General features: G+C 37.8%; 1 protein-coding gene across 2 annotated transcripts; it reads right to left on the bottom strand.

Annotated features, from left to right (window-relative positions):
* Positions 1-33684: 33684 nt before the first annotated feature.
* On the bottom strand, positions 33685-70745 carry ZMAT3 (zinc finger matrin-type 3). Of its 2 annotated transcripts, none has more exons than XM_079156372.1 (6): positions 70501-70745; positions 66496-66822; positions 42226-42345; positions 39379-39545; positions 39155-39255; positions 33685-36700 (listed from the first exon to the last, which is right to left on the bottom strand). In XM_079156372.1, the coding sequence occupies exons 2-6, from the start codon at positions 66763-66765 to the stop codon at positions 36489-36491; spliced, it is 870 nt and encodes a 289-aa protein (XP_079012498.1). In that variant the 5' UTR covers positions 66766-66822; positions 70501-70745; the 3' UTR covers positions 33685-36488. The 2 variants fall into 2 exon arrangements, with proteins under 2 accessions (XP_079012498.1, XP_079012499.1); XM_079156373.1 differs by having other exon boundaries at positions 33685-36697.
* Positions 70746-72089: the final 1344 nt, after the last annotated feature.

Raw genomic sequence — 72089 nt, 5'->3', positions numbered from 1 at the left:
GACTCTGGCTTATTAAAAATTGAAAAATCAGTCTTTCACCATTTCTTTCACTTTGATTTTGCTTATACTGCTCTCTGCCAGCCCACCCAGCCCTGCCCCAATATTCCCTGCATCCATTCTTTTCTCGTTTTTCATCCCCTTTTCATTGTCCTGTCTCCTTTCTGCATCCTGGCCTCTTGTGGTGCTTTGTCCCTCAACCCCAGTCCTACAGATCTCACAGTTTGCCTTCTGGAAGCCAACCTATCTCTGGCCCACTCTTCTGGAGTTCTCTGGAGTTGTCTCACACTTCTGACCTGGAATTAGCAAGCCCCTTTCCTGTCCTTTTAGCCTCTAGGGAACTTCCAAAATCACCCTTCAGACCTCTCCAAAGTAAAGTTTTGTTTGTCATGGACCACACAGGGCTCCTCCCTGGCTCTGTTTGGCTCCACCACTCACATGGACACTACCCCAGGTACATCAGGAGGCCCTTAGTACAGAATCCCTCTGATGAGATATCCAGCCTCCAAGAGCTGCCTCCAAGGTCATGAAGGATGGCTGGGGTCTCCAAGGAACAGGAGTTGAACTTCACAAAGGGGCCACTAGGCCCAGACCCTTCTATACAACTCCAGGGTTATCCTGTTAAGGCTGCTAAGCTCAGAATGCCAAGGCAGATAGCCTGAAGTATGTGGGAGAGACTGGCCTCAGGCCCCTCCAGCCAAGAAACAAGCCTCTCTGGACTGTGCCTGCTGCCCTGAAGACTTTCCCCAAAGGGTGCTGGCTGACCTTCATCCACCCTGGCAGCTCCGCCTCTGAAGCTCTTATCTTCTGACATTTCATGGTCAGAGAGGCACCATCATGAATTTGCCATCCTACCATCCCAACCAGCATCTCCCCAAATTCTGCTTTCCTGGGAGCTGCCTAAGGGATCCCTGCTACAGCTTGCCCTACCTCTATCTGCCTACTTTGGGGAGGGGGTGCGTTTTCTGAGCTAAGTTTTGTCATCGGTATGTGAAACATCTGATCAACAACTTGCCCCAGGCCTACAGGACCTTTGTAGACTGATGGCATCACCAGCTTGGTGGCCCTGAGCTTGGAGAAGTTGGGAATGGCAGGAGGGAACAGGAAAGCTCTGGATGATAAGCCCAGGAAGCCTGGGGCCCCTTTCTGCCCCCACCATATTAGGAGCCTCATGAACATCCAAGATCCTGCTGGTGCCGAGCACCCATTATTTCTCTAAAGAACAGTGGCTCCAGGAGAGGGAAAGGCCTCAGCCATTGCTCACCAGGTCTTTCCCGTGGACTCTGAGGTTTCTCAGGGAGGAGGTTTTCCAATGAGCTGCTGGCTGATGAGAGGGGACCCTGACAGGATCAAGCAAACCTGACCTTGAATGGTCCCCAGCACAGCTTCCAGCACATGGTGGGTACTCAGTAAATGGACTCCTTCTTTCCCTCCCTGCAACTCATATGGGTCAAGGAGGCAGGGACCCTCCCTTTGTCTCCCTCTGTCTGCCCCTTCTGCAGGCTTGCTCAGTCCTACTCTATCTTTCCAAGTCCCTGGTATTGAAAGCTTCAGAGAAGGGGTTCCCTGCTTGCTGTACTTGCTGCTATCTAAGGCAGACTTCTGTGGCTACCAAGGTCCACTCTGGGCTGCAAGAGGTTGACTGCCATTCTGAGGGGACAAGGACGCTCTGCAAGGTCTTTGGCCTGGCAGGGAAGTTGCTGCCTCCTATTCGTCCATAGGCAAGGCTCTGGGCCAGGGACTGGGAAGCCTTTGGGTGAGTCTAAAAGGGCTACAGAATTCTTAAAACCAGACCCAAGATCTTGGGATGGTTTTAGAGACTGAGTTGAGAGTGGGGAGAAAAACTGAAGGTTGGTGCCCCTATGGGGCGACCAGTGGAGAATTCCCTGGACTGTATTTTTTTAATCTGATCTTCCCTCTCTGCCTTCCAGGACGCCTATGCCAGGTGACGTGCCTGGGTTCCTGTTACAAGTCAGGAACCCTGTAGGAAGGCCCTGCCTTTTGTATAAGTACCTGAATGCTGCAAGAAGCAGACTTTTGTAAATTTTATATTAGTTTTTAATGTCAGTGGTGACTCCATTCCTGGGGCTGCAGTCAGCCTGGGGCTTTTGTAAGAATTTTTGAGTGACTCACTTAGATGTTGTTCCTTCTTGCCCCTCTTCCTCTGTGTAATGTAAGTGCATTAAACATATTTGCAGAAAAAAAAATAAAAATAAAAAAATAAAAAATAAAAAAATAAAAATAAAAATATAAAAAAAGAAAAGAAAATACCTAACGTACAAAATAAGACAGAATTTTAAAGGCTGTGAGAGAAAAGAACCAAATTACATTCAGGGGGAAACCAATACGGATATCAGCAGATTTTTCAATCCAGACCCAAAAAGCTAGAAGGGCCTGGAACAACATTTTTCAAGCTCTGAAAGAAAATTGATGCCAACCAAGAATCTTATATCCAGCAAAACTTACCTTCAAATTTGACGATGAAATAACATCCTTCCATGATAAACAAAAGTTAAAAGAATTTACAAAAAGAAAGCCAGCATTACAGAACATTCTCAGCAAAATATTCCATGAGGAAGAAATGAAAAACAAAGAAGCAAATCAGCAAAGGGAGGAATTATCCTAAAGGAATTGTCAAATAAAAGAGGAGCCAAGTTGTATCAAATAAATTAATTAATTAAATTAAATAAAATAAGTGAACCAAATGAACGGGAATACAAATCATATCTCAATAATAACCCTGAATGTTAATGGCCTGAATTCATCAATCAAAAGACATAGACTGGCAGATTGGATTAAAAAGAAAGATCCAACAATATGCTGCCTGCAAGAGACTCACCTCATAGAAAAAGATACCCATAGACTAAAGGTGAAAGAATGGGGAAAAACATACCATACACATGGGCTCAGCAAAAAAGCTGGGGTATCCATCCTCATTTCAGATAATGTGGACTTCAAGCCAAAGTTAGTCAGCAGGGATAAAGAAGGTCATTTCATACTGCTTAAGGGAAGCATAAATCAGCAAGACATAACAATCATAAACATCTATGCCCCAAACAGTGGCTCATCCATGTATGTCAAACAAATCCTTCTCAATTTCAGAAACCAAAGAGACCATAACACAATAATACTAGGTGATTTTAACACACCTCTCTCACCACTGGACAGAACATCCAGACAAAAATTGAACAAAGAAATCATAGATCTCAATAACACAATCAATAATTTAGACTTAACAGACATTGATAGAGTATACCATCCAACCAAGAGCGAATACACTTTCTTCTCAGCAGCACATGGATCCTTCTCTAAAATAGACCATGTTTTATGCCACAAAGCTAATGTTAGCAAATACAAGAAGATAGAGACACTACCTTGTATTCTATCAGATAATAATGGATTGAAATTAGAAATAAATGAAAGAGTAAAAAACAGAAACTACTCCAACACCTGGAGATTAAACAATATGCTCTTATATGATGAATGGATAACAGAAGATATTAGGAAGGAAATTAAAAATTCTTAGAGGTAAATGAGAACAAAGAAACATCATATCAAAATCTCTGGGACACTATGAAAGCAGTAGAGGAAAATTTATTTCATGGAGCGCATTTAATAAAAGAAGTAAAACTCAACAAATAAACGACCTAACACTACAGCTCAAAGCCCTAGAAAAAGAAGAACAGACCAGCACCAAAAGTAGTAGAAGACAGGAAATAGTTAAAATCAGAGCTGAAATCAACGAAATTGAAACAAAAGAAACAATACAAAAAATTGACAAAATAAATAGTTGGTTCTTTGAAAAAATAAACAAAATTGATAAACCTTTAGCCACACTAACAAAGAGAAGACGAGAGTAAACCCAAATCACTAAAATTCGGAATGAACAAGGAAATATCACAACAGACACGATTGAAATACAAAACATAATTAGAAGCTATTTTGAAAATCTATACTCCAACAAAATAGAAAATTTCAAAGACATCAACAGGTTTCTAGAGACCTATGAATTGCCTACACTGAACGAGGAGGACATACACAATTTAAATAGACCAATTTCAAGTAATGAAATTGAAGAAGTCATCAAAAGCCTACCAACAAAGAAAATTCTGGGACCAGATGGGTTCTCAGCCGAGTTCTACAAAACCTTTAAAGAAGAGCTCATTCCAATACTTCTCAAAGTATTCCATAAAATAGAAGAGGAGGGAACCCTCCCAAATTCATTCTATGAAGCCAATAACACCCTGATACCTAAACCAGACAGAGACACATCGAGGAAAGAAAATTTCAGACCAATATCCTTAATGAACATCGATGCAAAAATTCTCAACAAAATTTTAGCAAATTGCATACAAAAACACATTAAAAAGATAGTGCACCATGATCAAGTAGGTTTCATCCCAGGGATGCAAGGTTGGTTCAACATCTGGAAATCAATAAATGTCATTCACCATATCAATAGACTTAAAGTCAAGAATCACATGATTATTTCAATAGATGCAGAAAAAGCATTTGATAAAATACAACACCCCTTCATGCTCAAAACACTAGAAAAAATAGGGATAGTGGGAACATTCCTTAACATTGAAAAGGCCATCTATGCTAAGCCCATGGGTAATATCATTCTAAATGGTGAAAAACTGAAAGCATTCCCCCTAAAAACTGGAACAAGGCAGGGATGCCCTCTTTCACCACTTCTATTCAATATCGTCCTGAAGACTCTAGCCAGAGCAATTAGACAAACCAAAGAAATTAAAGGGATACAAATAGGAAAATAAGAACTCATACTATCCCTATTTGCTGATGATATGATTATATACTTAGATGAACCAGGAAATTCCACCAGAAAACTTTTAGAACTCATAAGTGAATTCAGTAAAGTAGCAGGTTACAAGATCAATGCACATAAATCTAATGCATTTTTATACATAAGTGATGAATCTTTGGAAAGAATAATCAGGAAAACTACCCCATTCACAATAGCCTCGAAAAAAATAAAATACTTGGGGATCAATCTCACAAAAGAGGTGAAAGACCTCTACAATGAGAACTACAGAACACTAAAGAAAGAAATTAAAGAAAACCTTAGAAGATGGAAAGATCTCCCATGTTCTTGGATAGGAAGAATTAATATTGTCAAAATGGCCATACTACCTAAAGTGCTATACAGATTCAATGCAATTCCAATTAAAATCCCAATGACGTACCTTACAGAAATAGAGCAAGCAATCATGAAATTCATCTGGAAGAATAAGAAACCCAGAATAGCTAAAGCAATCCTTAGCAGGAAGAGTGAAACAGGGGGTATCGCAATACCAGATCTTCAACTCTACGACAAAGCAATAGTAACAAAAACGGCATGGTATTGGTACCAAAATAGACAGGTAGATCAATGGTACAGAATAGAGGACACGGACACAAACCCAAATAAATACAATTTTCTCATACTAGACAAAGGTGCCAAAAATATGCAATGGAGAAAAGATAGCCCCTTCAACAAATTATGCTGGGAGAATTGGAAATCCATATGCAATAGAATGAAACTAAACCCATATCTCTCACCATGCACGAAACTAAACTCAAAATGGATTAAGGACCTCGGAATCAGACCAGAGACCCTGCATCTTATAGAAGAAAAAGTAGGTCCAGATCTTCAACACGTCAGCTTAGTTCCAGACTTCCTCAACAGGACTCCCATAGCACAAGAAATAAAAGTAAAAATCAATAACTGGGCTAGATTCAAACTAAAAAATTTTCTCTCAGCAAAGGAAACTATCAGCAATGCGAAGAAAGAGCCTACAGAGTGGGAGAATATCTTTGCCACTCATACTTCAGATAGAGCACTAATCTCCAGAATCTATAAAGAACTCAAAAAACTCTACACCAAGAATACAAATAATCCAATCAACAAATGGGCTAAGGAAATGAATAGGCACTTCACAGAAGAAGATCTACAAGCAATCAACAAACATATGGAAAAATGTTCAACATCTCTAGTAATAAGAGAAATGCAAATCAAAACTACCCTAAGATTCCATCTCACCCCAATTAGAATGGCGATTATCAAGAATACAAGCAACAACAGGTGTTGGTGAGGATGTGGGGAGAAAGGTACACTCATACATTGCTGGTGGGGCTGCAAATTAGTGCAGCCCCTCTGGAAAGCAGTATGGAGATTCCTCAGAAAGCTTGCAATGGAACCACCATATGACCCAGCTATCCCACTCCTTGGCCTATACCCAAAGGACTTAAAATCAGCATACTACAGAGATACAGCCACATCAATGTTCATAGCTGCTCAATTCACCATAGCCAGATTGTGGAACCAACCTAAATGTCCTTCAATTGATGAATGGATAAAGAAACTGTGGTATATATATACCATGGAATATTATTTAGCCCTAAAGAATGATAAAATTATGGCATTTGCAGGCAAATGGATGAAATTGGAGAATATCATGCTATGTGAGATAAGCCAATCTCAAAAAACCAAAGGACGAATGATATCACTAATAAGTGGATGATGACGACACATAATGGGGGGAGGGAGGGGTTAGTGTTAGGTTGGAGTTAGGGTTAGGGAGGGCGGCAAGAATGAAGGAAGGAAGGACTGTATAGAAGGAAAAGAGGGGTGGGACGGGTGGGAGGAAGGGGAGAAAAACAGAATGAATCAAACAACATTACCCTATGTAAATTTATGATTACACAAATGGTATGCCTTTGCGCCATGTACAAACAGAGAAACAACATGTATCCCATTTGTTTACAATATAAAAAAATTCCCACTAAGATTTCTATCAAAATGTCATTAAATATATAATTTCTCTATCCCAAAACATGGACTGTCTCTTCCATTTATTTGTTTCTTGTGTATCTCAAACTTTTGCAATTCAATTCCAATCATGTTTTATTATGTTTACTCCTAGGTATTTTCTATTTGTGATTTCTAGTGAAATATTTTCCCAATATATTTTCTAAATAGATGTTGTAGACAAAAAATAGTTATTGCTTTATTTGTTTTGCAACTTGCATGATCTTAACTCTGTTCATAAGGCCAGGGATTTAGTTCAGAGGTGGAGCACTTGCCTAGAGCCTTAGTCACTTTTTGTGTCACTGTGACCACGATGCCCAACAAAAATAACTTAGAGGAGGGAAATTTTATTTGAGGTTCACAGTTTCAGAGGTCTCAGTCCATGATCACCAACTCCACGGCTCTGGGCCCAAGATGAGGCAGAACATCATGTGGAAAGCTGCTCAGCACATGGTGGGGTCAGAAAACAAAGAAGGAGTGAGGATGAGGGAGGGACCACAGGGAAAACAAATCCCTCTAGGGCACATCCCCAGGGACCACCTCCTCCAGTCATGCTTCACTTGCCCACAGTTATTACTCAGTCCTTTCAAACTATAATAGACTAATTAGGTTGCAGCTCTCACAATCCAATTATTTCACCTCCAAATATTCCTGCACTAACACAGGAGCTTTATGGGAGACACTTTATCTCTAATCCATAAGATTTCACCCTGGCCCCAAAAGTTGATGACCATCTCATAATGCAAAATGCTTTTAGTTCATCTCTAAGAGTCCCATATAGTCTTAAGAGTTCCAGCATTGCCCAAAAGTCCAAATCCAAGTCTCCTCTAAGACTCGAGGCAAACTCAAGTTTGTGAGTCCCCGTAAGCACCAAAAGCAGTTTACATAGATCCAATACACAGTGGCACAGAGAAAACATTCTCATTCTAAAAGGGAGGGGCTGGGGCATTTAAAGAAGGGATGGGATCGAAGAAATACAGAAACCTAGCCAAGCAAACAGGTTCCATAACTCCACATACAGCATCTAGAACACATGGTGGGGAGATGTGTTTTCCAAAGCGCTTAGGCAGCCCTGCCTGTTTAGCTTTGTCATTTGCAGCGCACATAGGCTCTCTTTTAACCTGTCTCTGTTCACAGTCAGCAGTTTTTCTCAGCAGATAGTCCATGTTATTGGTTAACAATTAATTCTTGGGATCCCTATTCCAGCTTAAGCTTCACCTTCTCAGCTTAATGCATCACCCACTCATCAGCAGCCTGCTACATTTTGTTTCACCCCTCAAGTCTTCCTTTGAAATCTCAGTGGAAGCCTCCATGATCCCTTAACTTTAGCATCCTGTATTCCTTCAAAACCAGCATCATGGATAACCATGGATAATGCTAAGGTCTGCTCTCAAGTCACACAATACATGAACCCCTCCAAATCATGCCTGCAGTAGCCTCCAAGTGCATGAGCTGCTCGACATTGTGAAACAACTTTCTAGACTCCCCCCTCCAATGTATGCAGGGCGCCCTCATAATCCCTTTTCAGAGGAATTTTCCCATCTACATCCTTGAGCCTGCAATGAGTGTGGTCTTGCAAATTTCTGAGATGCCCTCGAGGTGTCTTTCCTATTGCCTCTGGGGAAAGTACTTAGCATCTCTTTAGGGGCTGTAATCTTTTCACCTTCCTTGGCCCCAGCTTTAAATGCACTTTTCTGGTCAAACTGCAAGCTTTAAAATTATTTAGCTTTGCTTTCTGCTCTCAATTCTCACAGTAAACCTGGTTAAAATCTGCCAGCACTATATATGCTACTGACTGAATGCTATGCCACCAAATTAGTCCATCACCTTTAAATTCAGCCTCATACAAATTTTCAAAACATGGGCAAAATGTATCCAAGTTCTTTGCCATAATATAATACAAGTGCCCTCTAGTTAAATTCCCAATAGAGTCCTTATCTTCCTCTGAAACCTCATGAGCACAGTCCACATTCCCATTAGCATGTAGACTTCTAGTCTTCTGAGCACCAGAATTGCCCACTTATCTCCACTTACAACATTCTAAAGCTTTTCCTACCTGCATCTCTAGGCCTTTAAAAATTTCTCCTTGAAATAATTTCCAGAAGCTTCTGAACCATATGGTCAAGATAATCACAGTAACAACCCCACTGCTCAATACCGATTTCTGTCTTAGTTATCTTTTCATCTCTGTGATAAAAATACCTAAAAAGAATGACTTAGAGGAAGAAAATTAATTGGAGCTTATGGTTTCAAAAGTCTCAAATCCATGGACAGCAACTCCATTGCTCTGAGCCCAAGATGATGCAGCACATCATGGAGTAAGGACCCAGCAGAGGAAAGCTGCTCAGTTCATGGTATGGTCAGGAAGTAGATAGAGGAGGAGAAAGAGGTCACAGAGAAGATGAACCCTTCCAGTTCATACCCCTAGTGATCCACCTCCTCCAGCCATGCCGTACTTGCCTAAAGTTACCTCCCAGTCAGTTCATTTAATTTGGATAGAATGATTTGGTTTTAGCATTCATAATTTATCATTTATCCTCTGAATATTCCAAGAGCCATGAATATTGATAGGAGGTTTTGGGAATCACCCCATATCCAAACCTTAACAGCTCATCAATTTTTGCTTGTATTTACTTTTTTCTTTTATTTTCCTGTGTTTTCACCTGTACCAATATCTTGAAGTATTTCCCCTATGTAGTCCTCTAGTTATGTCAGAATTTCATGCCTTACATTAGGGTCTTTGATGTATACTTAGATAAATTTTGTACAGATCAGAAATGGGAACCAAGTTTTAATCTTCTGCAAGTAAGTATTCAGTTTCCCCAGCACTATTTGTTAAGGATGTGGTCTTCTCTGATGTATGTTTTTGGCCCCTTCATCAAAAATCAGATGGCAATTGATGTGTGAATTTATTTCTGTGTTTGTGCTTCTGTTCCATTGGTATCTGTGTCTGTTTTTATGACAATGCTATGCTGTTTTTGTTATGATGGCTCTGTAGTATGTCTTGAAATCAGGTATTGTGATAGCTCCATCTTTGATCTTTTGCTCAATATCACTTTGACAATTTGGAGTCTTTTGTGCTTCCATACAAATTTTAGAATCATATTTTCAAATTTGTAAAGAATGTCACTAGTATATTGATGGGCACTGAATTGAATCTGTAGGTCATTTTGGGTAGTGTCAACATTATAGAATGGTAATTCTTCAATCCATGAACATCAGAGGTCTTTCCACTTTTTAGTGTTTTATTCAATTTCTTTCCTCAGCACTTCATAACTTTCACTGAATAAATCTTTCCTTTCCTTAGTTATGCCTATTTCTAGGAGTGTGTGTATGTGTACTTGCATGTGTGCATGCGTACATGTAAGTGGGCAAACAGGTATGTTTATTGTGAATGGGACTGTTTTCATGATGTCTTCTCACAAATTTATTATTGGATATGGAAAAGCTGCTGATTTATGTATGTTAATTTGGTACCCTTCTACTTTATTAAATTCAATCATTAGTTCTAAACATCTTTTAATGGAATCTAAATTTAGGATTTTCTATGTATAGAATCATATCATCTGCAAACAGTGATAATGACTTTATCTTTTCCTATTTGTATGCCTTTCATTTCTTTGTCTTGCCTAATTGCTCTGGCTAAAACTTCTAGTACTATATTGAATAATATAATACACCTTTCATACTATATAAACGGACACCCTTGTCTTGTTCCTGAATGTTTTAAGTTTGTCCCCATTCATAATGATGTTGGTTATGGCATTTGTCATATATGATCTTTGATATATTGAAGTATGATCCTTCTAATTCATTCAGCACTTTTATTATGATGGTATGATGAATTTTCTGAAATATTTCTTTGGCATCATTAGAGATAGTCATCAATTTTTATCTTTTATTATATTTGTGTGATGTATTATTTTTACTGATTTGCATATAATGAACCATCCTTTCATCCCTCAAATGAAACCAATTTGAACATGGTGTATCATCTTTTTGATGTATTATTGAAATCAGTTTGTTGAGGGGTTTTTAATATTTTTTGTGGATTTTGCATCTATTTTCATCAAGAATATTAGCCTGTAGCTTTTTTTTTTTTTTTTTTCATTGCGTCTTTGTCTGGTTTTTATACAGGGTAATGCTGGTCTCATAGAATAAGTTTTGAAAGTTTCCCTCCATTTTGATTCTATAAAATAGCTTGAAAAGCATTGGTGTTAGTTCGTCTTCCTTTTTCAAGTGTGGTAAAATTGAACAGTGAGGCCATTTGGTCCTAGACTTCTCTTTCTTGGAAGAATTCTTAGTACTAATTAAATCTCATTACTCATTATTGGTCTATTCAGGTTTTTTAAATATATCCTTGGTTCAATTTTGTTAGGTCATATATATCCAGAAATGTCCCCCTTTTCTTCTAGATTTTCCAATTTATTGCCATATAGTTTTTCAAAATCATCCCTAGTGATCCTTTGAATTTCTGTGGTATCAATTGTAATGTCTTTTTTCATCTCTAACTTTATTTTTTTGGCTCTCTCCATTAGGCTAGTTAAAGGTTTGTTGATTTTATATATCTTTTCAAATAACCAACTCTTTGTTTCATTGATCTTTGTATTGTTCTTTTAGATTCTATTTCACTTATTTTTGTGCTGATCTTTGTTATTTCTTTCCTTGAACTATTCTTGACTATGGTTTGTTCTTTCTCTTTTATTTTTTTTTATTTTTTTATATATTTTTTAATTTTTACAGACTGCATTTTGATTCATTGTACACAAACAGGGTACATCTTTTCGTTTCTATGGTTGTGCACAATGTAGATTCATACTATTTGTGTAATCATACATGTACATGGGGTAATGATGTCTGTCTCATTCCACCATTTTTCATACCCCTCTCCCTCTCATTTCCCTCTATGTAATCTAAAGTTTCTCCATTCTTCTCTTACCCCCAACTCCCGCACCCCCATTATATATCATCATCCATTTGTCAGGGAAAACATTTGACCTTTGGTTTTTTGGAATTGGCTTATTTCACTTAGAATGATATTCTCCAGTTCCATTCATTTATCTGCAAATACCATAATATTATCCTCCTTTATGGATGAATAATATTCCATTGTGTATCTATACCATAGCTTCTTTATCCATTCCTCTGTTGAAGGGCATCTAGGTTGGTTCCACAATCTAGTTATTGTGAATTGAGCTGCTATAAACATTGATGTGACTGTGTTACTGTAGTATGCTGATTTTAAGTCATTTTGGGTATAAATTGAGTAGTGAGATTACTGAGTCAAAAGGTGGGTCTATTCCAAGTTTTCTGAGGATTCTCCACTCTGCTTTCCAGAGTGGCTGCACCAATTTCCAACTCCACAACCAATGTAAAAGTATGCCTTTTCCCCCACATCCACGCCAACATCTAATATTATTTGTGTTCTTGATAATAGTCATTCTAATTGGCGTAAGGTGAAATCTTAAGAGTTGTTTTAATTTGCATTTCTCTAATTACTAGAGATGTTGAACACTTTTTCACATATTTATTAATCACCTGTATATCTTCTTCTATAAAGTGTCTGTCCAGTTCCTTGGCCCATTTATTGACTGGGTTCTTTGTTTTTTGGTGTAAAGTTTTGTAAGTTCTTTATAAATTTTGGAGATAAGTGCTCTATGTGAAGTGTGTGTGGAAAAGATTTTCTCCCACTCTATGGGCTCTCCCTTTTCACATTATGTTCTTGATTTTTAACACCTTGAGATGCATCATTAGATTGCTCATTTGAAATCATTCTGTATTTTTTTAAAATATATACTCTCATTGCTGTAAGATTCCTTCTTACTGCTGCATTTGCTGTATCCCAAAGTTTTGGTATGTTATGTTTCCATTCATTTTTTTTTTCAGGAATTTTTTAATTTGCTTACAGACTTCTTCAATGGACTACTGTTCATTCAAAATTATATTGTTCAGTCTCCATTTGAACAATTTCTAAAATTTCCTTTGCTGTTCATTTCTAGTTTCATTCAATTGTGATCAGAAAAAATAGAAGATATTTCAATTTTCTTGAATTCATTAAGACTAGTTTTGTGCCCTAATATATGTTAATTCTAGAGAAATCTCCATACACTGATAAAAATAACATGTGCTCTGGAGAATTAGGTGGAATTTTTTGCAAATATTAAGTCCATTTGGCTCAGAGGGTAGTTTAACTCTGATGTTTTTTGACTGATTTTGGTTTGGGGTGGGGGTTGTCTGGATGACATATCCATTGGTGAGAGTGGCATATGGAAATATCCAACTGGTATTTATTGCATTCATAGTTTTAACAGTATTATTTTATAAAATTAGGGTGCTCCATTATTAGGTACATATGGACTTAAACTCATAAAACTACATCTTGATGCATTGATTCCTTGATCATTAAATAGTTGATCTTCTTTGTCTCTTAGTATTTTTTGTCTTAAAGTCTGTTTTGTTGGATATAAAGTATAGTTACTGCTACATTTTTTTTATTCAATTTGTTTGGAATATCACTTTTCAGTCTTTCACTTTTGGTCCATATACATATTTACAGATGAATTTCTTATATGCAGCATATTTTTGAAATATTTTTTAAATTGTCGATGGACCTTTATTTAATTAATTCATTTATTTCTGGTGCTGAGAACTGAACTCAGTGCCTCAACACATGCTAGGCAAGCACTCTACCACTGAACCACAACCCCAGCCCTATCAACATATGTATCTTTTAACTACAGAATTAAGACCATTTACATTCAGAGTTACTAAGGAAAGGTATGGAGTTGTACCTGTCCTTTGTTGATTTCCTTCTGGTTGTTTTGAATATTCTTCACTTGATTCTTCCTCTCTTATTCATCTCCGTGGTTTAATGGTTTACTAATTGATAATGTTTGATTATTTTCTATTTCTCATTTGTGTCTCTACTCTTTTATTTTTTGGAAACAAATGGGATACATGTTGTTTCTCTGTACATGGAATAAAGGCATACCATTTGTGTAATCATAAATTTACATACGGTAATGTTGTTTGATTCATTCTGTTATTTTTTTCCTTCCCCCCACCCCTCCCACCCCTCTTTTCCCTCTATACAGTCCTTCCTTCCTCCATTCTTACCACCCTCCTTATCCCTAACCCTAAACCTAACCCTAACCCTAACTCTAACCCCTCCCACCCCCCATTATATGTCCTCATCTGCTTATCAGCGAGATCATTTGTCCTTTAGTTTTTTGAGATTGGCTTATCTCACTTAGCATGATATTCTCCAATTTCATCCATTTGCCTGCAAATGCCATAATTTTGTCATTCTTCGTGGTGCAGTAATATTCCATTGTGTATATATGCCACAGATTCTTTATCAATTCATCAATTGAAGGACATCTAGGTTGGTTCCACAATCTGGCTATGATGAATTGAGCAGCTATGAACATTGATGTGGCTGTATCTCTGTAGTATGCTGATTTTAAGTCCTTTGGGTATAGGCCAAGGAGTGGGATAGCTGGGTCATATGGTGGTTCCATTCCAAGCTTTCTGAGGAATCTCCATACTGCTTTCCAGAGTGGCTGCACTAATTTGCATCCCCACCAGCAAAGTATGAGTGTACCTTTTTCCCCACAAGCTCGCCAACAACTATTGTTGCTTGTGCTCTTGATAATTGCCATACTAATTGGGGTGAGATGAAATTTTAGGGTAGTTTTGATTTGCATTTCTCTTATTACTAGAGATGTTGAACATTTTTTCATATATCTGTTGATTGCTTGTAGATCTTCTTCTGTGAAGTGTCTGTTCATTTCCTTAGCCCATTTGTTGATTGGATTATTTGTATTCTTGGTGTAGAGTTTTTTGAGTTCTTTATAGATTCTGGAAATTAGCGCTCTATCTGAAGTATGAGTGGCAAAGATATTCTCCCACTCTGTAGGCTCTCTCTTCACATTACTGATAGTTTCCTTTGCTGAGAGAAAGCTTTTTAGTTTGAATCTATCCCAGTGGTTGAATCTAGCTTTTATTTATTGTGCTATGGGAGTCCTGTTAAGGAAGTCTGATCTTAAGCCAACAAGTTGAAGGTTTGGACCTACTTTTTCTTCTATAAGATGCAGGGTCTCTGGTCTGATTCCGAGGCCCTTGATCCATTTTGAGTTGAGTTTTGTGCAGGGTGAGAGATAGGGATTTAGTTTCATTCTGTTGCATATGGATTTCCAGTTTTCCCAGCACCGTTTGTTGAAGAGGCTATCTTTTCTCCATTGCATATTTTTGGCCCCTTTGTCTAGTATGAGAAAATTGTATTTATTTGGGTTTCTGTCTGGGTGCTCTATTCTGTACCATTGATCTACCTGTCTATTTTGGTACCAATACCATGCCATTTTTGTTACTATTGCTTTGTACTAGAGTTGAAGATCTGGTATTGCGATACCCCTTGCTTCGCTCTTTCTACTGAGGATTGCTTTAGCTATTCTGGGTTTCTTATTCTTCCAGATGAATTTCATAATTGCTTGCTCTATTTAGGTAAGGTATGTCATTGGGATTTTAATTGGAATTGCATTGAATCTGTATAGCACTTTAGGTAGTATGGCCATTTTGACAATATTAATTCTTCCTATCCAAGAACATGGGAGATCTTTCCATCTTCTAAGGTTTTCTTTAATTTCTCTCTTTAGTGTTCTGTAGTTCTCATTGTAGAGGTCTTTCACCTCTTTGGTGAGATTGATTCCCAAGTATTTTATTTTTTTCGAGGCTATTGTGAATGGGGTAGTTTTCCTAATTTCTCTTTCTCAAGATTCATCACTTATGTATAAAAATGCATTGGATTTATGAGCATTGATCTTGTAACCTGCTATGTTACTGAATTCTCTTATGAGTTCTAAGAGTTTTCTGGTGGAATTTCCTGGTTCCTGTAAATATATAATCATGTCATCAGCGAACAGGGATAGTTTGAGTTCCTCTTTTCCAATTCGTATCCCTTTAATTTCTTTGGTTTCTCTAATTGCTCTGGCTAGAGTCTCAAGAACGATGTGGAATAGAAGTGGTGAAAGAGGGCATCCCTGCCTTGTTCCAGTTTTTAGGGGGAATGCTTTCAGTTTTTCACCATTTAGAATGATATTACCCATGGGCTTAGCGTAGATGGCCTTTACAATGTTAAGGAATGTTCCCACTATCCCAATTTTTTCTAGTGTTTTAGCATGAAGGGATGCTGTATTTTATTGAATGCTTTTTCTGCATCTATTGAAATAATCATGTGATTCTTAACTTTTAGTCTGTTGATATGGTGAATGACATTTATTGATTTCCAGATGTTGAACCAACCTTGCATCCCTGGGATAAAACCCACTTGATCATGGTGCACTATCTTTTTAATATATTTTTGTATGCGATTTGCTAAAATTTTGTTGAGAATTTTTGCATCGATGTTCATTAAGGATATTGGTCTGAAATTTTCTTTCCTTGATGTGTCTCTGTCTGGTTTAGGTATCAGGGTGATATTGGCTTCATAGAATGAGTTTGGGAGGGCTCCCTCCTCTTCTATTTTATGGAAAACTTTGAGAAGTATTGGAATGAGCTCTTCTTTAAAGGTTTTGTAGAACTCGGCTGAGAACCCATCTGGTCCCGGACTTTTCTTTGTTGGTAGACTTTTGATGACCTCTTCTATTTCATTGCTTGAAATTGATTTATTTAAGTTGTGTATGTCCTCCTGGTTCAGTTTAGGTAATTCATACGTCTCTAGAAACTTGTTGATGTCTTCGAGGTTTTCTGTTTTGTTGGAGTATAGATTTTCAAAATAGTTTCTAATTATGTTTTGTATTTCACTTGTGTCTGTTGTGATATTTCCTTGTTCATTCCGAATTTTAGTAATTTGAGTTTTCTCCCTCTTTCTCTTTGTTAGTGTGGCTAAGGGTTTATCAATTTTGTTTACTTTTTCAAAGAACCAACTATTTATTTTGTTAATTTTCCCGATTGTTTCTTTTGTTTCAATTTTGTTGATTTCGGCTCTGATTTTAACTATTTCCTGTCTTCTACTACTTTTGGTGTTGGTCTGCTCTTCTTTTTCTAGGGCTTTGAGCTATAGTGTTAGGTCGTTTATTTGTTGATTTCTACTTCTTTTGTTGAATGCACCCCATGAAATAAATTTTCCTCTAAGTACTGATTTCATAGTGTCCCAGAGATTTTGATATGATGTGTCTTTTTTTTCGTTAACTTCTAAGAATTTTTTTATTTCCCTCCTGATGTCTTCTGTTATCCATTCATCATATAATAGTATATTATTAAATCTCCAGGTATTGGAGAAGTTTGTGTTTTTTATTCTGTCATTTATTTCTAATTTCAATCTATTATGATCTGATAGAGTACAAGGTAGTATCTCTATCTTCTTGTATTTGCTAACAGTAGCTTTGTGGCATAAAACATGGTCTATTTTAGAGAAGGATCCATGTGCTGCTGAGAAGAAAGTGTATTCATTCTTTGTTGGATGGTACATTCTATATAAGTCGGTTAAGTCTAAATTGTTGATTGTGTTATTGAGATCTATGGTTTCTTTATTCAATTTTCATTTGGATGATCTATCCAGTGGTGAGAGAGGTGTGTTAAAATTGCCTAGTATTATTGTGTTGTGGTCTATTTGATTTCTGGAATTGAGAAGGATTTGTTGAACGTACATGGATGAGCCAATGTTCGGGGCATAGATATTTATGATTGTTATGTCTTGCTGATTTATGCTTCCCTTAAGCAGTATGTAATGTCCTTCTTTATCCCTTCTGACTAGTTTTGGCTTGAAGTCCACATTATCTGAAATGAGGATGGATACTCCAGCTTTTTTGCTGTGTCCGTGTGCATGGTATGTTTTTCCCCATCCTTTCACCTTTAGTTTATGGGTATCTCTATGAGATGAGTCTCTTGCAGGCAGCATATTGTTGGATTTTTCTTTTTAATCCATTCTGCAAGTCTATGTCTTTTGATTGATGAGTTCAGACCATTAACATTCAGGGTTATTATTGTGATGTGATTTGTATTCCCAGTCATTTGACTCATTTTTGTTTTTTGACATGGTTTGGTTTCTCCTTTATTTGGCTATTCCTTTAGGCTAGTTTCTCCCATTGCTGATTTGCATGGTTGTTTTTCATCTCTTCCTCATGGAATGTTTTGCTGAGAATGTTCTGTAATACCAGCTTTCTTTTTGTAAATTCTTTTAGCTTTTGTTTATCATGGAAGGATTTTATTTCATCATCAAATCAGAAAGTAAGTTTTGCTGGGTATAAGATTCTTGGTTGGCATCCATTTTCTTTCAGGGCTTGGTAAATGTTGTTCCAGGCCCTTCTAGCTTTTAAGGGTCTGGATTGAAAAATCTGCTGATATTCTTATTGGTTTCTCTCTGAATGTAATTTGATTCTTTTCTCTCACAGCCTTTAAAATTCTGTCTTTATTTTGTATGTTAGGTATTTTCATTATAATGTGCCTTGGTGTGGGTCTGTTGTAATTTTTTATATTTGGAGTCCTATAAGACTCTTGTACTTGGTTTTCCATTTCATTCTTCAGATTTGGGAAATTTTCTGATATTATTTCATTGAATAGATTGTTCTTTCCTTTGGTTTGTTTCTCTAAGCCTTCCTCAATCCCAATAATTCTTAAATTTGGCCTTTTCATGATATCCCATAATTCTTGTAGATTCTGTTCATGATTTCTTACCATCTTCTCTGTTTGGTCAATTTTGTTCTCAAGATTAAATATTTCGTCTTCAATGTCTGAGGTTCTGTCTTCCAGGTGTTCTATCCTATTGGTTATGCTTTCTATGGAGTTTTTAACTTGGTTTATTGTTTCCTTCATTTCAAGGATTTCTGTTTGTTTGTTTGTTTGTTTGTTTTCAGTATCTCTAACTCTTTATTGAAATGATCTTTTGCCTCCTGTATTTGTTCTTTTAACTGTTGATTGGTTCGATCATTTAATGCCTGCATTTGCTCTTTCATCTCTTCCTTCAATGCCTGCATTTGTTCTTTCATCTCCTCGTTTGCTTCCCTGATTGTTTTAATTATGTACATTCTGAACTCCCTTTCGGACATTTCTTCTGCTGTGCTATCATTGGGTTTTATTGATATAGTATCTAGGTTTGTTTGGGACATTTTCTTCCCTTGTTTTCTCATATTGGTCAGATGTCAGTGGGACTGAAATATTGCAGATTTCCTCTATTGGCTTATAGTGTCCCTGTAGATTTCCAGTGTATCACCTCCCAGCCTTCAGTAGCCTGAAGTCTTGGAGGAACTTGATAATGCAGTGCTTCCGAAGAAAGCTGCCCCTAGCCCGCTACTGGTTCCAGGGCTGGGAGCTGGTTCTGTGTGGAAATCCTCTCACTGGGTGGTCCTGCTCCTAGAAGCTGGCTATAGACAGGGCCTCCCCCACCTGAGGGAGCCAGGCTGCTCAGGGAAAGCCTCTCCCTGTCCTGCCTTGGTCCCAGATGCCGCCTGTGGGCCAGGCCCCGCTGCTGGGTCCAGGGCTTGGGGTTGGCTGTGTGTGGAAAAGCTCTCACTGGGCAGGCCTGCTCCAAGGAGCTGGCTATAGATCGTGCCTGCTGCCAGAGGGAGCAGGGCTGCTTGGGGAAGACTCTTGCTGCCCTGCCTACTCCAAGAAGCTGCCCCTGTCCAGGCCTGCCACCCTGGTGGGAGAGACTCACCCCGCAACTGTATGTTGTTCCGAGTCTCTGAATACCTCCCCTTCTTGAATCCTGAGTTCTGGAGCGATGGGAGATGCAGTCACCCTCTAGTCTGCCATCTTCTGTGTCTCTACTCTTCTAGTGGGATTTATGCTTCCTCATGATATCCTGATGGTAGTTATCTTTCTTCCACTTCCATGTGCAGGACTCCATAAACATCTTTTATGAGCCTGGTCCAATGAATATGAATCCCCTTAGGCTTTTCTTATCTTGGAAGACCTTTATTTCTCCATCAATTCTGAAAGATACCTTTTTTGTGCATAATAATAATCTTGTTTGGAAGTTATTTCTTTTAGTACTTAAAGCTCATTACTCCAGCCCTTCCTAACCTGGAGAGTTTCTTCTAAAAAATCTAATGTTAGTCTAATGGGGTATTTTTAAATATGACTGGTACTTTTTTCTTTCAGAATTTATAATTCTTTCTTTGTCCTGTACTTTTGATAGTTTGCCTGTAATATGTCATGGTGAGGATATTTCCTAATCATGTCTATTTAGAGTTCTAAAGGTCTTCTGTAATAGGATGTCCTTTTCTTTCCCAAGATGAGGGAAGTTTTGGTTATTATTTCATTGAGTAGGTCTTCTATGCCCTTAGCCTTTATTTCTTCCTCTTTGGGTATGGCAATCATTCAGACATTTGATCTTTTAATGGTGTCCCAAAGATCTTTTATGCTCTTTTCATTCTTCCTTATTTTTTTCCTGATTTTCAGATAAATGTGCTATTTCAAAAGATCTGTCTTCAAGCTCCCATATTCTTTCTTCTACTTGATCTCATCTTGTCAAGACTTCCAGCTATATTTTTATTGGACTTACAGACCTCTTCATTTTCAAAATTTCTGGGTTTATTTTCCAAAAATCTCTATTTCTTTGCTGAATTTCTTATTCATAACCTGCATTGTCTTTGTAATTTCATTTAACTGTCTGTATTCTTTTGGATCTTGCTTAGTTTTTTAAAAAATCTTTCAAATTATTTCTTAGGCATGTCATCACGTTTACATCTTATACTATGTTACTAGAAAGTTATGACTTCAGAAGTTGACATTATAACCTTGTTTTTTCATATTTCCTGTGTTCCTATATTAAGATTTGCACATCTGTTAGAATGAATATACCATTTTTACAGAATGGACTGTTAGTGACTTTCTTCTTTAAGATAGTTCTTAAAGTATGGGTTTATTATTCAATGTTGAATTTACTTTAACATTGAATTACTTCCAGTTGAATACCATAGTATAATCTCCCTGCAGCTTATTTGATTGTGATTAGTCAGTTTATTCAAGTTAGAGAGCCCCACTGGCCCTGTGGATCATTCAAGAGTGGGGACACTAGCAGTGCAAGGAGGTGCGATGTGGGTATCAGAGTGTTTGAGGTGCATCCTTTGTGGCTACTTCTACAATAGGAGCAGTGACTCCTATCAGGTATCAGAAATTTCCTCAGGTACTGTTGATATTGGCTATCATTTGAATGGGTTCCTGGTATTGGCTGTTTCAGCAGTGAGTGGCAGGGGACCTGAAGCACTCGCCCTCTAATTAGGCACTGGTGCAGGTGCAGCTACTTCACAGGCAGAGGCAGAGGCTAGAATCGCATTTCCGCCTCTGTGACATTCACACCCAGTCTTGTCAACAGTGTCAACAGATCAGATAGGTGCAGGGGTTACTGAGGCAGGGGACTCGCGTAGGTGTGGAGAGAAGAAATTTTCTGACTTGGGGGCATTCTCACCACAGTGAGTTCTCTGACCCCATGGGTTATGCACTCCTGGGGATGGGGCAATGACTGGGACCTTTTCTCTCCCCAGTTCTTTCCATCGTAGTGCCTGCCAAAGATCAAGTGGGAATAAATTGAATCTGGAACTGCAAAAAATTCCTCTTGCCTGAGGCATTTGCAATAGTGACCGAGGGCAGAACATATTCATAGCTGGGCAGTTTCTCTCTGGACTTTCTTAGGCTGGTGCCTCAGGGGTGGGACTGTAGCACAGCCCTGTGACCGGAGGAGCAGCAGAAACTCTCCCTTGTTAGACACAGGTGCGCAGTGCTGGGTACAGGGTGACAGGAACTGCTCCAGCAACTGCCCTCAGTCCTGGCACCCACACACACCACACACAACCAGCCACATCCCACCTGCTCACCTTCACTCCCTTCTGCACTGCAACTTCCATTCCCCACTCTGTAGTACTCGCAGTGAGTTTGTGTCAGTCACTCCACCAACTGAAGTCTGGCTCTGGAGGCAGTCACCCACTGAGCCATTGCAGTGGAATGTCTGTGGGGTCCTGGAGGTGGGAACATACAAGGAGGGTTTCTGATCTTTACAGCAGTTCAAATTCAGACAGGGGCTCCACTATCAAGATGGTTCCTGCCTCCAACACCCTGGGAGTTCATTAGAAGAGGAACGGAATACCTTCTCCAAAGCCAGATTACTTTGCAGATTTCAGTCATCTTATCTATTTAGGCTATAAGTCTGTAAGGGCTGTGAAACTTTCCAGTAGGTGGGATTGTCAGTACATGTGCTGGTAGTTTGCTGGGACTCCTTTACCTTTACTCCTCCATTTGTGGAATTCAGGTAACAGATGATGAGATATTTTTCTCTTGCTATGCTGATATCCCTGATTTTTATAATTTCTCAACTGTAGAATTCCAAAATTCTCCCATGGCAAGTCCCCTGAGCATGCAGTTGCATACCTAGTGCTTCGTTCCTTATGAAAGTGTAAAGTGTATCTCCATTCAACCATCTTCAATTCTCCTTTTTGAAGTAAGCCCCTACAACTGTACCCAAGGTCATTTCTGTCATTTACAAGAGTTGGCTCCATCAGTGTCTTCCTCCTCCACCTGCAGTCTCCTCACTCTCTCCTCACTCCTTTTCCTTTGCCTTTAAAGATGCTCAAATGTGAAGGAACTGGCTAAGCTGAAGCTAGCCTTGAAGGCTGAGTAGGAATTTGCTTAAAGGAAGAGTTCAAGCAAAGGAAAGAGCACTAGTGAGTAGCTTTGATACTGCCTGAAAGGAGTTGTTCAGTGTGGTAATGGTGTGGAGTACCTGAGGTTCCTTCTTAAAGGTGAGTCTCCAAAGTGGGACTCAACTCAAAAGGTTTCAGGGCCATAAAGGTAAATTGTATGAGGTAAGTTTGTTTAGAAAATAGAGAAAGGAGAGGGTCTTAACCTTGCTTTCCACCTAAAAGCAGAGCCCAAGACAGGAGCTTAAGTGCAGGCAGTTGATTTTAGGAGCTGTTCCCGAGGAATGAGAGTAAAAAGGAGAGAGAAAGCCACCTCAAGGGTGAATGTGGATCTGGTTACTGCCGTGGAATATTGTGACTCTTTTTCACTGGAGAACTTTCCAAAGAGTTACATAGAACACATCTTGGAATTATTCACCCAAGATATAAAGTGAGGAGTATTAAGCAACTGGTCCTTGATCCTTTATACTCAAGGGTTGCTTCATGGGGTATTCAACACCTTCCCATTTTCAAGTTTGCACTGCATCAGAAAGTCTAGGGAATTTCTTCATGCATCTCACCCTGCAGCAGCAGAAAAACACTGAGACAGAAAATGAGATTTATACCATGGAACAGCAACTCAATTAAAAAGCCAGTCCTGAGGGAGTCCAGTATGGGATTGGGGGGCTGTTGCAAAGTGGAAATGAGCTCATGCCCCATCCAAAGAGTGTACACACAACTCACTTCATACTACATATACAGAAATGTTGGCCAAGAGTGCCAGAAATCCTAATTCTCATGTTAAATTTCTTGACCTTGATCTCTCAGTAACTAATTTTTCTAAAGCACCACGGGACCAGACAGAACACATCTACAAGCTTAATGCAGCCCTAGAAAACTGGTTTGTTACTCCTGTTTTAAGAAGGCTTTGATTTAATTCCACAACAACAGAATTTAAATTGTAGGCAGTGGGGAACCAGGGAAAGTTTTTAAGCAAAATACTGTCATGACCAGAGTTTACTTAGACAACTCTATGTCCACCTTCAAATGCAGCAGCCCATTAGTCCATGGATCCCAAAGGTGGTGACCTTCTGCAATAAGGCCATTATGAAGTAGCATACAACTCTTTTCTTGAGATCCAGTGACTACAAAGTCCTTGAGCCCAAAGATGAATCCTTTGTTTTCCTCCCCATCTACAGAGTGATAAAAATGGTGATCGCTTGCAAAGAAACATTAAGATGCTCACAGGTCACTAAAAAGAACCTGGCAGGAGAACTCGTTGAGGAAGCGTGTCCTGGCATTGGACAGTCATTCTGAGAGTACCCAGAACATGATGAGTATATCCGGAGGCCCTTGCAGAAAACATGAACAAGTGGCAGAATACTGTCCTGCCAGCTTTTTAAGAGAATTCCTATGGGAAAACTCATCAGTCCTCCTGCACAGGAGGAGGAAGGGAAAAGAGGAATAAAATCCTCGCTGATCAAATGAAAATCCCTCAGGCTGCTAACTAAAGGACTGACTGGCACCAGAGGAAAGGCAATTCCAGTGCAAAACTAAGGTGCATTTCTCATCCTCAGGAAAGTCCCGGTCCTAACAGTTTCATCCAGTGAAAGCAGGAGATACATAACTAAGGTGTCTTCAAAGATAATTCAGATACAACATTGAACTTCCCAACTTTGGTAACTTGTCTTAATCCTCTGGAGTGTATTTTTAAGCTGCATCCTGGGTGAATAATTCATAGCTGGTGTCCCACATGGAAGAATTTAGCATATCTAGGAGAGAAGTGAGAAAGTACAGTTGCATAAGAAGTACTATAATAGATATTAAAAGTGGATAGCACAGACTATTTATGTAGCAATAGATAGAAAAAAGTTTGGCAGGATCATATCTTATGCTGATAATACTAGTTTCCTCTGAGAACAGAAAAGTGGAGATGGGGGGTTAAAGAGTTTTTTCCCCCCCTTTTCAAAAATGTTTGCATATTTGACAGTGGAAACATTATGTTTACTTATGTAATTAGACATGAAGTTAAGCAATGTAAAAAATAATTTCCTCACTTGGAAAACATTCCTTTAGGTTACATATACTTTGTATAGCCAGTCCAATGTAATTTAAGTGCTCTGCTATACAACGAATTCAAAAAGATGCAGAGAGACTGGATAGATGATAACTAGCCACGAGACTCCAATGGAAGATCAGGAATTTTCCCTGTTTTGACAATCTTGACATTGTAGTGCTGGGCAGAAAAGCCCTGAGTTCTCTTCCTTCAGGAAGCCTTAGTTTTGAGCATGTGAAGTCCCTTCCGTAAGCAGGTGAGCTGATGGGAGCTTCCCTACAAAATGGTCCAGACAGGATGTTGAAAGCAGACAGCCTCACTGACTCACTGAGCACAAAACACAGAGCCTCACCTTCTTATTGGGGGGCGGGGGTTTGTACTACTAATGCATCCTTCTGACTTCCTGATTAACTGTACTGTTTCATTCAAAATTTCAGAATCTTCTTAAAGGGAAAGAAAATTTTTTCCAACAAATACTAAATGAGGTAACATTAATAAAGTACTTATTAGAAGATCACTTGACAAATAATTAGTGCCTTACAAGTGTTTGTTAAGAGATTCAACACTATTGACTAAGAATTAATTTTATTTAAAATAGGACAAGGCATTTGTTCAAGTGTTTTGTTAATTTACTGTGTTAGCAATTCCATCTACTTGCCTGTTCTACCCTTTACAGGTGAACATCTCCTTTCTGGAGAGGCATCCCATGAAAGCCAGGTGACAAACAGCTGCCACAACTGTTTTCAACAACACAGTCATTCTAAACCTTGGCTACCTATTAGAATCCCCTATGGAGCTTTTTTAAAAATCCTGGTAACCCCAGGGACACAGTAGAGTAATTAAGTCAATCTCCTGACATAAGTTGCTTTGTTTGGGTTTTAACTTTTCAGGTGATTCCAATATGCTAATAAATCTGAGAACCATTGCTTGAACTTTAACATGCCTCTGAATCAACTGGTTTTCTTGAAGAAACGTAGGTTCTGATTCTGTAAGTTTTGAGTAAGTACTGGGATGCCACATTTCTAACCAGCTTCAAGGTGCTGGAGGAAGGATTGAGTTTCCAGAACTTACCATAGGTATAAAAATATGCACTATAGTATTATTTGTAATAAAGAAATGTTGAAAACCATCTAAATGTCCATCGAGAGAAGGATGGATTAATTGTCATATATTCAGACAATGAAACACAACAAAGGCTTTAAAATAAATTAAGCTACATATATCATCATAGACAGATCTTATAAATAATGTTGAGTAAAAACAAAAAAAAACTAGAGGAATTTGTCCACTATAATTGTCATCTGCATTAATACTGAAAATATAAACAATACTATGTATTATGGATACATATGGCATTAATATAACAATATACATGAACATAATAAATACCGGGGCTGGGATTGTGACTTCACGGTAGAGCGCTTGCCTAGCATGTATGAGGCACTGGGTTCTAATCCCAGCACTACATGTAAATCAATCAATCAATAAAATAAAGGTCCATCAACAACTAAAATAATTTCAAAAAAAAAACATAATAAATACCAAACTCAAGATTGCAGGTTTATCTGGGAGTAAAGGAGATTGGAATTGGAAAAGGGTGCACAGTGGGCCTCAGCTGAATCTGCAATGTTTAAAAATAGAATCAGGGGCTGGGGTTATAGCTCAGTGGTAGAGTGCCTGCCTTACACATATGAAGCACTGGATTTGATCCTATATATAAAAACAAAATAAAATATATTGTGCCATCTACAACTAAAAAATGTTTTAAAAAGTAGAATCAAGGGCTGGGGATATAGCTCAGTTGGTAGAGTGCTGGCCTTGCAAGCACAGGGCCCTGGGTTCAATCCCCAGCACCGCAAAAAAAAAAAAAAAAAAAAAAATAGAATTAAATATGGCAAAATAGTAGGACGTGATGATGGTGCTGAGGAGTTCAGTGTAGGTATATTTGGTTATCTTCTATCATTTGCACACATTAAAACATTATTCATGATAGACAAAAGGAAAAAAAACCCAAGTATCCACTGATGGGTGACTGGATAAACAAATTGTGATATATATACATAATGAAATATTATTCATTCTATACATACTAAGACATGGGTCAATCTTGAGGGCCTTATGTTAAATGAAATAAGACACAAGCCGAGCATGCCTGTAATCCCAGCAACCTGGGAGGCTGAGGCAGGAGGATCACGAGTTCATAGCCAGCCTCAGCAAAAGCGGGATGCTAAGCAACTCAATGAGACACGGTCTCTAAATAAAATACAAAATAGGACCGAGGATGCAGTTCAGTGGCCAAGTGCCCCTGCATTCAATACCTGGTACCAAAAAAAAAAAAAAAAAAAAATTGAATGTTGGTTGCCAAGGATGAGAAGAGAGGGGAATGGGATACAAAGTTTCAGTTTAGGAAGATGAAAAAAGTTCTGGAGATGAAGAGTGATCACAATTGTACCACAAAGTGAATGTACTTAATGCCACTGTACACTAAGAAGTAGCTAAAATACTAAATTTTACGTTATGAATATTTTACTTTTTAATTTAAAAAAAAAAACATGATGTGTATGTCCATCATCAGAGGACCAATAAATGATATTTTGGAAATCACATAAGGGAACATCACACAATTTAAAAGGATGAGATAGGGAAGGTGCTGTGGCTCAGTGGTAGAGCACTTGCCTAGCATGCTCAAGGCCCTGGGTTCAAATTCCAGCACTGCAAAAAATATATATATATATTATTATTTTTAGAGAATAAACTGGACCTATATGCACTGGTATGCAAAGCTTGCCAAAGCACACTGGTAAACCTTTAAAATAAATTAAATTGAAGAACAGTGGAGATGACACACCATCATTCATGTTGCATAAACTATCTCTGGAAAATACCCAAGAAACGTCATTGTAACTGACTCTGGGCAGGGGTTTGGGGAAGCATGGAGTTCAGTGGGGAGTCTGGGACTTTCCTATTCAAAATATCAATTCATTTTTTCAAAAGACTAATCCTCTAAATTATTCCTAATGCTGAGAAAAGAATGAAAACCACCACAGTTTATACCTGAAATCCTAATTTTGGGGAACTGGATTCAGAGAAGGTAAGTGATGTGCCAGAGAGTACCCAGGTGACAGAACTGGGACCAGCTATCCAGGATATTTTTTCTAAATGTTTGAAACACATAACAAAATACATAAAAGTGTTTCCTGTATTGTTAGTTTATTGAAATAGAAAATACTGTTCTTCGCCTCAAAAAAATTAGATTTGGGTAAACTTTAATATTTTGTTGTTTTGTTTTTATATTGTCAGCATGATTTGTGTGTTTGGTAACATTTGCCCCTGCATGTAATTTTGTTTTTAATTTTCAACAGTACTTTTTGATGAAAGAATTTTCTACTCTTTATTTCCTGTTTGGGGCTTTCATTGACTATAATTTAAATTTCCATGTTCACATATATGAAAATGTAATATGACTTTTTTGAAAAAAAGATATGCATAAATGTATATATACACACACATAAGTATCCTGATCTCAATTCACCATTTTTTTCCATTCTCATACTTTAGCAGCTAAAGCTGTAAAAATAGTCCTCTATTTCTCTTGTAAACATGTCTTTGCTTTATTTATGAACAAAAACTCATCTGTATGATTAGTTTTGCTTTATTTACCAGTAAAAACTCATCCTCCACAAAGTGGTTTTTAACCAAAGATCCTGCTTTCAAGTTGGTATACCAATTCCAAACAGCTAACTGCAAGTTTTAGAGAATCCACAAGGTGGCACTAGATACCTTTGTTCCAAATCCATAACCTAGGAAGCTGTTTCTAGAAATCAGGGTTAAAGAAGTGCCTCTGGCATAAGTAAAGATTAAAAATTGAAGCTAATATAAAAGACATCTTGCTCCTGTCTGGAGGGACAGCTGCCAGCCAAAACACATTTGAAGTCTAATTACATACTTGAAGACTTACCCAAAATGCCAAGCATAAGCTATAGACCGCCTATGGTGAAGTATACTTCTTCCAGTAGCAGATTTATATCTATTCCTTTGGACATACTTCTTTACTGGCACTTGATGATCTTAAATGTATTTCCAGAAACTCCCTCTTAATATACACCCAGTCTGTGATCTGTATGTATATATGTGATAGATACACAAACACACCACAAAATGTATTTGGAACTTTTTGGGTAAGAGCTCATAGTCTCATTCCTATTCAATAATATTTGCATTTCACAATAATAAACTGTATCAATCTTTTTTGCAAGGCCAGTTCTCAACAACGTATGAATATCACACAAACAGAAATAAAACTTGGTGGGTAAAGTCTCAACTCAAATGCTAATTCTTAAAACTCATCACAGAAAGATCTATTTCTGAGCTCTTCACAATCTCATATCAATTTATAAAACACTGAGAAAGTTCATTGCTAGTCTTTTACATACACACAATTTGATAAGATAAACCCCCCCACACTTGACCTTGAACAGATTTTCAGCCAGTGAATAAGTCTCAGAAATGCCTCAAGAAAGCAATGCTGAAAATCTCTAGTGATTTAAGTCTTTTTTAAATGCCCATTATTTTAATGCCCATGAGGCTTTAAGTTAAAAATCTCTTGATGATTTAATAAAATGTGGTGTCTTGAATAGTTTACAACTGACACATTCAATGTGATCTATTCACTTCTTTCAGAAAAAAATTTTTGTGCAGACATGAGAATTTTTCCCACGATAGTAAGTGTATGTGTGTAGCATCCCGATTACACCAAACCCACCAGCCACCTTGCAGTATATAATCTTCCTTCCTAAATGAGCATTTAAATTCAAAAGTGTACTGCATACAGTAAACCAGAGTACTTGAAAGGCTACATCTCAATAATATATTTTACATATAAACTGGTTATATTTGTAAAACTATTTTACATGTGAAATACCCAAAAGATCAATGAGTACATGCTTTCTAATGTGTTTATTTCCAGAAGAATGGTCCTGGTCCTCAGGTCAGCTTTTCTCGGAATTTGAAGGGAAGATAAATATTGAAATAGATCAGGAACACATTCCAGTCCCAGGCTGGCTCCTGTGATGGGGAAAGAGGCAGAATGGGTGGCTTGGTCAATTCTGCCACAGTCCCAGAGTTTACCACACCCTTGATGAGTTCAGGGGGTGCATGGTAGATTGTGTGCCTATTGACAGGTGGGGAACCCACAGTCCTCAACAATCGGCATCAAAACGAACCTCAGGACTGGCAATGTACCTCTTTCCATTGATCTCCAACTCATAATCGAACAATTTTCAGACAAGACTCAGAAACTGTTTTATTAAATTGAACACAAAATGCCTGTTATAATAACATCAAGCTTTTATCAGAAATCAGTACATAAGTAAGGATACACAGCCAAAATGAGCCATCAACATAAGCAGTATAAATTTTAAATAATTTTCAGATTTCTATATTCAATATGCCAAAGAAAATAAAACCAAAAGAGCAATTTCAATTTCACAATTCACAGTTGATTGGTTTTAATCCCATGACACGTTTGTCATTTCTGTAGCCCCAGAACAAAAACAGATTTCCAAAGCGCTGACTGGCACATTGCCCCAATAGCATACCCAGATCTTAAGCCCCTGTGTGACATTCAGAGAAAATGTTACAAAACAACCCAATTTCATACAGTTTGAGCTGGCATTGTTTAGCTATATCCTTTACCAGAAATAAGGTTCTAGTAAAATAGCAAAAGCAGTTTATAATGTTTGCCATGCCATTAAATGAAGGGTTCTACAGTCTCCCTTGGTTTTCCACAATTTTGTTCTCTAATTTAAGACAACAACTGCATTAAAATGCAACCTTAACAGTGAAAGCAAAGTCAGTTTTGCTTCCGGATCTAGAGCATACATCGAGAGAGGACACTTCCTGCCCTGGCAGGTACACGGAATGCTTGGAAGCGGAGCCTAACGTATTCATAAGGCATTTCAAAGCAGACACGCCACACAGACTGGATCACCATGGTCAGCAAAGGATTCCAGGTGAACACCACAGAGGCAGAAGCAACATGAGACCCTTACAAAAAATAAAATAAAAACTATACTGTGGTTTACAAAACCACAGGAAGGTACCCAGGTAGGAAAAGAAGGCAAACAATGACCAGCCACTCCAAAGAGTTTTGTTCCCATAAATGCCAGATTTACTGAGTAAATAAACTACTTTATATGTGCTTTGCACTATGATAATATCACTCATCTTGGCACAAGGAGTTACTTTTTCTTTTAAAAAAAATATCATGTACAGAATACACATATAATCGTGATAGAGAACATTTATTTTCACTAGTAAGGGGGTCACGTAAGCACTCACATAGTAAGTTATGAGTGAACTATGAAGGCCATTTAAAGGCAAAAGAAATCTGATAAACCCTGCATTCTTAGTTGGTATTCAACAGTACAATGAGACTTTAGCAACTGCATTGGGCTTAATTAAGAACTATGACCATGAGAATATCTTTAAGTTCAAAGAATTGTTAAATGTCTAAAAATAAAGCCTAATTAGTAAAAATATGTGCCTTCCTTTTAAGGAACCAAAGGAAGTGTTCAGTTATTTTAGAAGCCATGAATCTTATCAAACAAGCACAAGAATGTTAATCAAACATTTAAGTTTTAATTCTGGTACAGTTATATCCATTGAAATGTCATGACCTGGAGCAAGTCACTTAAATTCTGCAGATTTATCCACAGAAAGTGGACCTAAAAATAAAGGCATATGTCAAAAGATTTTCTTAACATTACTGGAGTAAAGCTAAAGATAGTTACTAAGGCTCATAATTTCAACAACTCATTGTACAGTACAATCATTTTTAATTCTTGCTAATTACAACTTGAAGCAAGCGTAATTACAATGCTCAGGGAACTCAAATCAAATTCTTTAGATAAATTAATAGCTGCAACTTTCTAAACTATCCAATCTGTTCTAGAGTTGTTTGAAACAGCTAATCATGGGTGGGCTTGACCCTTTACTCCCCTCAACCTTCTGGGATAGCAGCAGAAAGCAGGGAAAGAAGTATCAGGGAAATAAGCAGCAACCAATTGAAATGAGGTAAAAGCTGATTTCATACACCCAGATCAGTACTTGACCATTTTCTGAAGAAGCTGCATACATAGTTCAGCAAAAACACATCATCAGAAGAGAGGTAAAGGGAAAAAAAATCTTATCATGAAACTTTAAAATTTATGACAATTTAGCATTTTAAATAACCAACTCCAGAAAACTTCGGTTTGCAAAGGGAGCTGTCTTCCTTCACTCTAAGCATGCAGAGGAACAGAAACTGGAAGAGGCAAGTCCACAGGAAGAAACACAGGTATGGCAATGGCTCAGGGTGTCAACTTTATATACTGCTTTCAAGAAGATACTAATAGTCAAACAAATATTAAACCCTAGTTAATGACACCTCGTAAGTTTATGGTCTGAAGCATATACCCCAAGGGATTCAGAAATGGATAGATTAAAAAATAAAATAAAATAAAAAGGGCTAGTGGTGTAGCTCAGTGGTACAGTGCACCTGAGGCAATCTCTGATATTACAAAAAAAATTATTTTTCCAAACATCAGCATCAAGCTCTCCCAATCACCACACTACCGTGTAACACATCAAGGTGACTATTGCCAGCCAAGGAAACTGGATTTATCTTGAGGGTGTATGGATCCTGATCAATAACAAGGTTTACTTGATATCACATTGAGACAAGAAAAAAACAGACATGGAGTAGAATCCACTCGGATCTTTGCAATTCCAAGCTCCTGTTTTATGAACCGTGATTAATGGCAATAATTCTGTCATCTCTTCTCTATGAAATGCTGATACTTGCTAAAGGCACTCATATTCTGGGCTTAACGGACACAGGGTCACATGGGACCATAAGCCAGTACTTTTTTGGTAGCTACCCAGAAAGGGAGTTTATAAATGATCTCCCCATTCACAATGGGAAGAAAACATCAAACGGCTATCAGTAGAAATGTCTTATGAGAAGCTATTTACACAGCAATTTATCCATTCAGTTACACGGACAGAAAAAGCTCACAATGTTAGGGGTTCCCCCACCAACAACACAAAAACAGCAAAACACTTATTACATATGAAACTCCTAAATAGTGATTTGGTAAGGAAAAAAATAGTTGATAAGGTCAAATTTTTTAAACACTTGTTCAACAATCTACATTAAAGTTTTGCCTATGCAGACAGAACATTTCTAAAGCAGCTCTGTTGTCCTTAGTATGTGCCTCACCAAGTTCTTTAGCTAGTATTTCCAGTCTAAGTTCTGACACCAAACAAAGTAGGTTAGGTCCCAAATCCACCATTTTTAGGCCTCTCTACTGAGAATATCACGTCAAACAGTTAGAGGTCTCCCCTGACACAAATAAGACTCGCTTTACACAGGTCAATGGACAGTCCTCAACTGTCGTTGCTGGCACTCCCAGACAACTTGGGAGTGAAGAAGTCACCAAATCCCACTGCTAATCCTTAGAATCTAGCTACAGAGGAGAATTTTACCAGATATATCCATATGTACAACACACATTTGTGTGTATACAGACTTATTTCTCACTCTATTGCCTGTTCAAACTGTAGACAGGTAGCTATAAGCAAGCATAAAGTTCTGCAGAATAGCTCTGCAAAGTGAGTGGGAGGTCCCGTGATTTCCATTTGCCTTATGAGTCAGAGGGACGTGGGGATGATCTCTGATCACCAAGAGTCTTCATTCAACCTCAGGGTCTCAAAAAAACCTAAATGGTTTTCTAAGATTGCCAATTAACTAAAGGGGAAAATAGGAAGAGTTGGGGGGGAGGGCTTTTCAAAACAGATGTTATAAAAAAAAAATTTTCACCTTGCAGAATTCAGAGCAGTAAGAAATAAGCAGACAAACATAATGAACAATGCACATATTTACAAGTTGCAGAACATGATACAGAAAAGTCAAACAAAGTGTTTCCCACTCAATGTGGAATCAAAAGGAATACAAGACAATCAGTTTTGCAAATGAACTTTAAAACAAAACAAAAAACACTTTGAAGGCATATGCAGTCCAACCTTTTAATTGAAACGTGGAACTTTTCCTTTAAAACCTCTCACTCTTGATACCTTAGAAGCATTCCTAACTTCGTTCGAACATTGATTTTTTTTAATGACAACATACACAAAGACATTCACAGAGAAAAGAGACTTTGATACTATGAGTTTTTAACAGATGATTACTGAAATCTACTTAATTTTTCTTTTTTTTTTTTTTTTTTTTTTGGACTAAAGGTATTCCTTGCATAGACCTCTATCCTTCCTTGTATATGGCATATGAAAAGACATGTGATTCCTTGGGAAGCACAGGGTTCAGATCCTAAAGCAAGTTACAAAGCAAGACTGGACTTGACAAAAGGACACCAACAGCAATCACATACCATGGACTCGGAGGCAACAACGGCCTGCTTAGACAGAAGAAATACCGTAGAGAATGCACGAATATGAAAAACTGTTCCATGCAGTGACAACAGTCCCTGTCACCCCTTGTCTTACCTATGGAACACAGGTGAATACTGCAAGGTAACTAGTACAAAACACAACCTACTAGCATAGATATCTGTGATTTTTTTTTTTTTTGATGTGCATGTAACCTTTATAAGTGATTGTAGAAGTTAGCAACTTCCTAGAGTTTAGAAATTAAGAAACAAATTGAGTTACTGTAGGCAATATGGTACTAAAGTGTCATATAAAACAAACACATAGCTCTTTTTTAGTGCAAAGAAAGATAGCAAGTAAAAAATAACACTATAAATCTAACTTCTTTCTTTCAAAGAAAATGCGCTTATGCATTCATAACATCCATTAAGGGCACTGGGAAACTGGAAACCTGAATACACAAGGCCTGAAAAAACATCAAGCCCTTAAGTCCACTGCTTTTTGTACACAGATGATGAAATTGTTAAGTGAGGAGAGCAGGGAAAACATATCCTTTAATTGCATTTTCAGAGAAAAAAACTGAAAGATGAATACCACTTGTACAAGATGCAAATTCATATTCACAATCTTTTAATGTTATCTGAAATATAACAATACAATGAAATTCTCTCTAGGGTATCACACAAAACTGTGTGTGCAATGTGTGTGTGTGCATGCCTGCATGTCTGTGGCTCTGGGTATGGGTATGTGCGCATATACACATATAGAGGAAGAATATAAGATTTCTAAATAATCATAGAACCAACTGGCAGCACTATATTCAAATGTACCCAAAAAGTGACACCTAGCAGCAAAATGAGTAACCTACTGGCCAGTAAGATAAGCCCTAAACTTCTCTAAACGAATCAATTTTATAATTACTACAAAATGGTTATAATACTAACAGTCACAGGTTCGTATAGAATCTCAACAGAACATTATTTTTCTATTTATGTGGAAAAAATTTACCAAAAAATTCTACTTTTTTATAAAGTATCAGTTCAATACGAAAAAGTAACTTGATATTGTTCTAAAAGTTAATCACAAAACCAATTTTTAATTATGGGTCTAAAGGGTTAAAAATTGTTCTGAAGAATTACCAAAAATGAATGGTGATTGCAATTTTTCTTCTCTCCATCTATTTGCGTATAGAACTCTCAAAGTTACACAAGAGTTTTAATTAGTAACATAATCAAGTATGCAAAGACTGTTCAATATAAACTTCTCAGTGAATGTGGTTTTTCAAAAGTGCCAGTCTTATCCATGTCAAGAAAAATATACTAAAGAGATGAAATGCAAAATAAATGAAATTTCACTTAATACTTCAACTAGATATACTCTATGGCTTTATATTTTAAAAACAAAATCCAAAAATAATACTAATACCCTTATAATTATCAGATACCAAAATCATCTATAACAGAGTTTGAATATTCTCAGGGAAGCCAAATTACAAAGGATAAAAGAAAAGTTCATATATTTTTCTACTGGAAATGATGATACTGAAACTTGATCAACTTTTAAAAATAAATTCCTCTATGAAGAGCAGGAAGTGGTATTTTTCAGGACAGCAATAAACTGGCAAGACAGAGAAGAATATAAAGTATAAGAACTGGATCATCTACAAAGTCTGCCAAAACAGTATATCAAGAGATCTGAACTTATGTTGAGACTGTCACACAAGGGCATATTACTATCAATGAAGACATAACTCTAAACTGAAAAATCAAACCCATCTTTATGTTTTCTAAGCTCAGCTGTGAAAATATTTTTTAAAAAGTCATGACCATTTTAAACTCATTACATACTCACATTTGGGGCTTAGAAAACCCACAGCACAGCCAAGACGTGAAAACGAGCTTATTAGACAAGTTGATTCACTAGCGGAGGGGAAGAAAAGAAGAGGATGGTGGTGACAATTAAATGTGTGAAATCCATAATTGGAAATGAAGTTTAGCCACTTGGAAAACCACAAGCACACTGCAAGTGTCTGAATTCAAGAAAATCTGCATTTCAGTGATGGAGGGACGTGACACAGGGATGTATACTGGGAGAGACCCTAATGTAGATCATAATGATATATCCTACTGACAATGAATGCATGGAAGTGATGGTTCCAGCGAAGCCTTGGGAAACAGAATCTCTGCTTACCAGTTTTAACTGTGATCTGAAGTACAAACTCAGTACAACTCTTTAACAGTACATAAAACTGAAATGGCAAAAGAACTTGAAGTTTTTAAATAGTCATAGCTCTAAGTGATCAGGCTACTAGTCAACCAGAACTTGGCCAAGATAAAGTTATTTCGGATGGGGGAGGTAGGTCACATGCTATAAGTAGCTCAACACAGTTGACCTGGAAAAGTATTATGACCTAAGAAGCACATTTCCCTCCCCCCACCCCCGAGTTTTTGACATCTTGTGGTACCACTGCAGGTTACATGTATTAACAGTAAGCAGAGGAATGTACTCATACCAAAAGGACCACAAAGCAGGGCAAGGTGACAGAAGGCAAACAGGCAGGACAAGCTGCTCCATCTGAATGTGGCCATCACTATACATAGCCCAGATTCTCCATCTCATTCCTGTACCGCTGCTCAGACACCTTGCTTTTGTGTTGCTTGCTCTCTAAGTGCTGCCGGAACTCCATCTCTTCACCAGCCCCGACATTACACATTGAGCAGTAAAACTGGCCACTTGGAGTAACACACATGGCTAGATCACGTGGAATTCTCTGCCGAGAGCGGGGATTGAAGTAAGGACCTGCTAAAGCCAGAGATAAAAGTGTTATAGTTGAAACAGTCACTATGTGAATGACATGCTGACCAAATCACACTGTAATTTTTAAACCCTAAATTCAAGTTGTAAAATTCCCGGATACTTAATTTAAATGAAGGTGAAATTAATAGATATTTTTTTCAATTACAGGTTTATACAGGTTCATTACAAAGATAAAATGATTCCCCCAAAAATGTCGAAAAGGTTACTATAGAGTCAAACTCAAACTCTAAATGGCTATGCCTCTAAAAAGTGAATATAATTTTTAAAATATTTTAATTTCCAAGTATTATATCTAAATTCTTATAATTATTCTAACCTTTAATCTAAAAATTCTACTTCTAAGAATTATCCTAAGAAAGTATCAAGAGTTTCTGCACAGTGATTTATCATCAAGGATATTTATGAGTAGTGTTTTATAAAAGTAAAATGGGGGGGTTAGAAATGCAAGGCTAGGATTTGAAGAATTATGGTAATGACTGCAAGGGAAAATATATAGCCACTAAATATAATGACACAGGAAACTCTTAATTACATGAAAATATGATCACAATATGCTATTAAGTAAACTAAGAATAAACTATGATCCTATTTCTATTTTAAAGAAATACAGAAAATATTAGAATGACATGTATAGAAATGGTGGTTGGTGACATTTTTGATAGTTTTCTTCTTTTCACATTACTGACTCTACCTGGAACATAAGTTCACCAATTTTTTTTTTTTTTTTTTGTAACAGGGATTGAACACAGTGGCATCACTGACTCAGCCCTGTTTATTTTGTATTTAACAAGACAGGATCTTGCTAAGTTGCTTGGGGCCTCACTAAATTGCTATGGCTGGCTTTGAACTTGCAATCCTCCTGCCTCAGCCTCCTGAGTCACTGAGATAACAGACAAGCACCACCACCCAGCCTGTTCTTCTCTATAATAATAAATATTTAATGGTTTTCTCAAAATATAGCCGTCACTGAACTCTGCAAGTTTTTTAAAAAATACTTTTAGCTGTAGATGGACACAATACTTTTTTTTTTTAAATGTGATGCTAAGAATCGAACCCAATGCCTCATATGTGCTAGGCAAGTGCTCTACCACTGAGCCACAATCCCAGTCCTAGTTATAAGAATTTTTAATTCAGTATGATTTCTTCTTTCAGCCATTAATCATTTAGAAATATTTTTAAATTCCTGAACAAATGGAAATTTTGTTTATTTTTACATTTTTTTACATTTATTTATTTTGATTCTTTGTATACAAATGGGGTACAACTGTTGTTACACAAAGTAGAGTCACACCATTTGTGTAATCATACACGTACATAGGGTAATGATGTTTGTCTCATTCTGTTATTTTTCCTTCCCCTCACCCCCTCCCCACCCCTCTTTTTCCTCTATACAATCTATCCTTCCTCCATTCTTACCTCTCTCCCACCCCGTTATGTATCATCTTCTGCTTATCAGAGAGATGTTACTGACTTCTCATTTACTTGTACTCTGGTCACAGAATGTGGTCTATACTACCTTTCTTAAAGTTTATTTTACCTAATATTAATACGTCTATCCCAGCTTCCTTCATTTCAAGCTACCTTCTTTTATGCAGACAGATAATCTTTGTCTTTTAACTGAGACTTCAGTAAATATACATTTTTTTTATAATTCGTAATACATTGAGCATTTTATTAAACATACTGCATTGTGCTTTCTATTCATCCTTTCTTTATGAGGCATCTCTTATTTTTTAATTAATTTTCCTTTTTGTTTGTTTGTGTTACTATTCACATAACTGACTTCTGCTGGTATGTAGTCTAGAGGCTGAAGTGGGGAAGAATGAAGGGACAACTCAGTCCTACCTTTCCCGCTGAAGACAAGCAGAAAGATTTCCTGCAAGTAAGTGTTTCTGAATGGAATATATACATCAAAATCATCGAGGAAGCATTTACAAGGCATACATATGTCTAGCCCTATTCCAAATTTACTGATAGAAAATCTCTAAGAAATGATTCAGGCAGGTGCATTTTGAAAACACTCCCTGAATAATTCTGATGTACTACCCTGGTTAAAATCCACTTCTGTAACCTTTTTTATTCTCCCCCAAGAAATGGGAATTGAATATGGAGCGACTTTAAACAAAACAGCTCATTTTTATAACATATTTTATATTTTTCAGCTGGCAAACATTAAAAGAAACATAAAGGATCTATGATAAGAGACCCTAAAACAGACTATGTTTGAAAACCAAAAAAAATAATATACTCAATAGGAAATAAATAAATAAGACTTGAAATAAACACCAGCCTGAAAAGTCACTAGACCAATTCAACAAAACAATGACTAACCCTGAATTCTCAGGGATATCTATTACTATTAAAGAAAGTAAAAAGAAAAGAGAACATTTGTAAAGTATATGTGGAAATTTCCAAGGTATGTGGAAATATACAGGATACCTGAATTATTCTGTACTGTATACATATTTCTCCTATTAGGCATCATCTTAAATTCATTCCCCTCTTTCCGAGTCCGTCGTTGACCCACCTCTGAGGAGTCCCTGGAGAAAAGAAATTGAAAAAGAGTGAGGCTTCTAAACAAGGATCCCTTTCAACTCTTTTGCTTTAAAAAGACAGTCTGTCTCACATAACACTTTGGTCTCGGAGAAAATGGCAATACCTACGAGAATGAGTTACTCTGAGCTTCCGCCAGCCGCAGCCTCTTGGCATGATTCTTCCCTTGATAGTGAGCTTGAGCCACAGCCGGGGAACTAAAGGAGGCATCACAGAGCTTACAGTAATCATTCTCTGTGGCCAGGATCACTCTGCCTCCTGGTTTGAAGGAGCCCATCTGACATCAAAGACACAAGAAGAAACAAGGTTAAAAAATATGGAGCCTATTTCTTCCTTCTCCTAAAGGTTTTTCTAAGAACTGAAAAATAACCAGAGGATATGGCATGACCACAATCACTTAGTTTTCTAAGAAAAGGAAATAATTAATTCAAAAAAGAGAGGCTGGGAGACATTTAATCATGGTTTTGCTCTATAATCACCTATGAATTAAATTAGTGAATAGCCTGTTGCTCTATTAAAAAAAATTTATGAATTTTAAAATTTCAGCATGGAAAATTCAGGACAGTAAATAATAGGTAAATAAATAGGGAAGGCCTAAAACCTCATTTCCAGAAAGAGTAAAGTCTTCTTAGAATCCTTCAATAAACATTTCCTGAATGTCAATGGTTTATTGGGTCTGCTGCCTGGTTCAGAAGGGATGTGCAGACATATAAAATTCCTTGTCCTCCATAAAGTCTACAAACTAGCCACAGATATATTATAATCAGGGAAAATAACTAGCAGATCCAGACAACTGTATTCAGATTAGGGAACAACATGTTAAAGAAAAACCTAACACCAGCTCCTGGAAGATAGCAGCCATTCAATTTTGTTGGATTAACAAAAAGTTACAGACTAGATTTTGGCTAAAGGAGAATAATACATATAATAAATATTCTAGAAATTATATCATAACAGGAACAGTTGAAGGAAATAGCTCCGTTTCACCTGGAAGAGACAATTCTCTCAGGATAAGATAGCTGTCATCAAAAATCACTAGAGGCTCTACTATGAAAGGAAGCTTAGGCTGCTTTCCCTGGAGGGATGAGCCAGAGGAAAGCGATCCCCAAAAGGGAGCAGTCATCCAATTCTGAAGCATCTTTCAGTAGCCAGCAGTGTGAAAACTACTCAGCTTGAAGATCTGTTTTCCTGTCCTCCGATTCCATTTTTAATATATCTCATTTCCCCACAAATCTACAAGGAGGAGGAACAGATGGAATTGCTATCCACATTTTAAGCACTAAAACACTGATGCTCAGTGAAGTAAAATTATACCATGGTGGTTAGGAACAGAGGTCTAAGATCAAAAAGGAATTCTTGCTCCACCACTTTACAAAACAATATAAAACCATGGAAAGTTACTTAGCTTTCCTGGGCTTCTAATAAACTCTCGCTGCTGGCCCACGGACCACACTTTCAATGAGGCTGATGCCTCTAAGTTGTTACAGGCATTAAATGAAGTCAGGGATTGGGACTAGAGTGAAGCAAGTGAGATGCTTGCCTTGAGCACAGCAAATCTCAATTTAATGGATTTCTTTTAGATACTGGGGATTAAGCAGGCATGCTCCAACACTGAGCTATACCCCAGACCTTTGTGTTTTTTAATTTGAGACAGGGTCTCACTAAGTGACCCAGGTGGGCCTTGAACTTGGCATCCTCCTGCCTTAACCTCCCAAATAGCTGGGATTACAGGTATGTGCCACTGTACCCAGTTATATCTTAGTGGAATATTTTTAAAACTCAAATCTAATAAAAAAGTAAATTCACAACAAAATATCAAAATTTTTAAAGAAAGAGGATTAGGAGCAGTGCCATGCAAAGCCATGTAATCTAAAGCCAAAGTAAAATCAGTAATATTTACTCTATCTTTAAGTTTTTAATGTTTTGTTCACCATTAGCTTTTTCGCATTTTGCATTTTTTAATATACAGCACTAAAATATTCATCTTGAGTACTGAAGCTTTTTTTACTTTCCCTTAAGTTTTGTACCCAAGTCAAGAGCAACCCTTACCTCATCCTAGTTCCAGCCCTGAACAAAACAATACATGAAAAGTGCTTAGCAGAGTGCCTGGCATAGGAAGTACTCAATTATAGTAATTATTTATAACCACTACATTGTTCTGTGGGCAAATAATATTTAAAGACAGGTTATGGAGTAGTGTCCTTATTTCAGAGACTACAACGTAAAGGAATATCTTGCCTGAATCACCAGCTCTGTCTTCCAAAGAGTAAAAGGAACTGGTTCCTCAAGTGTGTCTCATAATATCAAAGTCCAGAAAGCATTAATACAAGCTTTCTACACACAGAAAAGTAAAGGGCCACCCCAAGACAAAAATATAATAAGGGCAACTGGAACACAAAATATAACATAAATGGAATTAACTGCAATACAGATATAAATTGTCTCTCTTTTCATACAGGACATCGCATAGATTACAGGATCATTTAACCCAGAATTCTAAGAAATAGAGAAATACTCATGTAACCATATTTGTTTCACCATATCATGCATCACAACCAAAGCCAATGAGAAACTTCCAAGTTCAAAGGTTTGGCATTCGTTAATATAGGCAACATAGTTCAAGAAGTTACAAGTACCACCAGGTGCAGTGATGTATTCCTGTAATCCCAGTGACTCAGGAGGCTGAGGGAGGAGAATTCCAGGTTCAAAGCCAGTCTCAGCAACTTATCAAGGCCCTAAGAAACTTAGTGAGACCCCGTCTCGAAATAAAAAATTAAAAAATGGGTTGGGGAATATAGCTCAGTGATTAAGCGTGCCTGAGTTCAATCCCTGGTACCAAAAAAAAAAAAAAAAAAAAAAATTGTTACAAATACCTAGTAGGACATTTCAGGATATTTCTATCCTGATGGACATATGGACAACAAGCTTCATTCATGACTATTTCTGCACCTTCTCACCTGTGGAGGGACTGGAACAACTGGGGTAGCTACAGGTTCCACCGCATTGCTCATTCTGGCAGGAGGAGGACAGCTATTGGCTGCATAGTAATTTCGGAGTTTCTTACCATGATTTTTACCCTAAAAGTAAAAGTAAAATGAGTAATCACCATGAGAAAAAATTGTAAACTTAATCACTGTATTCACTTTAAGAAAAAAAAAATACAAACAATACTAACAACATGTTATTTCTTTAAATATATACACAGTGCTAGGTAGACAGACTGCTAGCCTGAATTGCTTGCTAGATCTTGAAGTACAATAGCTCTAACAGAATGATTAAATTTATCTGGGTAAAGTATGAGAACAAAATCAAAAGAAATTTATTTCCTACGTGTTTCCAAAAAAGTGTCACACTGTCCAGTGATCTATGTCCTTCCTCAACTTGTTGTCATTCATGCGCCACTACTTAAATATGAACTTCATGACACACTGATCTAATATACTTTAGAAGTGAGTAATGAAAATAGACATTCCAATTATTTTTACCAAAAAATAGTGCTTACAGATTATCTTTTTATACAAAGCACTTTCAAATGCATGAGCTCATTTGCTGCTCACGAAAATCCTATAAGAGGAATTTGTTGATATTACCCACATATAACAGTTGAGGAACTTCTATCCCCAGGAATTGGGGGCTAGTCCACAGCCCCCTGCAGGAAGATACAGCAAGAAGCCAAAGCTTGAAGCAGGTCTCTGAGTCCAAAGCATGGCTCTTTTTCACTACAGCACGATGGCTCTGGGAGGCCCTATGAACCTCTTAAAATGGATTTACTTTCCTCATTACATTTTGCTTAAGTTATTATTTACATGATTCTATTCCTTGAACTAATGAAAACACTGGCAAAGGTCAATGATCCAAGAGCACTCTAAATGTGGATAAAATAGCACATTATTTGTTAAACCAGATCATCAAATTCAAACCTGTAGGCAAACATCAATTTACCATTCACTATGGCTAAACCCTAGGAATAAACAGAACTAGCACATAGCCTAAAGGGGACCGACACATAAACAATTAATTAAAATAATGATCTGAGTTTCATCTTCTGCCCAAATGCCCTAGCTGTACTCCCACCACCATGACCTCTAAAGAGTTAAATCTAATGGTTCCACCTATGCTTTATCTTGAACTCTAAGCAGCATGATACCGTTGACGCGCTCTCCTTGAAATAATCTTCTATTTGTCCTTTGTCTTCTGTGGCTCCTCTTAGCTCTCGGTCTCTCCTCTTCTACCAGACCTTAAACTCCACAGCACTGAAGGTCCTACACTTGCCTACCTTCTCTCTCGATCTGTGCTCCAATTCTAGGTTATTTTACCCAGCCCCACAGCTTTAGAAGACAATGAAAAAGTCGATGCATTCTTAAATTATCTAGCTCTATTCCTGATCTTCAGAACCATGTTTCCAATTGCCTTATTGCCTTCCACACTTTGAAATCTTGAGAAGCATATCCATTTTAATGGAACTTTTGATTCCTTCCCCACATAACTTCTCATCACCACACCCCCACAATACATGTGGATACATGTCAATGAAGGTATAACCATTCACCCAGTTACTCAAAAAAAGGCAAGGAGTCCTTTTCTTGGGTTCATCCTTCCCTAAAACCAACACATCCAATCTATCAGCAAGTCTTGTCAGCCCACCATCAAGATATATCCCAAATTATTACACTTCTCTCCACGGACACTAAGAATACCCCCATAATCCAAGCTACCAATGCTCTTCACTTTCAGTAGCAACGACTCCTGTCTAGTCTGTTCTCAATCCTGTCCTCTTGCAGTTCCCCTCATTATAAACCACAATGATAATTCTAGACAGAAATCCGATCACAGGGCTGGGAGATAGCTCAGTTGGTAGAGTGCTCGCCTCGCAAGCACAAGGCCCTGGGTTCAATCCCCAGCACTGAAAAAAAAAAAAAAAAAAGAAATCAGGGCCTTACACCTATCTATCACCCAATGCATGAGGTTCACCAGTGGAGCACCAGCTGTCTGCTGTCACCTGGAAGTTCACTGTTACAGTACCTACAGGTTTGATTACACGTGGCTGCCACCATTTTGAGACCACAGCCAGGCCCCGTGGGACCCCTGGCCGGACTGACTGAGCCCCGTCTCCAGGATACCACAGCCTAACCGATCACTCCCTGCCTCTGGGGCCCTCACATCAACTGACTGCTCCCTGCTGCCAGGACCCCTAGAACAACTGACTGCACCCTATCACTGGGACCCCAGACCGACTGATTGCACCTGGCCTTCAGGATCCCACAAGCACACCAAACACACCGGACCTCCAGGACCCCTGCCTGACCAACCGCATCCTGCCTCTAGGACCTCCAGCTCACCACGTCTACCCCTGAGCTGCAGCTCCCCATTTGCCAACACATTTCGAAGCCAGAGCAGCCATCTTGGATAATCCTGGAAGCCATAGCTCCAATCTTTAGGTGGGGCAAATCCCATCCTGCAACGCCTGCTGGAGGCTTGAAGCTCATTGTCAGGTACCTCTCATGCATCAGGTTACTGAACACTGGGAGGTTTCATTAGTATATGACTGTTATACTGTAGATTTTCTTTTTTCTCCTTTTTAAAAAATTTAAGTTTTTATTTCTTTACTTTCCTTGCTCTCTTTTCCTTTTGTTTACCTGTTCCCTCAGAGTCTCTTTCTCCCTTTTTTGCATGCTAACATCCAATTTCTTTTGATTACACTCTCACCCTTTCTATTTTCTAGAACTTCTGTATATTCTTTTCTTATTCCATTAACAGCCACATTCTACATCACTCTGCATCCTCTTTGTCCTCCATTAGAAACTGCAAACCTTATTGCAAATCTGTTTGTTTTACCAAAGATAATATTTGAACTCATTTTGTTTATTATGACAATTTTGTTATTGTCCCCATAGGGGCTATTTGGTCTAGGATTGCATAGTGTCTGATTTGGGCACTACTAATATTGATCTCCCCTTAAAGAAAGGGTTTTGGAAACCTATAGGGCCACTATAAGCCTATAGGGGGAAATCTGCAATACCCCAGATCTGCACTGCTAGAGGGGAAGATACATGAACAACAAAAAAAACAAGGGAAGAAAACGATCCAAACAAATCTAGATTCTATATTAATAGAATCCAATGACAGTATGTTAGAAGAAATGTCAGAAAAGGACTTCAGATTATACATGATTAAGATGATTCGCAAAGCAAAGGATGAGATAAGAGAGCAAATGCAGGCAATGAATGATAATACCAGTAAGCTGAAAGAATAAGTGCAGGAAGCAAAAGATCATTTCAACAAAGAGGTAGAGATTCTAAAAAAAAAAAAAAAAAACGGAAATCCTTGAAATGAAGGAGACTATAAACCAAACAAAAAACTCAATGGAAAGGATCACCAAAAGACTAGACCACTTGGAAGACAGAACCTCAGACAAAGAAGACAAAATATTTAATCTTGAAAATAAAGTTGCCCAAACAGAGAAGATGGTAAGAAATCATGAACAGAATCTCCAAGAACTATGGGACATCATGAAAAGACCAAATTTAAGAATTATTAGGATTGAGGAAGGCACAGAGATACAAACCAAAGGAATGAACAACCTATTCAATGAAATAATATCAGAAAATTTCCCAAACCTGAAGAATGAAATGGAAAATCAAATACAAGAGGTTTACAGAACACCAAATGCACAGAATCACAACAGATACACACCAAGGCACATTATAATGAAAATGCCTAACATTCAAAATAAAGATAGGATTTTGAAGGCCGTGAGAGAAAAGCATCAGATTACATAAGGGGGAGACCAATATGGCTAGCAGCCGACTTCTCAACCCAGACTCTAAAAGCTAGAAGGGCCTGGACCAACATATTTCAAGCTCTGAAAGAACATGGTTGCCAACCAAGAATCCTATACCCAGCAAAACTAACCTTCAGATTTGAAGATGAAATAAAATCCTTCCATGATAAACAAAAGTTAAAAGAATTTACAAATAGAAAGCCTGCACTACAGAATGTTCTCAACAAAATATTCCATGAGGAGGAAATGAAAAACAACAATGTAGGTCAGCAAAGGGAGGAACTACCTTAGAGTAAAACCACTCAAAGGAGAAACCAAGCCAACTTAAAAACCAAAAATAAGCCAAATGACTGAGAATACAAATCATATCTCAATAATAACCCCGAACGTTAATGGCCTAAACTCATCAATCAAGAGACATAGACTGGCAGATTGAATATAAAAGAAAAATCCAACAATGTGCTGCCTGCAAGAGACTCATCTCACAGAAAAAGACATCCACAGACTAAAGGTGAAAGGATGGGAAAAAACTTACCATGCACGTGGACTCAGTTAAAAAGGGGGGTTTCCATCCTTATATCAAATAAAGTGGACATCAAGCCAAAGTTAGTCAGAAGGGATAAAGAAGGACATTTCATACTGCTTAAGGGAACCATAAATCAGGAAGACATAACGATAGTAAATATTTATGCCCCAAACAATGGTGCATCCCTGTACATCAAACAAATCCTTCTCAATTTCAGGAATCATATAGACCACAACACAATAATTCTGGGCGACTTTAACACACCACTGTTACCACTAGATAGATCTTCCAAACAAAATCCAACCAACGAAACCATAGAACTCAATAACACAATCAATAACCTAGACTTAATAGACACATATAGAACATTCCATCCATCAATGAGTGGATTCACTTTCTTCTCAGCAGCACATGGAAACTTCTCGAAAATAGACCATATGTTAAGCCACAAAGCAGCCCTTAGGAAATGCAAAAAATCAGAGATACTGCCTTGTGTTCCATCAGATCATAATGGACTGAGAGTAGAAATCAATGACAAAATAAAAAAGAGAAATTACTCCAACACCTGGAGACTAAATAATATGCTATTGAATGAAACATGGATAACAAAAAACATCAGGGAGGAGATTAAAAAATTCTTGGAGGTCAATGAGAACCATGATACAACATACCAAAATCTCTGGGACACTATGAAAGCGGTACCAAGAGGAAAATTCATTGCATGGAGTACATTCCAGAAAAGAATGAAAAGTCAACAACTAAATGACCTAACATTACAGCTCAAAGCCCTAGAAAAAGAAGAACAAAATATCAGCAAAAGTAGAAGACAGGAAATAATTAAAATCAGAGCTGAAATCAATGAAATAGAAACAATTCAAAAAATTGACAAAACTAAAAGTTGGTTCTTTGAGAAAGTAAACAAAATAGACAAACCCTTAGCCACACTAACAGAGAGAGAGAGAGAGAGAGAGAAGACTCAAATTACTAAACTACATGATGCAAAAGGAAATATCACAACAGACATCACTGAGAAACAGAACATAATGAGAAGCTATTTTGAAAATCTGTATTCCAACAAAACAAAGTACCAAAGACATTGACAAATTTCTAGAGACATATGCTCCTTCCAAACTGAACCAGGAGGGCATACACGATTTAAACAGATTAATATCAAGCAATGAAATAGAAGAAGCCATTAAAAATCTACCATCCAAGAAAAGCCCAGGACCAGACGGATTCTCAGCCGAGTTCTACAAGACCTTCAAAGAAGAACTCATTCCATTACTTCTCAATGGATTCCAGGAAATAGAAAAGGAAGGTACCCTACCGAACTCATTCTATGAAGCAAATATCACCCTCATACCCAAACCAGGAAAAGACACATCAAGGAAAGAAAATTTTAGGCCAATATCCTTGATGAATATAGATGCAAAGATCCTTAACAAAATATTGGCAAACCGTATCCAAAAACATATTAAGAAAATTGTGCACCACGATCAAGTGGGGTTCATTCCTGGAATGCAAGGATGGTTCAACATTCGTAAATCAATAAACGTAATCCATCATGTCAATAGACTTAAAGATAAGAATCATATGGTTATTTCAATTGATGCAGAAAAAGCATTTGACAAAATACAACACCCCTTCATACTCAAAACACTAGAAAAAATAGGGATAGTAGGAACATACCTGAACATTGTAAAGGCTATTTATGCTAAGCCTATGGCCAACATCATTCTTAATGGAGAAAAACTGAAACCATTCCCTTTAAAAATGGGAACAAGACAGGGATGTCCTCTTTCTCCACTTCTATTCAACAGTGTCCTCGAAACTCTAGCCAGAGCAATTAGGCAGACTAAAGAAATTAAAGGGATATGAATAGGAAAAGAGGAACTTAAGCTGTCACTATTTGCGGATGACATGATTCTATATTTAGAGGATCCAAAAACCTTCTCCAGAAAACTTCTAGACCTCATCAATGAATTCAGCACAATGGCAGGCTATAAAATCAACACGCATAAATCTAAACCATTTTTATACGCAAGCGACGAAACAGCTGAAAGGGAAATGAGGAAAACAACCCCATTTGCAATAGCCTCAAAAAAAAAAAAAAAAAAAAAAAAAAAAAAAGAAATACTTGGGAATCAATCTAACCAAAGAGGTAAAAGATCTCTACAATGAAAACTACAAAACATTGAAGAAAGAAATTAAGAAATTAAGGAAGATCTTAGAAGATGGAAAGATCTCCCATGTTCTTGGATAGGCAGAATATTGTCAAAATAGCCATACTACCTAAAGTGCTATACAGATTCAAAGCAATTCCAATTAAAATCCCAATGACGTACCTTACAGAAATAGAGCAAGCAATCATGAAATTCATCTGGAAGAATAAGAAACCCAGAATAGCTAAAGCAATCCTTAGCAGGAAGAATGAAACAGGGGGTATCACAATACCAGAACTTCAACTATACTACAAAGCAATAGTAACAAAAACAGCATGGTATTGGTACCAAAATAGACAGGTAGATCAATGGTACAGAATAGAGGACATGGACACAAACCCAAATAAATACAATTTTCTCATACTAGACAAAGGGGCCAAAAATATGCAATGGAGAAAAGATAGCCTCTTCAACAAATGGTGCTGGGAAAACTGGAAATCCATATGCAACAGAATGAAACTTAACCCCTATCTCTCACCCTGCACAAAAATCACAATGGATCAAGAACCTTGAAATCAGACCAGAGACCCTGCATCTTATAGAAGAAAAAGTAGGTCCACATCTTCACCTTGTTGGCTTAGGATCAGACTTCCTTAACAGGACTCCCATAGCACAAGAAATAAAAGCAAGAATCAATAACTGGGATAGATTCAAACTAAATAGCTTTCTCTCAGCAAAGGAAACTATCAGCAATGCAAAGAGAGCCTACAGAGTGGGAGAATATCTTTGCCACTCATACTTCAGATAGAACACTAATTTCCAGAATCTATAAAGAACTCAAAAAACTCTACACGAAGAATACAAATAACCCAATCAACAAATGGGCTAAGGAAATGAACAGATACTTCACCAAAGAAGATCTACAAGCAATCAACAAACATATGAAAAAATGTTCACCATCTTTAGTAATAAGAGAAATGCAAATCAAAACTACACTAAGCTTCCATCTCACCCCAATTAGAATGGCGATTATCAAGAATACAAGTGGGCTGGGGAGATAGCTCAGTCGGTACAGTGCTTGCCTTGCAAGCCCAAAGCCCTGGGTTCGATCCCCAGCACCGCCAAAAAAAAAAAAAGAATACAAGCAACAATAGGTGTTGGAGAGGATGTGGGGGGAAAAAGGTACACTCATACATTGCTGGTAGGGCTGCAAATTAGTGCAGCCACTCTGGAAAGCAGTGTGGAGATTCCTCAGAAAACTTGGAATGGAACCACCATTTGACCCAGCTATCCCACTCCTTGGCCTATACCCAAAGGACTTAAAATCAGCATACTACAGAGATACAGCCACATCAATGTTCATAGCTGCTCAATTCACAATAGCCAGATTGTGGAATCAACCTAGATGCCCTTCAATTGATGAATGGATAAAGAAACCGTGGTATATATATACAATGGAATATTACTCAGCTATAAAGAATAATAAAATTATGGCATTTGCAGGCAAATAGATGAGATTGGAGAATATCATGTTAAGTGAGATAAGCCAATCTCAAAAATCCAAAAGAGGAATGATCTCACTGATAAGCGGATGATGACACATAATGGGGGGTTGGAGGGGGGCAAGAATGGAGGAAGGAGGGACTGTATAGAGGGAAAAGAGAGGTGGGAGGGGTGGGGGGAGGAAAAAATAACGGAATGAATCAAACATCATTACTCTATGTAAATGTATGAATATGCAAATGGTATGCTGTTACTCCATGTACAAACAGAAACAACATGTATCCCATTTGTTTACAATAAAAATAAATTCAAAAAAAAAAAAGAAAGAAATCAGATTGCGTTTGCTCACTCAAAAGCTTTCAATGCCTTCTCACTACACTTAAAATTGACAAGTCTTGCATATAAGGCCTCAGTTGTCCTGATCCAGTCCACCTTTCTGATCTCATGTCATACAGTATCCCTTTCCTTGCTCATTATGCAACCGCCTCTCTCTGGTCCTTAGAGACGCCAAGCTTATTCTAGTTCTGGGGCCTTGGAACTTGCTGTTCCCTGGAATATAGCTCTTTCAGATCTCTGTATGGCTGGCTCCTTTGTATCTTTAAAGTCTCGACTCAAACAGCATATCTCACTGAATCTCAGGCATCACATCTATACCTCCCTGGCCAAACACCCACCCACACACACACACATACACACACACACACACACACACACTCCCCATCCCCATCAGATTACCACATTATCAGATTTTATTCTGTTCTAATATCACTTGGCACTATCTAAAATAATACGGTTTGTTTACTTATTTTTCATTTTTCCTTCCCTCTGAAATGTGGACTCCTTGAAAATAAGAATGTCGTCTGCCTTGTTTATTCTTCTTTCTCAGATGCCTAGAGTACTTTCTGACATAGCAAGCAAGCAATATATATTAACAATATCAATGAATCAAGTATTATAAAGGAGATCATTTAAAAAAAACTACTAGGAAAATACAGAGAAGGAATTTCTTACTTCTACCTGAAATGTGTCAGAAGCTTCCCGAAAAGGGGACATTGAGTCATCTTTTTAAATGAGTAAAAATTTACTGGGCAGTTAAAGAGTTGAAGGGGAAAGAAAATTGTGAGCTGAGGAAATGGCATGAGCAGGTCCTGCCTGCTACACTGAGAAGCCTCAGGAGAGGGGGTCTTCAGGATCCTTAGGAGAGGAGGTAGGACTTAAGAAAGGAGGATCCTCAGTGGTTCTGTTCCTGATGCAGAATTTGAACTTTGGAGGCAGCAGGGGACCTCCGAGAGACTGGAGGCAAAGCGGTGCCATGACTGGACCACATTTGATAAACAGCATCCTGAGATCAGCGTAGGGGATAAATTAGAGCGGACCAAAGCGGGAAGTTGGGATGACAGACAAAGTCAATGACTAAGCCCTAGGATACTACAATTAAGTGTGATAGAAAACGAATATACAGAAAATGAGATTGAGAATGCCTGGCCCATCAAGTGAGGCAAAACAGACAGTGCATTATCATGGAAGCTTAGAAGCAAACTGGAGCTTGGGAGCGAGGTCAGACTGAAAAGGCATTATTAGCACGTACATGATATTTAAAGCAATGGAACCAAAATAGATTACCTAGACATAGTGGAGACAGACAAGTGGTTTTGAAAGTAAAAGGAGCTTTCAAAATGAGAAGTAAGATGGCACAAAATGAGGGCTTGGAGATAAATAATGGCTGGAGTGAGAAAGAAAGATCTGTGAAGAAGGTAAAAACATAATAAAAAATTGTATGAAGGAAGGGGTTTAGTTATCTCCAGAACAGTTGTTATAAAGCAAGCCTGGCATCTCCCATCAGTCCCTCACTTGTGTGCTCCTGTTACAGGCTTCCCCTTTCCACTTTCCACCACGCTATGATGCAGCACAAGAAGCCCTCGCCAGAAGCTGAGTACATGCTAGCATCTCTTTTATAAATTACCCAGCCTCAAGTATTTTGTTATTGTCTTAGTCCATTTTCTGGTGCAGAGTCATATTGAAAAGACAAGAGTCTGGGTCGACATATTGAGACTAAAGAACATCACAGGATGACTGGATGACTCTCAGGGTGCAGCAGGCTGGTTAGCATTGAGGAAGTGAAGTCTAAAGCAGTTTGCAGAATCTTCTGAAACTACTGGGAGTTCGAATTCACAGATTTGGAGGAGGACAACAGAGAAATAGTTACTGATTTCTCCCTATGTGCTGGTAACTCTTCTAAGAAATGTAGATAAAATGGTAAACACAAAGTCCCTGCCCTCAAGGTACTTTTCCCAAGAATGAAAACAGAATATATGTACACAAAGACAAAGGATGATATGACTGACAATGGCTTTGCAGAAAATAAAACAGGATGATGTAACAGAAAAACAGCAGAGGAGGATGGGGTTGAAAGATACAGCTTTTCTGTGGAGAAACACATGAGCAAAAAGCTAAAGTATGAGAAGCCTCCAGCTGTGTGAACAAAGAGGGAAGATCTGGGTGTCCAGACATCTGTTTGGCCAAGTTAAGTCAAAGATGCTTCCTGATGTCCAACCTTGTTTTCAGGAGTGAGGACAAGCTAGGGATAGAAGCTGAGGAGCTACTGATATACATAAACCATGAAACTGGGAGGTGGGGAGGGTGTGCGGGGGAATCACCTACACAGGTCGAATAGAGGCTAAAGGTCAAATTAGAGATAAGAGCACAAACACAAAGCTCTACCATGTAAAAAGTATGATAATGAATGAGGACCAAAAATATGAAACAGAATGCCCAGCCTATCACTAAAGATGAACATCAGGCAAGAGGGCATTATGGAAGCCTAGAACAGGAAATTTGAAGAAAACAATCTAGTTAGATACATTATAACCAAGGAACTTACTTGCAGGCATTACAAAAGAGAAACATGCACAAAGAGACAACTATGAGAATGTTTCTAGAACTGTTCATAACAACAGAAAAGCAAAAACAATTTAAGTGGCCATGCACAGGATAATGGCTAAATTAGTTTGTGAAATGGATCACTATGGAAGCACAGAAGGAGCATGCATGGCAACATAAATGATCCTCATAACAAAATTTTGACTAAAAAGAGCAAGTTACAGAAAAAGATAAGCATGAATAATTTTAATATGGGATTTTAAAACATGAAACATTACACATTATATAGTCAAACCCATTTTCATAGCAAATGTACAAGTTTAAAAAAAAACTATGGAAACAATATCAATTCAGCATATCAACTACATATGGGACATGGAAGATGACATAACTAGGAAGAGATACATGGGAACTTCAACAGAATGAATAACTGGTACTCTTCAAGCAAGATGGCAAATACAAATGTTCTCTGATAATTTAAAAAACAATAATCAAAAAAAGGAAGTGATTCACAGGGGTAAGGAAAATCAGAACACAGTAATGTTTGGATTTGGAAAGACAGAGGTCAAAATTGGCCTTAGTAAGAATCATTTCTGTGGAATGGTAAGAGATAAAAAGTTATGTGGAAAGACAGGAATGAATCTGCCACAACTTTCCTATGTACTATGTTCCTATGTTTATGAATATACATACCACAATGAATCTCACCATTGTGTACATCCACAAGAAATTAAAAAAGAAAATTATGGGTGAATGGCAGAAAGATCAATAGAGAGAAGGGAGCAGTGGGTGGGGAGAGAAAAGGGGAAGGAGAAGTAGGGTCTGAATTAGAACAAGAGAGACTTCATGCTTGTATAATTATGTCATGATGGATGCTGTTGTCATGTATAACTAAAAAGAACCAATAAAAAATTTTTTTTAAAAGTTATGTGACGTTGTTAAGGGATGTATGGGAACTGTGAGAGTAGAAACAAGAATAGGCTGGTATATACAGAAAAATTCTGCACATGTAAGAGTTCTGTGGCAGGGAGCAGAGAAATAAGGTATGTTAGAGAGGAAAATAGGGGTCCGTGGAAGATTTCTTCAAGATGGGTTTTATTTAGGCATATTTGTATGACAAAAAAAATAAGTCACTAAACAGAAAAAAAAAATGGATGATCTGTATGCTTAGGACACAGTCACAGAATTGTAGCCCACGAAAAGGAAAATAAGGCACACAGTACTGCTGAAAGGGTCAAATTTAGGTAGAATCAGATGTTTTATTCCCAAAGTAGCATCCCCCTAGAATTCAAGCAGACCTTGCACCCATAATAGAATGACAATGGTAATAATGGCAACAAGTAGTTTTGCGCACTTACACGCCAGGTGGTGTTCTAAGCACTGCCTACGTATCATTTCATTTAACGCTCAGGAAATCTCTATCAGAGATACAATTATTATTTTCATTTTATGTATAATTGGTGTGCTTGATGAAGAAAAACAAAACAATCCAACGGAATTAAAAACTTAAACTTATAGTCCAAGGAAATTTTCCAAAAATAAATGAAGACTTGAATCTACAGACTGAAAAGGAATACCAAATATCTGGAAAGATTAACCCAGCACAATCAAATCTGGGGAGTATCTTAGAAAAAGTAGGAGACTTCAAAGAAAAAAGTTCTCACATTCTGTAGACAAAAGAATTAGAATAACATCCACAATATATACAATAAGATGGTAGAATAAATCTAACATGATTTTCCTATATACACATAAGAAAATACCTAAGTGAACAGGTGCCCAACCACAAGAATGGGGTCCTAATTAAAGATATATTACATGCTTATATGATTTTATCAAAATGGATTCTACTATCATATACAATTAAGAAGAACCAATTTAAAAAAGACAACGGGGCAACATTTTTTAAGAACTTAATGAAAATGTGAACCAAGGTTTTCTGTGCTGTCAAGTGTTCCTGTATTTTAAGGTCAAGACTAGGGGGAGGGAAAAAAAAAGTTTTAAACATATAAGAACTTAGAAATTCACTGCTCCCAAGTCTTTCTTGAGGAACCCATAAGAGCTTCATTCAATCAAGAAATGACTAAGTTACCTCCATAAAGAATTTCATGACATTTTCTGATATATAATTGTAGATCAAAGACTAATTCAAAGATGGGGACAAGAGTGAAAGATTAATGCTTGAATGTTACAAATTGTGACATGATGGAAATATCACAGCAAAAAGTGAGAAGAAAATGGAAAAAGAAAGAGGAAAATAAACTCATCAATTCTGCAATAGGCAATACTGATATGCCATTAATAACTAACAAATCGTATACTAAAGCATTAAATAATAGAACAGGGAAGCAAAGTCATTTTTAAACATATAAATATCAGAGGAATAATAATGGGCCACGAGGGACTGTGGGTGGGGTATGACACTTATTTTTCCTTTTGAGGTATTGGGGATTGAACCTCGGGGCTCTTTATCAATGAGCCACATCCCCAGCCCTTTTTATTTTTTTCATTTTGAGACAGGGTCTTGCTAAATTACCCAGGCTGGATGCAATTCTGTTCCAGCTTCTGAAGCTGCTGGGATTACAAGCATGTGCCACCGTGCTTGGCTGAGTACACATTTTTCTATGTAGTTTTGAACTACAGAACTGTATTACTATTTTGCAGAGTTTTAAAAAAAGAATCAAATCAAGGAGGACAGTGGAACGCAATGTAAAACACAGACAAAAGCAAACAAACCTAACTACATGAAAAGAATGACTAATGACCACATTGAAGGAGCAGAGAAAAAAAATGCCATGAACATTTTCATATGAAGCATCTTCCCACAAGGTATTTATTAAGCAACCAAAGGAAAAATACTAGCTACAAGGAAGAACCCTGGCGATCCCAACTTTTGCAAACTAAGAACTTTAGGAAACAAGATTTCGACTCATATTGTAATGATAAAAACAAAAAGAACAGTATATAATGTTATCTTCTGGCTAGCGAATTTGTTTTTCTCAGGTGCATAGGTTATCAACTCCAAAACTACTTTATGTGCATTGAGCACATGTGAGAAAGCATGATTTTATGAATGAAAACTGAGATCTCTCACTATCAAAGTACTTAAACGTAAGAAAAGATGGAATGCTAAAATAAATACTGTTGTATTGTACTGAAATTGGAAGTGTCCATCTGATATCTATTTTAAATGCAGGTACATATAGATATAGATGTATGTGTGAAGACATATTCACTAGCTCTGTTCATGAGAAGATCTAGAAATGATGATCTTCCAGTACCAAAGAAAACAAGTGACACTTAGATTTGAGTTTCAAAATACCATTCATTCTCCAATTCCAATCATGGCTCCTTAAGAAATGGCTGATAGGGGAAAGTACAAGATCCCCAAATGTTTTGTATTGCTAGAAAGTAAGGAAGTATGCAAAAAAATTATGGAAGCATGTCAAAGGCACAGAAGCACCAGCCTGCAGGGACTCACTGGTAAAACCTGGGACACGCTAAGCATCAAAATAAACAATGACAGTAATAGATTTATATCCCTACAATAAAATGGAATCCAGGCATCCACAGTGATATAAATAAATAAATGTGAAAAAGGAGAAAGTTCTTTCTTAAAATTCCAACAAATAAATGGGGGAGGAAAGGTCAAAACAGAAAAATATTTGGCAAACACCACTGTAATAATCATTGCAGGCAAGAATTATCACTGAGCTGGGCATGATGGTGCATGCCTATAATCCCAGACACTCTGAAGGCTGAGGCAGGAGATTGCAAATCTAAGACCAGTCTCAGCAATTTAGTGAGGTGCTAAACCCTGTCTCAATTTTTTTTTTTTTTAAAGATTGGGGATGTGGCTCAGTGGTTAAGCACACTTAGGTTCAATACCCAGTACCAAAAATTAATTAATTCATTAAAAATTAGATTTAAAAAATTTTTAAAAAGAATCATCCCTGAGCAAAAATATGATAAAAGAAATAAAATACTGCCAGACATAGTGGCACACATCTATAATCCCAATGACTCAGGAGGCTGAGGAAGGAGAATTTCAAGTTAGAGGCCAGCCTAAGCAACTTAGCAAGACCCTGTCTCAAAATTTAAAATAACAAGGCCTGTGGGTGTAGCTCAGTGGTAAAGCACCTCTTCATTCAATTCCCAGTACCAGAAAGAAAGAAAGAAAAAAAAAGATTGTCAATATAAAACAAAGAAATAAAATGTTCCCATGAGCTCAAAGTATCCCTCCACATGATACTTACTCAAAACAAAAAGAAAAACAGTAACTTTACAAAGGAGATCCCTTGCAGACAACACTAAAGTCAGGTGGTCAAAGTTAGTAACACCAGTAATGCAAGATATTCACATCAGGTTCTCCCTGTGATGTACTGGCAAGGACACACTATTATTTCTGTAGTATTTTTGACAAAAAACCTGAATTTAATCAAGGTCAGGTTTGAGACACTCTACAAAACAACTTTCCAAAACCTATAAGATCATAAAAAACAAAGATGTATGATATGTCAAAATTCAACTGCCATGTACAAATAAAAGAACAAACTTTAAAAAGTGATTATTTAAAAAAAGGAAAAACCAGGGACCTGTCCAAATTAAAGGAAACATGAAAATCACATACAAAAGTTCATTCTGGATTGGTTATTGGAATAGAGAAAGAGGTCATTAGTAGGCAATTGGAGAAATGTAAACAGTTTTTAGGTTAGATAATATTATTGTATTAATTTCCTGATTTCAAAAATTATACTGTAGTTATATGCAAAGTATTAATATTTGGGGAATCAGAATGATGTGCAAACAAATTTTGGACTTTGTACTATTTTTGGAACTGTTTTGTAAGTCTAAAATAATTTAAACTAAAAAGCTGGATAAAAATTACCCAAAGCCACAAGTAAATGGCACAGCTGGGGATAATGTGGTTCCAGAATGCATGCCACCATGCTCCACTGCATCCTAGGACCATTCAACAGTATTAAGGACTACCTTGGATATAAGAACTGCTTTTAAAATGCATAATCCATTTGACTTGGAGATATATTAATATCATCATTATCAAAATCATCATCTTCATTAGGCAGAAACAGGTTAGGAAATATTTCTAACATTATACATCTAACAGGTAGTTAAGACTACAAAGTTAAATGCTAGTCTGACCCCAAAGCCAATGATTTCATATTCTTAATGTCCTAAGGAAAAAGGAATATGAAGAAATCAAGAGGGAATGGGTTTGTGGTTCAATAGTAGAGCATTTTCCTGATATGTGTGGGGAACCAGGCTCAATGCTCAGCATCACATATAAATAAATGAATAAAATAAAGATCTATCAACATCTAAAATACACACACACACACACACACACACACACACACACACACAAGTTTTGGGTTTTTTGTTTTGTTTTGTCTTGTTTGGCGGTGCTGGAGATTGAACCCAGGGCCTTGGGCTTCCAAGGCAAGCACTCTACCAACTGAGCTATATCCCCAGCCCCTAAGAATATATTTTAAAAAAGAGAGAGAGAAATCAAGAGATCCTCAAAAACTAAAGAACAATTGTCAAAATTGAAAAATTCACTATAGAATTAGAGGTCAAGAACACATGTCAAATTAAAATAATAATGTAGCTAAAAAGAGAAGAGATAAGCAACACAGTAGTCCCTCTATACATTATTGTTTTGCTTTCTACAATTTCAGTTACCTGGGGTCTACCTCAATTTATAGTGAGTGGAAAATTCTAGAAATTAAAAAAATCCATATGTTTTGAATTGTGCAACATTCTGAGTAGTGTGGTGAAATCTCATGCTATTCTGCTTCATTCTGTTCTGGGTGTGAATCATCCCTTTGTATCCACGAATATGCCAGAACCCTTTAGTCATTTAGTAGCCACTGTCCTGTTCAACAACCATAACTTTCCTGCAATGCTTGTGTTCAAGTATCCCTTATTTTACTTAATAATGGCCCCCAATGGCAAATCTAGTATTATAGATAATTCAGATATACCAAATAGAAACTGTAAAGTACTTCCTTTAAGTGACAGAGTGAAAGTTCTCAAGAAAGAAAAAAAAAATCATGAAGAAGGGAAAAGAAGTGTATGCTAGTGTTGCTGTTACATCTCAAACTGCAAAAGTTACAGCCACAGTGCATTAGGGCTTAGTTAAGATGGAAAAGGCATTAAATTTGTGTTTGCACAGGGAAAAATAAAACACACACACACACACACACACACACACACACAGAGCATAGAAAGGGTCTGGTACTATACAAGATTTTAGGAATCTATTAGGGGTCTTGGAATGTACAACCCATGGGTAAAGAAGGTCTACTGGATAAAAATAAATCCATCAATTATTCTTCAGTAAAGCTGAGGAGGAAAAGAAACCCAGCAGGTTCAGGAATAGTAAGATTTCCAGAAAGAGATAGGAAAAAATAGAGGACATTAGCTAAGATATATTATCAAAGAAAATTCCCCAGAGCTCAGAGAATCAGGAGTATATAAATTGAAAGGATCTACTAGTGCTAAACAAAAATGAAAAAGGACCCAAACATAGACACATCCATCAATGTGAAATTTTAGACTCCAGGGATTAAAAAGGAGAATCTTACTGAAAAACAAAAAAATAAAAATAAAAATAAAAAAAAAGGACACAAAACTAAAGCAGGTCACCTATAAAAGAATAAGAATCAGGCCAGGCACAGTGGTATACATCTGGTATCCCACCTTCTCAGGAGGCTGAGGCAGGAGGATCATAAGCTTGAAGACAACCTTGGCAACTTAGTAGGGCCCTGAATCAAAATAAAAAAAAAAAAGGGGCTGGATGTAGCTCAGTGGTAGAGAACCCCTGTATTCAAATCCCAGTACCCCTCCCCTCAAAAAAAGAATTTAAATCAGATTAAGATTTCCCTCAGCAAAATTAGATAATTAAAACACACACACACACACACACACACACACGGAGTAGCCTTTAACATTCCAAGGAAAAATAATTCTTAATGTAGAACTGAACTGTCCAATACAAAAGCACAATGCAAACTTTTTTTAGAAATACAAGATTTCACATAAAATTTACTTTCCATTCCTCCTCCATTTTATTGAAGAGAGAAGTATGCTGCAATATATATTTATGTTTATTCTTTCTTCCTTCACATCATGTGAAGATGTACTCCAACAAAATACAATTAAAAAGAAAAACAATAAAACAGGTATAATGAGAAAATAGTGGCCCATCCCAAAGATCAATAAAGGGATGTACAAAATTGACAACCATGCGGCAAACCCACAGGGCTGCCCATTGAAAAAATGGGAGCAAGAAAACAGAGGCAGCTAGGATAAAGGGAGATTCCATGCAAAAGATATCATAATTGGGAATTCTGAGGTGGGGAGAAGGAAGAGAGTATATGATAAACATAATGTAAGAAAAAGAGAGGAAAGAGATAAAACAACTAAAAACTCCAGGAAATACAAAAGGCTACCCAATGAATCATCATTCCAAATTAGAACAGGAAATCAATAGTATTCATGAAGTGGGCTGTAAACAGTAAAAAGAAAGGTTAAGAAGCTAGTACTGTTTTCTTAAAGGCATAAGATCTTCTTACCATTTTTTAAAAAAATATCAGAAGCTCAAGGGAACCAGAAAGCTATTTCAAAGCTATACTCCACATATGAATTAAACTAAAATGACTTTAAGCAACTGTGACATTCAAAAAGGTGTTATGCATGTGGACATCTCTTTTGAGTACCATGGTATCATGAAACTGGAAAAACAGGGAAGGAAACAGCTCTGCAGTGAACAATATTTCCTTACTCATAATAAAGCAAAATCCAAATGCCAGTTTTTAACAACTGGAACCAACCTGCTAAAAGAACATGGAAATTTTAATTTGATTACAAACTAGTCCAAAATGTGATCAGTCTTCATTACGTCTAAGTGAAATCAGAGCCAACCCAAGGTGAGAGGCAGAAGGAAGAACAGAATGGAGAAAAAGAACGAAAAGATAGGGAATGTGTGGAAAAGGGAGAATAGGTAATTACTGCTTTTCATTATAAACCCTTTGTTCCACAGACAATATTTTGAATAGAAATACTTTTTTTTTTTTTTTACTTAAGGGGAAAATTGTTATGAGTGGCAAATGCTACCAAGAGTTCAAGTGATAAACTGCTAGATTTTGGCCTGTAGGACCACAGATGACTTCAGATCACTTCAGGGCATATTGTAAATCACACCCGAGAGTAGTGTACTGGGGAATGAATGGGAAATAAAGACCTGAAAGAACAGTTACATCTGGCAAAACTTTAAGGAAAAGGAGAAGAGGAAAAGGTTACTAACAAGAGGGATTAAAAGTAAAGGGAAAGTCAGCACTGCCATTTTAATTTACATGGAAGAGATTTGGAATGGTTTTAATTTGTGGTGAAGAGGTGATGAAATCCAGAGGAGAGAGTAAGAAATCAAACTTGGACAAAAGAGGGGATATCTATTTGTTTTAGTCAGCATTTTCACTGCTGCGACTAAAAGGACCCAACCAGAACAACTGTAGCAAAGGAAAAATTTGAGGGCTCACGGTTTCAGAGGTCTCAATCCACAGACAGCTGGCTTTATTCCTCAGGTCTCTAAGTGAGGCAGAACAACATGGCAGAAGAATGGGGCAGAGAGAAGCAGCTCACATGATGATCAGAAAGCAGACAAAGAGAGATCCAAATATATACCCCAAAGCCATGCCTCAATGCGCCACCTCCTCCAGCCACATCCCACCTGCCTTCAGTTACCACTCAATAAATCCCATCAGGTGATTAATTCACTGGTTGGGTTAAGGCTCTCATAACCTAATCATTTCTTCTCTGAACCTTCTTGCATGGTCTCATAGGTGAGCTTTTGCGGGACACCTCACATCCAAATGGTAACACTCCTCTTCTGAAATAAGAAGAAATGGGATGGGGTAGACTCTAAAGGTGAGGCAAAAAACTGCTAAGCTCCAACAGGTGAACAAACAATGGAGTGCTTCAATCCCTAACAGGACCACAGCCAGGGCTGGAAGAGCTTACAGAACTGATCATTCGGACCACAATACAACAGAATCAATGACGACTTACTGTTAGACATGTGAGGGTTCAGAAAATTTTACTTTATATTACACCCTCATTTTATTTGAGAGAGAGATATGTTGCAATATACATTTATGATTCTTTTCTTTCTTGAAGTAATGTGGAAATGTACTTCAACAAAACAAAGTAAATGGACTAAGCTCGGAGGCCACTGGTATGGTTGAAAATCCTTTTACATTTGAGAGTCATTGTATATTACCTCATCTGGTAGTTAGATTATTTCTTTAAGGTAACCTGGTATCTGGCTCCAGAGAATCTCTGGAGAATGACCAAGGAGGACAGGTTTTACTTGTTGATACAAAGTCCTACAGGAAGTTCGTATCAAGGTCGTTCCTTCACCTTTTACATCCTTCTAAAACCACAAGATGAAGTGAATTTTCATGCCTTTGAGACTAAAACACTCTAAACAAGAAGAATCTATTTCAATCAACCAGTATTTATTAATATAAAATACACAATTCTCACAATACTGAAAGGGAAATGCAATTACCCCTACTTTACAGATTTTGAATAGAGATTAAATATCTTGCCTAAAGTAGCTGAGCCCAGGTTCCAGTCCAAATCTTTCAGATTTCAAAGCATATATGCCACATGGACTTTGTAAATAACAAATGTGAAGTACATTTTGACCATTCTCAGTTCACTGCAAACTCCTTTAGATGGGGGAATTATTTGTTATAATTCTTACAATTTTTTCCTTTATTTCCTTTTTTTCCTTTTTAATTAGAACATTATAGTTAAACATAGTAGTTGGGTTCATCCCAATAAAATCATATATGCGTGAAATCTGACCCACGCAATTTCAATCCCTTTCCTCCCTCCTCCTCCTCCCCTAACCACCACCCCATCACACTCCACTGATCGGCCCCTTGCTTATTGTAGGGGAGAAATTTGAAAACATCAAAGTCAGCTGAGATTAGTTACTGATCATGCCATCCAAACTGGGCAATTCATGTTGCAACATATATGCCAAAATCAGCACTTTAAATTTTGGGAAAGATTCAGTTGCATTCTTTACATTGTGAATTAAGACCACTACATTCAGCATCATAATTCTACAACCACTATTTCACCTGTGTCCTGTCTTTCTAATGAATCTAGATAGTACAACAGTTTGTTATCTGATACTAGGTCTTACAAATAGAAATGTTTTTTTTTCTCTTCCCACATTTTTTTATTGGTGTATTATAGTTGTACATAATGATGGGCTATGTTGTGAAATGTATGTTTATGACAAATTTTAGAAATGTACTTTGAGTACTTCTTTTTCAGTGGATATGCAAATTAGCAGACAAATCAGTGTCTGTCTTTCAACTGTGGATGCCTGAGGAAACGTTATCCCTGTTTTTTGCTTTTTTATTTCTGTTAATAACCTCCCATCTTAAAGCAGCTCTTCCTCTGGGTATTTATGCTAATGAAACAGTGTTAGATTATTCCATGCCAGGCTTGCCCTAAGTAACCTGAAGCATGCAGACAGATTGTAATAAAATGAAGACATGTTTCTCCTCCAAAAACTTGATTTAAATTAAATTGTAATCAAAGTCATAATTTTGAGACTGCAAAATTAGATAACCTCATTAAAAATAAAACAACAGTTGAAGATGTTTTGAAAGTTTAAAAAGTTCTGGGAATAAAACTATATGTGTGATGATATACCCAGCTCACTGATGAGGTAGTACCAGTTTGGGACACGGGGATGTCAGGGGAAAATGGTAGTGAGTTTAAAGGGGAGTATTTATGGAGAAGTTTCCGCAGTGCACCCTGGATTATGGGAATGGGATGTAGTAACACTAGTTGTTTACAATAGCTATGGCAATTTGAAACTCTGGGATTTCAATAACGGTATTAACTGACTAAAAAGTTTGGGTAATAAAATCACAGTGATTCATCACTTCACATGGAAGTGTTTCTGGCTCATGAACAGGTTGCTAGTGACCAATTTTATCTTGCACATAACTAACATATTTATGATCACTTTGTATTAAAATTACAAAGCAGGTTTTTTAGCCTTCAAATAAAATTCTATGTCCATTATCTCACTGAATTCTAAACCACTCTGTTCTGTAATTCTGTAATCATTGTCACTTTGCCTATTTCTGGGGCTTGCTAAGTCTTACTCATCGGTCTTACCCTCGTTGTTACTGTCTATTTATGCGGTCCTTGATGCATCCACCTCTGGGGCTCACCTTCCATGGCTGCCTTCCTGTTGGTTAGCCCACCTCCAGGTTATGCTCATGCTCTGATTGTTTCTGATTCTGATCTACTGTAGGAGTCAGAGTCCCTCATCCAGATCAATTCTATCAAATGGAAATCCAGATTTCACTTCTAGGATTAGCTTCCTTCCATGGTACTCTAATGAAACTGCTCTGTACTTTTATACATAAACTTCTTTACCTTGATTTCTCTATTTAAAAACAAAAAGAATCCTTCTCCTTTAAAGTTTACTTGCCTCTTCTTTTTTCCTCTATTTTTACCCTGTGGTTTGGCTGATTGAATTGTTAAGCCATTCTGCCCCTCTAACTTTTCCACTTAAAAATTCTGATTATTGAATTTATCCAATTTTACTTCCCTTATTTTCTATTTTTTTTACTCACTGCATAACTGAGGGAAATAAAAAAATTAAAAAGCATAATTACATATCTTATCAAATAAAAAACTTAGAGCAAACCCACAAAAAATGTACATTTTTAAAAAGATGACTTTCTTATCTGGTTTAAGCTTTATAATCCAGTAATTTGGCATCAAGCTGAATTCTTTCTATGCATAACCCAAAGCATCCATCACTGTCTATAGAATCACAAAATTATGCTGGGAGAAAAAGGATAAGAGGGATGTGTGCATAATCCATGTATTCACATACTAAAATTACATATTGCCCAAGAGTTTTCCTTCATCAAAGTAAACTAATATTTCTTAAATGGTAATTATCTGTATGACACAAAGTATGTTAGCTCCCATTAATGATTTATTAAGGGTTTTACATAATCCAAAACCAAAACTTTAGAATTCAGGCTCGATGTTTCAAAGTGAATCTCAGAGAAGAAGAAAGTTAACATAGAATCTTGAATTTGTGATTAGTCATTCTAACAGTGCCTTGACAGGCAAAGAAAGACCCTGTGTCAAACCTACTGTGTTAGGAAGTGATACACCAAGCGGGTAAGAGCAGAGATTGAGGAAAAGAAAATGTAAAATAAGACAGGAAGAGGCCTTTATGAACCAATGATGACAAGAACCAAGATCTCAGAGAGATAATCAACTCAGCTCTGCCCCTAAGGGCAAAACAAACCAAAACAATGGGAGCTCCAGGGCCGCAACATATCATGCCTCTCCTTAAGTCCCCAAAAAACAATTAATCATCAGAATACTTCTGGTGCACAATTACAAAGTGAACAAAAGATTTACACAGCAAATCAAAAGTCAAATCAGAGAAAGTTATATTATGCAGTAGAAGAAATACCTTTGTCACAGGCAGCTTTCTACCAAGCTGTCTAACTGCTGGAGACATTTATGGAGACAACAGATAGTCAGATCAATGATACTCCCCACTCAGAAGATACTCCCCACTCAGTGGGTTTGGCCTAGAAAAACTTCACTTTTCTCCAGAAAAGGAAATGATACAATTTCATACAGTCAATAATCTAGAATAAAAATAAATACCATATCCTCTCTTTCTAGTAAAAATTTAATCTTCCACTTGCTCTTAGATAATGGCACCCTTTAAAATCCACTATCCATTCTCCAAGGAGGTAAAAGCTTTAAATCCTAAGTATCAGTTCACACTAATGAGAATCAAAGACAGGGCTCAAAATGTCATTTTATATTCACTACAAAGATACGTGTGTTTTCCTTAGCAGTGATGTGTTATGCAGGAAGAGCTAGAAGTCAAAAATGGAAAGAAAGAGAATAAAACCTCCAACTCATGCACACTGAATTCGCTTCTAAACAGTTTTAGAATTCAGGCTTAATTTTTCAAAGTGAGTTAGGTACATGTTTTAAATACCTGTTCTCCTTAGAACCACAGGTTCAAACACCAGCATAAAGGTTTACATTTGCTCACATAGACTGGTCAACTACCATATGCCACTTAGTGTAAGCAGATGAGAAACACTGTATGAAAATATGATACTTACATTTATATAGGAACATTAAGCTATTAGTCAAACAAATAAATACTTAGTTGTTCTCTAAGCCATCTTGATTTTCCAGGCAAAGTCAGTCATATGTGGAAAAGCAACTGCTAAATAGCAGAGCCTGAATACCTGAGTTTCCCTACCTGATAATGAGCCTGAGCTTGCTGTGCTGAGTTCAGGGTGACATTACAGAGTTTGCAGTACAGGGGTTTACATAGCTCCTCCAGGGCAGAGTCTTGCTCCCCTCCCTTAGGTAATTCTTCTTCCCCAGCCAGAGGCAAGGATGCCTCTTGACCAAAAGGCTTCTGTGGCGGAAGCTGCAAGGTTCCTGTAGACCTGGTGGCCACTGACATAGGAGGAGAGGATGAAGGTCGCTTAGGTGGAGGAAGCCCGGCCTGTTGCAGGAGGATCATTGGGTAGGAAAACTGTGGGCATAATCCAGTAGGCAATAAGAAGTTGAGTCTTCAAATCTGAATCGACAGCAAAAACAAACAAACAAGCAAACAAAAATAGTTAAAAATGAGACCTCAACAAGACATATAAATGACATCATCATCTGACTCTTTTCTCTACTTCTCCAAAATCCATCTTGGGGACTTTTCTCCTTTTGTCTCATTTAGCAAACTTTCTCTGCCTATTAATTCACATTGACATGATGCTCTTCCATTGAGAATGGTTCTATAGATTTGGCTTTATTTTCCTTGGCCCAGCTCCAACTGCTGTCCCTCTAGCCCATGAACATTAATAGCACTGCATCCATGGCTAATTAAATCTAAAAGTCACATGGCTGAAATGGACATCAAAGGTCACCTCGTCCAGAGCCCTTCCCTCAGGCACACTTAAGCACTCTAGATGACAATTATGCATAGTCAAAAAGAAAAAAAAAAAAAAAAAACAACTAAGAATCTTGGAAAATATCTCTTTTCCAACTAAATTATGTCAAGAATAAAAAAAAAGAGTATCACCTCCAAGAATCTTTAAAGTACTTCCACAACTAGCTAAAATACCAAAAAGCTGTAGGAATAACCCAGAATTAAAATGTGACAGTAATAAACAGAAATTGTGCCTGCTAGCCAGCCTAAGTAGTGGATGCCTGTAATCCCAACAACTGGAGAAGCTGAGGTAAGGGGATCACAATCCCAGCAACTGGGGAAGCTGAGGTAGGTGGATCACAAAATCAAAGCCAGCCTCAGCAACTTACCAAGGTCCTAAGCAACTTAGCAAGACTCTGTCTCAAAATAAAAATTGAAAGGGCTGGGGATGTCGTTAAACACCCCTGGGTTGAATCTCCAGTACTAAAAAGAAAAAGAAAGTGTTTCTTCTGACCAACCAGCAATATTTAAGTAGTTGAGCCAATAAGTCCTTAGAGCAGAGGCTGGAACAGACAGCCTGTGGGCCACACAGAGTTAGTTTTGTTTTGCTTTCATTTTTAAAATCGAATTAGTTGTCAATATTTAAAAATCAAGAGATCTGTGGTTTCGTGTGATAAAAGGATGATCTGGCAACACTGGCCCTGTATTCCTCCATGGGAAATAATTAGCGAGTCAGTACTCAAAGGACTGTCCCCAATAGCCAGGCCTGCCTGCTCTAGGCCACATCAGTCACCACTCGGACTGTATCCTGTAGGGCCTCAAGTTTATGACCCCACCTCATATAGCCTTAGAAGATATTCATTAGTCCCTTGTAAAATCAAAATATTTTCTCTCAATCACAAGGTAAATTATGTGCACAAAATAAGGTACCCACATTGGTAAATGTCCAACGGAAAATGAGTCACACTATCACAAGCTCCATCATAATTTCAGTTTCTTAATCTTCAGGCTATCCCGCTCCATTTACTAAACAACTGATAATCTTTATTTCCCTTAGAAAAGACCCAAAATGTTCCACTTTCTCTTCACCCTTTATCCATGATTTCTCCTGCCTCCCACCCAGATAGTATCTTAATTTTGAGTATCTCAAAATGAATCACAGGTACACCCTTTGAGTTCCCAAGATTCTAATTAACCCAAATTAGAATCCTTATTTCAAAATCTACAATTCCCTTCACTCTCAATACTATTAAAACCTCTTTTTTTGGTCAATAGGATATAGCTATTTTTAGCTGCTGGAATTTTCCATCGAGATGGAAATGTGTATGTATGGCAGTATAGATGTACTAAAATGAATCAAGTTAAGTTTTGAAAAGTTAAAAGAGTATATTTAGCCAAATGCAATAAATGCACAGCAAAGAGAAATTGCAATCAAGTAACAAATTTTATACAAATAAATTCAAGGTCTTGGAGCAAGAGAGGAAATCACTGTAAATAGGAACTAATGTGGCAAAGGACAAAATGCAAAAATCATAGAATTTAACAATACTTTTAATGATATAATACTTAGAAAAGTGATACTATCATTTGACTCTCAAACAGGAGTATGCTGCCCATATCTCTGGGAACAAAAAGAAAAGCTATACAGATTTAAAACATCAGGTTCTCTATAATGGTGTTATTTCTCGCAGTTAAATCAAGCAAATTCTTCAAAAAGCAAAGACGGATATGGGTATTTTTGAAAGGGAAACAAAGAGACAATGATCAGCTTTTAAAAGTTTGACGACCTAATTATAATAATTGATCTGATCATGCTAAAGGCTACCCAGCCAAACTGTATAGTCATACTGATGCCAAATTGCCACAAACATGCTGCTGGGTCCTAAGAGAAAAGATAGAGGAGGGTGTCAAACATTAGATAAAGAAAATCAGCAATATAAACAGAAAACCAAATGCTACCAATTGTTGAGACATGTCTGAACTTGTTTTATGAAAGCTCACTCCCACTGGAGGAAATTCTAGTATGTGTCTCCCCCAGTGTTACCTACAGGTTTCCATCAAAATAAAGGCCCTTCAAGGCACAAAGGTACAAAAAGATTCCTTCCGGAAGAGAGGAATTAAAGAAAATACTCTTGCCAAGTACAGACTTACCTGCAACTGCATTTTTTAAATCATGTTTAAAGAGTAGCTAGCTATTCCAAAATTACTTCTGTTATATTTAACAATCAACATAAAATCAACTCCCCTGAAAGATCTACATGTGACAATTACAAGTATTACTGCATTTGCAAACAAAAATTAGCAAAAACTGTCAATCTAAAATAAATAAAACCAAGCCTTTGGTGAATGCGCAAATGGTGGAATACAAAGACCCAAAACAAATGTGACTCAGATCCGTTCCACTCTTGCATTGGTTTAAAAGAAACTAATCTTAAGACTGATATAAATAGCTATTCCTCAGATGTTAAAAAACATTCAATTTGATGCTTGCAGTAGCATAAACGAAGGATTCATGGTGGTTTATGCCTTAGTTGGTAAAGGTGTTGAGAGGACACTAAAGAAAATCAAAGCTCCACAATATATACCAGTTAAAAGAAAACGAATTCTTGTAGCATACTGAGTTTTCATGATTGGACTGAGGCCTACTCTTCACGTACTGTATTGAACTCAATCGCTTTCTCATTTGGAGAAATCCACAGAAGAAAGAGAACAGAATACTGAAACAGGTTTCTGACATCTCAAGAAACTGGGGAAAACTGTCACTGGGTATTCTGGAACCAAGGGAAAGACGGGCGCATTACTCAGAGGTCATCAGAACGCAGTAATAAGAATACAAGCGAGAAAACCAGAAAAACCATAGCTGAGGCAAGATATAGCATATAAGCAAGACTCGAAAGAACGCAGCGCACTGAGGGAAAGAGGCCTTGGTGAACGGGCCAATGTTTTCCAGTCTCAGCTATGACGGTTCCGAATCCTAGGGAACCAAAGCCACAGATACCTCAGCATCGCCCACATACACCTTACATTCCTGAGATGTGCATGCACACACACGAACACACACACACACACCTCACCCCTCCATCCCCAAGGATGCCATCACGAAAGATGGAATCCCCCGACTCCCACCGGGTGGGGACGAGCGCAAGGGCCAAGGTAACTGCAACCACAAATGATCCAAAGAGTACACGTGAAATGCTCAAAACAAACAGAAATAAGAGCAGTCCAGGCACCGTCACGTGGAGGGCAGGTGGAAAGGCGGCATCAGAAGGGGACCGCTAGTCTCTGCGCTCTGGGCTCGTCCTAAACGCCCCGAGGTTCCCCGTCACCCGCACTTACCGGAACCCCCAGGACGCGCCGGCAGTCTCGGCGCCGCGTCCGTCCGGGACGCCCGCCGCCGCCCGCCCTGGGCGCCCGGCCCGGCCCGGCTCTACCCCGCCTCTCTTCGGAGCAACTTTCTCCGCTCCCGGCCGCCGAGCCCCCACCGCAGCTGAAGGCTGACTGTCAAAAGTCAGTCCAACCCTACCCACAGGGAAACAGCTGCAGGAAGTGACTGCGGAACCGGGAGGCGGCGGAGGAGGAGACTGAGGGCGCCGGGTCGGCGTCGCAACTGCGCATGTGCCTGACGAAGCAGGCCTCGCGGCAGCGGCGGCGGCGGCGGCGGCGACAGCGGTGACTGTGGCGGGGGCGACCGGGCTCTGGTATCTCTGGCCACCGCCGGAGCGCGGGGCAGGTGTTTCAGCCGCAAGTGCAGGGGCTCCGGGCAGAGATGGTACAAGGAACAGTGGCATGAGTCAGAAAAAAGATGGATCACTGCCCATCTCTGCAGACGACTCCTAAGAGCTGTTCATCATGCACCTTGGAAAGTTGAACCCTGGGCAGAGCTATTGCAATTTTCATCTCCTTTTACCAGAGCCAAACATTTTTCATCACAGTTCTCCCTCAGCCTGCTGGTGGCCGGCTAAAGCGGCTGAGTGGAGCCCTCAAAATGCCCAGGACTCTGCTGCTGCAGAACCTTTAAACTACACCTCTCCGCACTTCCGCCCCACGATGGAGGAAGAAGGGCGCAACTGCCCCACCGTGGCCTCCCATCGCAGGAGAACCCACACACCTGCCCTCCCGCTCCCCTGCACTAAAGTGAGCAAAACATCCTGGAGACTTTCTCCTGACCAACGGAGTTTCACCTACAAGGCAGGAAAAACCAGGAAAGAGACTGGCTAATGCCGAGATACCTCCTTCTCTTAGATTGCCAATTTGGACATCTTCGGAGTTGTCATTCTAAAATTCTAGATGAACTGAGGAGTTCCAGCCCTTAAATTCTATTTGCAGTACTTTCAGCATATCAAGATTTGGTGGTTATTTTTTTAATCTGTGAACAAGTAAACATAACATAAATTTACCATTTTTAGAGTAGGGTCCGGTGGCATCGAATATATTGACATTGCTATGTGACTGTTTTCATCATTAAAATGCCAAGGAGCGGGAGGGGCTGTAGCTCAGTGACAGAGTGCTTGCCTAGCATATGTGAGGCACTGGGTTCAATCCTTAGCACCACATACAGAAATAAAAGGATAAAATAAAGGCATGCTATCCATCTCAACTACAAAATATTTTTAAAAATAAATAAATAAAATGCCAAGGAGACCTTAGTAAGATGTGCCCTAGTATTAGGCAAGTTTCTGCTGAAAATCAAGGCTGTTTCTTTGGCAGAATTATGCCCTATCTAATACCAACAACAAATCAGTAATCATTTCATAAGTAAGGATGATTGTTTAGCAAATATGCACAGCTAGTGTACAATGACCTTTTGGGACGAGTAATCCATCATCAGTTTTTTTTTTCCCCAACTGTGTGTGTACATATATTTTTATGTGTCAAATGTTTAAATCACCACCATTTTTAATGGTTTTTAAAATAGTACCATTTTT

This window comes from Sciurus vulgaris, assembly GCF_902686455.1.
Source record: "Sciurus vulgaris genome assembly, chromosome: 10".
Lineage (NCBI taxonomy): Eukaryota > Metazoa > Chordata > Mammalia > Rodentia > Sciuridae > Sciurus > Sciurus vulgaris.
The sequence above is the reverse complement of the archived record's forward strand: the minus strand, read 5'-3'. Positions and strand labels throughout refer to the sequence as shown.

What these genes read in the sequence shown, in the direction of transcription:
- ZMAT3 (XM_079156372.1), bottom strand. Translation starts at nt 66,765, where the DNA reads ATGATCCTCCTGCAACAGGCCGGGCTTCCTCCACCTAAGCGACCTTCA. An exon ending in TTGTTCCAGTCCCTCCACAG is followed by an intron (nt 39,546 to 42,225) that starts GTGAGAAGGTGC and finishes CTTTGATGTCAG; the next exon opens with ATGGGCTCCTTCAAACCAGG. An exon ending in GCTCAGAGTAACTCATTCTC is followed by an intron (nt 39,256 to 39,378) that starts GTAGGTATTGCC and finishes TCTTTTCTCCAG; the next exon opens with GGACTCCTCAGAGGTGGGTC.